The sequence below is a fragment of the Notamacropus eugenii genome (genome assembly GCF_028372415.1).
Source record: "Notamacropus eugenii isolate mMacEug1 chromosome Y unlocalized genomic scaffold, mMacEug1.pri_v2 SUPER_Y_unloc_1, whole genome shotgun sequence".
Lineage (NCBI taxonomy): Eukaryota > Metazoa > Chordata > Mammalia > Diprotodontia > Macropodidae > Notamacropus > Notamacropus eugenii.
The window spans coordinates 371834-443922 of NW_027325109.1; the positions used below are offsets into that span (position 1 = coordinate 371834).

The 72089-nt window shown below is 37.9% G+C and overlaps 2 protein-coding genes and 2 pseudogenes across 4 annotated transcripts in view; all 4 read right to left on the minus strand.

Moving 5' to 3' along the window:
- LOC140516980 (olfactory receptor 8K3-like) overlaps nt 1-5155 on the minus strand; it is a 9594-nt gene extending 4439 nt beyond the window's left edge. Inside the window, exons 1-2 of one of the 3 annotated variants that reach the window (XM_072627835.1) lie at nt 4229-5155; nt 3209-3214 (exon numbers count right to left, since the gene is read on the minus strand). In XM_072627835.1, coding sequence (XP_072483936.1) covers nt 3209-3214; nt 4229-5155 — 933 coding nt within the window. Of the gene's footprint in view, nt 1-3208; nt 3215-4210 lie in introns of those variants that run through there. The other 2 variants (XM_072627834.1, XM_072627833.1) reach the window with 2 other exon arrangements.
- A 13785-nt stretch (nt 5156-18940) lies between these two features.
- LOC140516957 (olfactory receptor 8J2-like) lies at nt 18941-19885 on the minus strand. The gene has a single exon (XM_072627787.1). The coding sequence runs from the start codon at nt 19883-19885 to the stop codon at nt 18941-18943; it is 945 nt and encodes a 314-aa protein (XP_072483888.1).
- A 9999-nt stretch (nt 19886-29884) lies between these two features.
- LOC140516975 (olfactory receptor 8J2-like) lies at nt 29885-30591 on the minus strand (annotated as a pseudogene).
- Nucleotides 30592-42461: 11870 nt separating this feature from the next.
- Nucleotides 42462-44728, minus strand: LOC140516978 (actin-related protein 3 pseudogene; annotated as a pseudogene).
- Between the last annotated feature and the right edge of the window lie 27361 nt (nt 44729-72089).

A 72089-nucleotide genomic window follows, 5' to 3' on the forward strand; every position in this document is an offset into this window, starting at 1 on the left:
GGAATCACCAACTTCTGAGATAGTCTTTGCTTTAGTTCAATTGAGGAGATCTCCCTTGACCAGACCACTCCTCCCCAACACTTAACAAGGTAGCTCCAGGGCAAAACCGGGGAAACACAAAAAGACTTCACTTGTCTTCTGTTTTCTCACAATATCCAGCTCAGCACCAGGTTCTTTAGCTTGTAGCTGAAAGAACCAGAGGCCAAAACACACAAAGCCTCACCATCATGAATAAGAAGCAAAGCAGGAAGGACAAGACCATAGAATCTTTCTATGGGGACAAGGAGTAAAACATGAATACCAAAGAGATCAATATTGAGACTGTACTCTCATCGGAAATTTCAGAACGGCCTATGAACTGGTGTCATTCACAAAGAACATTCTTGGAAGAGCCGCAGAAGGAAATAGAAAAAAAATCTGGCCAATGATTTTAAAAGTATGAAGAAAGATCTCACTGAAGAGAACAGCTCTTTAAAAAGGAAAATTGAACAAATAGAAAAGCTAGCACAAAACCTAACTGGAGAAAATAATTCCTTAAAAGAAATAATTGAACAGATGGAAAAGGAGATGCAAAAGTTGAGTGAAGAAAATAATTTGATGAAAATTAGAAGTGGGCAACTAGAAGCAAATGACTCTATGAGACATCAAGAATCAGTCAAATAAAATATAAAGAATGAAAAGATAGAAGAAAATGTAAATATCTGATTGGAGCAACAACTGACCTGCAAAATAGATCCAAGAGAGAAAAATTAAGAATTATTGGCCTACCAGAAAGCCATGATGAAAACAAAAACAGCCTGGACAATATCTTCCAAGAAATCATCAAGGAAAACTGCCCCAAAGTCCTAGAACTAGAAGACAAAATAGTCATCAAAAGAGTCGATCGTTTACCTCCTGAAAGGGATCCCAAACTAAAAACACCAAGGAATAGCTTTGCCAAATTCCAGAACTATCACGTGAAGGAGAAAATATTACTGGCACCCAGAAAGAAACTATTCAAATATTGAGGCGCTACAGTCAAGATCACACAAGACCTTGCAGATTCTACATTAAAAGATGGAAGGAATTGGAATATGATATTGTTGAGCAAATGAACTGGGACTACAACCAAGGAGCAATTATCCAGCAAAGTTCAGCATAACAGGCAAGGAGATGGACATTCAATGAAATAAGGGACTTCCAGACCTTCCTGACACAAAAGCCAGAATTCAAAAGAAAATTTGATCTTCAAATGCAGGTCTCAAGAGAGGCTTAAAAACGTAAACGGGGAAAAGAAAAACTTGTTACTCAATATAGGCAAACTATTTACCTCCCTTTAAGGGAAGGGGATACTTGTTAATCTTGAGAATTGTATATCTATTGCAAAATATAAAAGGGATATCCACAGATAGAGGGAGCTGGTATAAAGTAAATGATGTTATGATAAAAATGTGATTTAAGCCTGCGAAGGGATTGTAACAGGAGATATGAAAATGAGGAAGGAGAAAATGGTAAATTATATCACAGGAAGAAGCACAAACTTATATTGCAGGAGAAGGATAAAGTGGAGAGAGATGAGCATTGTTTGAGAGGTACTCTCTTCTGATTTGGTTCAAGCAGGGAACAACAAACTTAATTAAGTATATAAATCTAACTAGTTCTACAAGCAGTAGGTAGGGAATGGGAAAAGAAAGAGGAGGGGAGGCTAAAAGGGAGGTAAGAAGTGGCAAGGTTATTTTTGGTTGGAATACTAGCTCCTTGGCATTCTAGAATATCATATTCTAAATGCTTTCCTCTTAGTTTTTTCTTAAACTTTTCCAGAAATTTTTGTTGGTTTTGTGTTCATTTAGTATTTTTTTCCTTGAGAATTTTCTTGTAGCTATTTTCACATTGATATCTTCTTTTAAGTTTATGCCTTAGATTTCACTGTTGCCATAGTAGCTTTGTGTGGTCAAGTTATTTTGTTGTTAATTGCTCATTTTACCAGTTCATTTCTTGAATTTAAACTTAATATTAACTTTGGTCTGGGGGTGGGGAGATATTGTCCCAAGTTTTAAGTTTTGCTGTGCTGCTCTTTTCAGGTATATTTTAATCCATCAGCCAAAATTTATTAAGCATTAATTATTTCTTATATATTTATTAATATGTCTCAGAAACTGTTCATGGTGACGAAAAATGATAATCCAACAAATTTGGATGAAGGTCCTCAGTGAAGGGGAACCTACTACATATAAGACAGCTCATTGCCCTTTTGAATAACTCATTTTAGATAACTTTCTTAGGTTCAAACAACATATTTCTGATCTCTGTAGAAAACCGAATCAGGTGAATTTATAACTTTTGAATCTTCTGTCAAATTCAACGTGTCACTGAGTTGTTTATCAAAATAAGTATATCTCCGATATAACCTTTGCCTAATTTACCCATTTACCAATGGGATCTCCAATGTAACACTTTAAAAAGATTTACTTAGGGATTGTGATTAATTGGATTATGTTACCCACCTCTCCAAAACCATTATTCATGATTTCTTATCCTTCTCTCTCTCTTTCTCTCTCTCCCACACACGTATCACATATAGAGAGATATATGTTTATATGTGTAGCACATGAGTGTATATATAGTAAAACTTCTTACAAGTCTCTGTGTATTGTATACACACAGGTCCTCTGACATGGTAATACACAGAAAAGTATTTACAAAAATAATGCCTAATAAATGCTTCCTAACTGATCAGAATATGCTTTGACGAGGTAATTTTTTCCAAGGTGGGTACTTCCTTTCTAAATGCAGTTATATAGATGTCGATCTTAAATAAATTCTTACTAAGTTTTCAAGACTCGCTGGGACTGAAAAAAAAATCAGACATTACACCATGTGAGTCTTCACCCTCCATTGCTCATGGTAGATGGACAGAGAGCATAATTTGCCTGAAAAGTTTTTTGTTGATAAAGGTTTTAAGAATATCTTCAAAAACTTAATGCCGGTTCTTAGAAAATGACTTAGGGGGTGATTTATAGTTATTTTATCAATGCCTTTTACACATGTAAGGCCACAGAGGAATCATTACTTGCTAAAAAGGATCAGATGAAAAAGAGCAACAAATCCAGCCCAGCATCACGCTTTCATTTTCTGGCAGGATGAAGGCCAAGACGTCCATGCTGAATCTAAAAAATCTGGATGTTTTGAGAATATACTCTGTGTCATCTAACATGTCATATACCTTATCTCATGACTTAATACTAGTGACTAGACCACAACATTTCATCTTGTACCTCCCTCCTGCATTTATATGAATCCTTTATATTGAGACATATGAGTACTTGGGAAAACCCTCCTACAACTTAGATTTGGCTCCATGGTGCGATCACAGTTTAATTTGAAATTTCCTTTGCTCCATGATGCAGATCAGGTGTCTACTTGCCTCTTTTGTGGGGTTTGTCTGTACCTTCCTCAAGCATAGGCCATAAAAGCTTTACTTGTCAGTCATAACATGGATATGATTCTTCCCTACTAACCCTCTACATTTATTGTATGGTTCATAACACAGAAAGTGGAAGCGAAACCCATGAAAAAGACTGTGGGGAGATGATGGAGGAGGCAGAGGGAAGGAGGAAGATAGAAGAGTAATCCTTTGGTGTAAGGGAATTGCCAACCCTCAACCCTCTTGGATGGCGTACACCAGTCACGGCTCAGGTAAACTGAGGGGAGATTGATAAGGCATGGACAAGATGGCGTTGGGAGGAAGGGTTCTGCCCCTGTTTACTATCAGATACTTCCTGGAAAGTAGAAGTAAAAACTTGCTTAAACTAGCTTAAAACTTGCTCGAGATGCTTACGTAATTAAGGCCATAAAAGTGCATGAGCTAGCTGGAATAAACGGAGTTATTCACTATCTCGTCTCCCGCTCCATTCATTGCTCACAGTTCGCTCCGCCAAGACTGAAGGGCACTGCTGGTAGGAGTAAGAGCTGTTGGTCTGGGGGTACGGGCCCTAAACCCGTACACTTTGGTGCCTGGAGTCTGATATTCTGTGCCAGAAAGAGCTCAATTTACATCTTTTTCCTGCCACTAAAACCTACTAAGCTGAGGGCAAATGCCTTAATTTTTACAAGATTAAATTATTCTTCTTTAAATCTGATAACACTGGTCAAATAAATGTCATAGCTTGTATATTTGCTTCTAATAATCAAATAGGATCTCGTTCTATATGGTACCTAAACGAAGACATTTTCAGTAGTTTTCTAGGGCTCTTTTCAAGGCACCTTTGACTTCCTTATTTCTCAAACTATATATCAAAGGGTTGAGCATGGGAATGACCAGAGTATAAAAGACAGAGGCCACCTTGTCTGTATCAAAGGAGTGGCTGGACTTGGGCTGCAGGTACATGAAAGTTAGTGTCCCATATAATATAACCACCACAGTGAGATGAGAGCCACAGGTGGAGAAGACTTTGCATCTGCTCTCAGCAGAGTTCATCCTGAGGATGGCCATAAGAATGAGTCCATATGAAACAAGAACAACCACTAGGGAGAAAATTAAATTGAAAGCAGAAAGGCTCAGAAGAATTAATTCTACATCTTTTGTATCCTTGCATAAAATACTTATGAGGGGGAGACTATCACAGTAAAAATGACTAATTACATTAGATTTCCAAAAGGATGAATTAAAAATCTTAATTGTAATCAATAGTGCTTCAAATGAGCTGTATAGATATGATATGGCCACCAAGATGGAGCACACTCTGTCTGACATGATAACTATGTACAGCAGAGGACTACAGATGGCTACATAGCAGTCATAGGCCATCACTGATAGCATAAAAAGTTCATTTACCATTAATGTTATGAAGACAACTAATTGTGTTGCACATGCAGTATAAGAAATGGTATTTTTCTCGATAACAAAATTAACCAACATTTTTGGGCCAATGGCAGTAGAGTATCCAAGATCAATAAATGCCAGATTCCTAAGGAAAAAGTACATGGGAGTTTTCAGGTGAGAATCAATCTTCGTCAAGATAATCAAGCCCAGGTTCCCCAGAACTATGGTCAAATAGATGAAGAGGAACAGAAGGAAAAGGAGGATCTGCAGGTCAGGGTGATCTGTGATGCCCATGAGAATGAATTCAGTTAGTTTTACTGATATTGTTTCATTCCACTTGTCCATTGCTTCCATCCCAGGAAAGCAGTCTGAAAAGAAAGGGACATATGCTCTTTGAATCTAAGATGTATCAATCACAAGACATTTTGTAAGTAGGAGATTTAGGAATACCTCTCACTGTTCAGAATATCAAGGAGTTGCACAAAGATCTCCTTACGTCCTATGACCTCTCCTTAGAGTCTGCATCACAGACAGATACCATTGTTGTCAACAGAAGAAACTGAGCCTGGGTAAAATTTTGATATATTTAATACCTATCTCTTCAGTGGTATAATAGAACTTTCTTTATGAATATTTTTTCTCATAATTGTATCTTGAAAGATAACATAAATCACAAAAGTGATTAAGCTAATAACCATGAGTAATATAGCAATATTAAATATTCCATATGTATGTAGATGTATACATGTATATGGAAAATTGAATATTATATATATGTACATACACACATACATCATACACTCATATATAATTTCCACAAAACAGCTAAGATTTTTAATTAGATAATTTCTTTTTAAAAAATTCCCAGTGAAGGTGAAAATAAACTTAAAAATCCCTCCAGGTGTTTGTAGCTTTTTTTTTATTCTTGATTGCCACATATGCTGCATTAAAATCAGAGTTGACCCAAAGGAAAATTTTTAGTTTGAATATATTACAAAAGCAAGAGAGATATTTCCCTGTCAGTCAATTCATCTGATAATAGGATATCCTGGGAAACCAGCAGTCTCTACACGTACCAAGGTGGGAAGGGACTAACTCCAGGGTCTTAGTGTTATGGAATATAGTATGAATCCTTTGAGAAGACATTAGAGGAAAAGGCAACTTGAAAGATAATAACACATTAAATAATACATTAAAATCAGTCTTAGAATGAAAAGAAAATAAAAATAAGTGGATTTGAGAAGAAGGGATTCTTTTATTCTTCCTTTCCCTTTTGTCTACATCAGTAAGAGAGATTATAACCTGTTTTTCATTTTCCTCCTCTCCTGAGTAGACGAAACCGACCTATTTGTAGATAATGTGTTCTGCCAATGTACTTCATATGTCATGGAAACAACTCTACTTTGTTTTAATCACTTCAAGAAATTGAAGAAATTGGATCATTTTCAGAAAAAAATTGATGTGACTTGTTTTAATTTAAGGGAGGGAAGTAGAAACCAGAATGCCTAGCAAGGTCAAGTGGAAAATTTCAGAAATGTCCTTAGGTTGTTCATTTGTGACGTTTAAGTAAGAAATGACTTGTCTTATCTGCACCTTGGTCAATGAGACCTCAGATCACCTCACTACTTTTTACAATCTTAGGCATGCCCAAAGAACCCCAATATCAGTGTTAAGAGTACCCAGTAAATCCAAGGGTCACCAGCTTAAAATGCTGAACCAACTACTACAGTGTTTGCAGTGGGACAGAACTGGAATTTTGGTATCAAATGCCTAGAAAAACTGCCTCCAAACTCAAAGTTAAACCTGCAATCCTCATGATTTTCACTTTGATGTACATGTTTTAGAAAGATTTTTCCATTTGACTTAGAATTCTAAAGATTCTCTTAACCCTCTATTCCAGTATTTAAATTGGATGGATGTCATTTTAATGGTAAATCTGAAAGTTTACAATTAGAAAATACTTTAAGGTGTGGCAAGTGCTCTAATATGCTGTCATCTGATTCTTAGAACAACTCAGTGCTGTTATCATCTACTTTATATAGACCAGCAATTAGGATAACCAGAAGGTTTATGTTGGCCAGAATCACATGTCTGGCAACTACCTGAAAGTGTGAAGTATCCAGGACTTCCTCGTTTCAGAGACGATACCGTAGCAACCTCGGTAATGTGAGGCAACATGTTGTAGTAAATAGATTTTTTGCCCTGCATCAGGAAGTCCTGTGTTCTAATTCCACTTTTGACTCTTGCCAAATGTGTGAGTATTAAGAAGTCACTTAACTTCTCAGAGGCTCAGTATTTTTTCATATATAAAAAGAGAACAATTATATCACCAGTCTTACAATGTGGTTGCGAGTAGCAAATAAGTTGATGTAGAGACAGAGCCTTGTAGATATTAAGACATCACGCATATGTGTGCAAGTTAGCAATGGCATTGTTATTGTTAGCACAGATTTACCATGCATCACAGCTGTTCAGACATCAAAATAAGACTGGACTCACAAAAACTGATTCTCTTTCCCTTTCTATTAACTGGGTGTTCTTTTCACGGTCATTACTACTGTACCATTCAGTGACAATCTGGTGAAACCAATTAGTTCAGTAATGTGTTCCTTAGATTACTTAGAACACTGACATGAAGGTGGAAGGCAAGACTGACCAAAGAAGGTTATTACTTGGACCCTCAGGATGACGAGGTAGGAGATCACACTGTATCATTGAATTTTCCTTAAAGAGACGTTACCAGACGTGGAGGGAGGAGCCAAGATGGGGGAGTAGAAAGATACACAGAGGCTTAGCTCTTACTCCACAGCCTATAAAACACCTGTAAAGAAGAACTCTCAACAAACTCTAGAGCAGCAGAAGCCACAGAGCAATGGAGTGGACAAGATATCCGTTCCAGAGAGACCTGAAAAACCTGCAGGAAAGGTCTGCCGAGCACCAGACCCAGAGCATAGCCCAGCCCTGCCTTGGCTATGCAGCACCAAGGGGAGCAGATCGCAGCAGGCTTCAGCAACAGAATCTTCAGCAGCAGCGCAGGTCCCTCAACCCACAGACGCCAAAGGTCAGTGACAAGGTCTTTTCGGCTGGCTGAGAGGGGAGCAGAGATGTCCTTATAACTCAGGCCCTCTTGGGAGGCAGCAGCAGACAGGCAGGCAGGAGCCCAGATCCATTATTGTAGGTCTCCGAGGAAGCCCCCGGAGGGAACTAAGCCCCATGTGGCGGCTCTGATCCTACCTGAACAGCTGAACTTAGTCTCACACTGAATAGTAACCCCACACCTGCCGAAAGCCCCTAAGGCTTGAGAGCAGCATTTGAATCTCAGCCCCCAAGCCCTGGCTGGGTGGAACTGGAGGCAAGGTGGTTGTGAAGAGGAAACTCAGAAGTCAAGTAAATGGCTTGGGAAAATGCCCAGAGAAGGGAAAAAAAATAAGACCACAGAAGGTTACTTTCTTGGGGAACAGGTGTCTCCCCCCATGCTTTCGGGTGAGGAAGAACAAGGCATACCATCAGAGGAAGTCAAGGCCTCTTTCTCCAAAGGGGACTTAATCTTGGCACAGGCAATAGAAGACCTTAAAAAACAAGTAAGCAACTTACTAAAGGAAAACCAAAAAAATGCAGAGGAAAGCAACAGCTTTAAAAAGAGACTAAATCAATTGGAAAAAGAGGCCCAAAAAGTCAACGAGGAGAAGGAGGTTTTAAAAAGCAGAATTAGCCAAATGGAGGAGAAGGTTCACAAGCTCACTGAACAAAATAATTCGTTGAAAGAGAGAATTGAGTCCAGGGAAATGAATGTCTATGAGCGAAACCAAGAAGTTAGGAAACAAAACCAAAAATCTGAAAAAAAAAATAGAAGATGAGGTGAAAGAATTCATTGGAAAAGCAACTGACCAGGAAAATAGATCCCGGAAAAATAATTTAAAAATTATTGGACTACCTGAAAACCATGATCAAAAAAAAGAGCCTAGACATTATCTTCCATGAAATTATCCAGGAAAACTGCCCTGATGTTATAGAATCAGAGGGCAAAATGAATATTGAAAGAATTCATCCTTCACATCCTGAAAGAAACCCGAACATAGAAACTCCTAGGAATATTGTGGCCAAATTTCAGGGTTCACAGATCAAGGAGAAAATACTGCAAGGAGCTAGAAAGAAACAATTTGAGTACTGTGGAAATACAATCAGGATAACACAGGGTCTGGCAGCTTCAACATTAAGGAGTCGAAGGGCACAGAGTGGGATATTTCAGAAGTCAAAGGAACTGGGATTGAAGCCAAGAATCATCTACCCAGCAAATTTGAATATAATACTTCAAGGGAACAAATGGTCATTAAGTGATATAGTTGAATTTGAAGATTTCATGTTGAGTAAAAGATGAGATCTGTATTTAAAACTTTGACTTCCCAAGACAAGAATCAAGAGAAGCATGAAAAGGTAAAGAGAAAAGAAAAATTGTAAAAGACTCTCTAAAGCTGAACCGTTTACATTACTACACGGAAAGAAAGTATTTTTAACTCTCGAATCTTTTCTCAGTATTTGGGTAGTTGGAGAGATTGTGCATACACACACACACACACACACACACACATATAGATAGATAGAGAGTACAGGGTGTGTTACATAAGAAGAGATGATATCCACATACACACACAAAAAGTAAAATAAAATAAAATAAAAATTAAGGGGTGAAGGAGGAAAATTCCGGAAAGAGAAAGGGAGTAATAGAATGGGGCAGGCTATAACTCATAAAAGAGATAAGAAAAATCTTATTCAGTGGTGGAGACAAGGGAGAAGGGGAGGGGGGAAATAAAGCTACTCTCCGCACGTGTGGCTGAAGGAGGGAATAACATGCTCACTAAAATTGATATGAAAATTTATATACACCACAGGAAAATTGGAGAGGAGGTGACAAGTGGAGCGAGAGGAATGTTAGAAGTGGGGAGCAAATGGGAGAAGGGAGTCACTAAGAATAAACACTTTCGAGAAGGGATAAGGTGAACTGCAAGGGGGAAAAATAAGGGGGAATAGGGTTGGTCGGAGGGCAATATAATTAGTATTACACGACATGATTACTATGGAAGTGTTTTGCAAAACAACACATATTTAGTCTGTATTGAATTCCTTCCCTTCTCAGTGGGGCTGGGGAGGTGGGGAGAGGGAGAGAAGTTGGAATTCAAAGTATTAGAAACGAATGTTGAGAATTTTTATTGCATATAATCGGGAAATAAGAACTACAGGGATAGGGGTATGGAAATTGATCTTGCCCTGCACGAAAAGAGAGAAGATGGGGATAGGAGAGAGGTGGGAAGTGATGGAGGGGAGGGTACATTGAGGGATGGAGTAATCAGAATGCAAGGTATTAGGAAGCAGGGGGAGGGGAGTGATGGGGGGGCAAACTGGACATGTTACAAAGTGAGGTAAAAGCAGTTAGTATTAAAATAATAGACTGAATTAATTACTGAGAATAAATCAATGACATCTTTAGTTTGGAGAAAAGAACTTCAGTCTAAATATCCAAGAGGAAGGTAACTTCGGGTAAAATTCGGCATTGATGGAAAAGTCAAGGTTTTAATGGTAAATTAAATTTTATGATTGCCATTTAATCACGAACTAGAACATGTATAGAAAGACATGTAAGCCACTTAAGACTTGCCTCAAAAGATGTTCCTAGCCAAAGTGAAACTATAATCATATTTGAAACCTGATTATTGGAACCTGCTATTTTTAGATGCTATGGGACTATTAAGTGAATGTTCTTCTGATTCTAACTCCAGGTATGGGAAGCAAGAAAGGCCATCTGAGCCTCCGATACATGATACCAGTAAGCTGATGAGATGCTGCTATGAACTACATAGATGATCTCAAGGGAAGGGTGGGAGAGCAGCTGTTCAGCATGGGCTGAGGTGGGATTCTCCTGACGCAATTTCCCCACTGACATCTGTCAGACTTTAAGCCTGACTGAATGCAAGTGGATAATCTAATCCTGCCTGGGGTTGACATGAAGTTGGGGAGATATTGTATCCTTGCAATGTCCTTACTATTGGTGACAATTTCCTATAGCCAAAAGGTTTGTAAGCTTAATATCAGGTTTATTCACTTTTAGATTATGGGTAGGGGAACATCCAAAGTTGTCTAAAATTAAGCTATTAGGCATAATACTTTAGACCAACAACATTAAGTTAGGGTCCTTTAATTCTAAGTAATCCTGTGGAGACAGTTAGGTCAAGAGCTTGTGAAGTTGGCAACATAAATATTATCTGTGTCTCAGTAGGTTAATGTTTTAAAAAAAATTCTTTTGTGCTTCATATTGTAAATGGTTTAAAAAGATGTATCACCTGACCAAAAGTTTGAATTCCTCTATCTGTTATAAACTGTGTTAAAAATAAATAAAAAAGAGACATTAACACACAGCTTCCAAAAAAGTGCTATTCACTAACAGCAAGAGAATAGTTCTAAAGTCTTCCAGTTTGAACATTCATATTGTTTCAGAACCTGCTATACTATTTGTATTTCTAAAAACATCCTATTTTCCCAAATTCTAACACATATGATCAAGCTGATCAGATTTGTTTGAGCCGATCCCCTGTGATGCCAGGACACAAAGCTAGAGTTCTGCAGGATTGCTTTTAGTTAAAGGGCACAATGATTATAAATGATCATAAACAAAGGACAACGTCATCTGCTCACCTTCAATGGAGATGTTGCTGTGTCTTGATCATATTATCCCTAGTCAGCTGCCACAGAGAGAATTTATGAGTTTCTCAGTCCCCTGAGACCTTATCTCTAAAGCACTGAGGAGGGTTAATGAATTGCCTACTGTAATCAGAGAAGTTTCCAGGAGAATTGGTAATCAATGCAACTACCTACCATTTTAAGCCATTTCATGTACTGATTAATAATTCTTATCTCACACAAAGTTACACTGATACATGTGATCATGTCTCCATATGAAGGACTCGGTAGGTAGAATTTAGTGTCCTCCATTGCTATAAACATTAGGGATGCAGTTTTTATTTCTATTCTATGAGCTGGAGTGTCCTGACTCTTAGAGGCTTTGTAAGGACTGTTCTTATCCCTACAGGAAATAGATATGTCACACACATAGAGATACTTAAATGTTTCTATACATACGTGTATATAAAGTAGATGTACATATGTGTGTGTTGTATACATATCTTACCTGGGACATAGCAATTCATAAGTACTTATTTAATAAATAATTAATGCTTAATAAATGCTTAGTGATTCTTCCCAATACATCTCAGTTAACTTTGATGCTTTGGATGGATTCTAGCTTTTCAAATGCAACTAGACAGATGCCTGCCTTAGTAGAATGTCTTCTTGAGTAACTGTGGCTTTAAATTTTATCATCCCACAGTCAACCTGGAAATGAAATTATTGGTTATTCTGATCCTTAGAAGACAGGTGCAGATTTATTCTTTGCAAAATACTATCTGTCTGTCTATCTATCTATCTATCTATCTATCTATCTGTCTGTCTGTCTGTCTATCTATCACCTATCCTTGTAATTACGACACATACTTGATTTGCTTGAGACTCAAAACGGTACTTGGAAATAGGTGCTGTTATTATCTTTACATTACACATGAATGACCTGAGTCATTGGGAAGTTAAGTGACCAACCCTGAGTCCTCCATGTAGAATGTGGTTGAAGCAGGATTTTAACTAAGGCCATTCTGATTACAAGCTCAGCAGTCTATACACTGATACCTTCTTGTTGATTACAGTAGAATAGAATTTTGTGGAGTGAATAGAAAGCCAGTGTCAGTTTCAAGACTTCACTTTAAGTTCCCATGTTTACATCTCTTGCCTCAATGACAGGGGGTAGGTTACCATCCTTTCAGTACTCAGACAATTCTCTAAAAAAGCAAATTGAAGAACAGCCTTACTCAGCACTGGTAGGGAGGTTTCCCATCTATAAAAATCGATAGCAATAAAATATGAGATTCATGAAGAATATAAATGGTCAGTCCATCTATAAGTAATTATTAAGCACCGCCTGTGTGTCAAGGACTCTCTTATTTTGGACACAAAGACAAAAACGAAATAGACTGTGACTTGAAACTTAAATTCTTTTATCGTGGACAATATATGGTTATTAGTCAATAAGTGACGTACTATCACCGTACTAAGCACAAGGGAGACAAAGAAAGGTCAAAGGCAGAGTTCCTATACTCAAAGAGCTGAGTCTAATAAGGGAGACGTCATGTAAGCATCTCTGTGCCAACCAGATGCATACAAGATCAATTGGATATAATCCAAAAGTGGAAAAGATTGATACATAAAAGAATATACAACTTTAATATATGACAAATGCAATATGGTTTTGTTAGGGAAGCCACTGGCATCTGGGGGTATCAGTAAAAGGGTTAAGTAGAAGGCTTAGCTTGAGCTGTGTCCTCAGGGGCATAAGAAATTTGATGTGGGAGGAGCCAAGATGGCGGAGTAGAAAGACACACACATGCTAGCTCCGAAACCCACAGCCCATTAAACATCTGTAAAGAAGAACTCCCAACAAATTCTGGAGCAGCAGAAGCCACAGAACAACGGAGCTGATGAGATTGCTGTTCCAGAGAGCCCAGAAAACCTGACGCGAAAGGTCCATCGCGCATCAGACCCGGAGCAGAGCCCAGCACTGCCTTGGCCGAGCAGCGCCAAGGGGAGCAGATCAGGGCAGGCATCGGGGATGGAATCTCTAGGAGCCACGCAGGTCCCTCCACCCACAGGCGCCAGGGGTGAGTGGAAGAGTCTACTTGGCTTGCTGAAAGGGGAGTGGGGTGTCTCCATAACTCAGGACCCCTCGGGAGGCAGCAGCAAAAGCGGTAGCAGACCAGGGCTCCCCAAGCAGGCAGGAGCCCAGATTTATTGTTGAAGATCTCTGCATAAACCCCCTGAGGGAACTGAGTCCCGTGAGACGGCCCTGCCCCACCTGAGCACCTGAACTTAATCTCACACTGAATACCAGCCCTGCCCCCGCCCAAAGCCCTGAGGCTGGAAAGCAGCATTTGAATCTCAGACCTCAAGTGCTGGCTGGGCAGATCTGAAGGCAAGGTGGGGGTGGAAAAAAAAGTCAGAAGTCAAGTCACTGGCTGGGAAAATGCTCAGAAAAGGCAAAAAAATAAGACTATAGAAGGTTACTTTCTTGGTGAACAGATAATTCCTCCCTTCTTTTCTGATGAGGAAGAACAATGCTTACCATCAGGGAAAGACACAAAAGTCAAGGCTTCTGTATCCCAAACATTCAAAATAAATATTCAGTGGGCTCAGGCCATGGAAGAGCTCGAAAAGTATTTTCAAAATCAAGTTAGAGAGGTGGAGGAAAAACTGGGAAGAGAAATGAGAGAGATGAAAGAAAAGCATGAAAAGCATATCAACACCTTGCTAAAGGAGACCCAAAAAATGCTGAAGAAAAGAACACCTTGAAAAATAACCTCACTCAATTGGCAAAAGAAGTTCAAAAAGCCAATGAGGAAAAGAATGCTTTAAAAAGCAGAATTAGCCAAATGGAAAAGGAGGTTCAAATACTCACTGAAGAAAATAGTTCTTTCAAAACTAGAATGGAACAGATGGAGGCTAATGACTTTATGAGAAACCAAGAAATCACAAAACAAAACCAAAAGAATGAAAAAATGGAAGATAATGTGAAATATCTCATTGGAAAAACAACTGACCTGGAAAATAGATCCAGGAGAGACAATTTAAAAATTATGGGACTACCTGAAAGCCCTAATCAAAAAAAGAGCCTAGACATCATCTTTCATGAAATTATCAAGGAAAACTGTCCTGAGATTCTAGAACCAGAGGGCAAAATAAGTATCCAAGGAATCCAGAGATCACCACCTGAAAGAGATCCAAAAAGAGAAACTCCTAGGAACATTGTGGCCAAATTCCAGAGTTCCCTGGTCAAGGAGAAAATATTGCAAGCAGCTAGAAAGAAACAATTCAAGTATTGTGGAAATACAATCAGGATAACAGAAGACCTAGCAGCTTCTACATTCAGGGATCGAAGGGCATGGAATATGATATTCCAGAAGTCAAAGGAACTAGAACTAAAACCAAGAATCACCTACCCAGCAAAACTGAGTATAATACTTCAGGGGAAAAAATGGTCTTTCAATGAAATTGGGGACTTTCAAGCATTCTTGATGAAAAGACCAGAGCTGAAAAGAAAATTCGACTTTCAAACAGAAGAATGAATAGAAGCATGAAAAGGTAAACAGTAAAGAGAGGTCACAAGGGACTTACTAAAGTTGAACTGTTTACATTCCTACATGGAAAGACAATATTTGCAACTCTTGAAACTTTTCAGTACCTTGATAGTGGGTGAGTATAATCCCACACACACGCACACACACACAGAGACAGAGAGCACAGAGCGAACTGAATAGGATGGGATCATATCTTTACAAAATGAAATTAAGCAGTGAGAGAGAAATATATTGGGAGGAGAAAGGGAGAAATGGAATGGGGCAAATTATCTCTCATAAAAGAGGCAAGCAAAAGACTTTTCAGTGGAGGGAAAAAGAAGTGGGGTGAGAGAAGAACATGAAGTTTACTCTCATCACATTCCACTAAAGGAGGAAATAAAATGCACACTCATTTTGGTATGAAAACCTATCTTACAATACAAGAAAGTGGGGGAGAAGGAGATAAGCAGGGTGGGGGGGAGGATGGAAGGGAGGGCAGTGGGAGGAGGGAGCAATTTGAAGTCAACACTCTTGGGGAGGGACAGGATCAAAAGAAAGAATAGAAGCAATGGGGGGCAGGATAGGATGGAGGGAATTATAGTTAGTCTTACACAACACGACTATTATGGAAGTCATTTGCAAAACTACACAGATATGGGCTATATGGAATTGCTTGCCTTCCAAAGGGAGTGGGTGGGGAGGGAGGAATGAAGAGAAGTTGCAACTCAAATTTTTACGAACGACTGTTGAGTACTGTTCTTGCTACTAGGAAACAAGAAATACAGGTAAAGGGGTATAGAAAGTTATTTGGTCCTGCAGGACAGAGGAGAGGATGGGGACAAGGGAAGGGAGGGATGATAGAAGAGAAGGCAGATTGGTGATAGGGGCAATTAGAATGCTCGGTGTTTTGGTGTGGGGGGAGGGGACAAAAGGGGAGAAAATTTGGAACCCAAAATTTTGTGAAAATGTATGTTAAAAGTTAAATAAATTATTAATAAAAAGAAATTTAATGTGCAGAGGTGAGGGAAAAGTAAAATTAATCTACGGGGCATACACATTGCAAAGACATAGAGATGACAAATGTCATATTACGTATGTCAAATAACTAGATGATCTCTTGTTGCGCTGTCTGTTATAGCAATATTTCCCATTTTTCTCTGATAAATGAAAATGCTACTAAACACGAATATATTTGAATAATAATGCCAAAAGTTATTACAAAGACCCAGGGTAATTTGATATTCTAATTGTAATAATAAATATGTACATTTAATAGCTGTTTAGAATAACCTTAATTATAAAGTTTCCTTCCAAAGTTTCAAATAATGATTGAAATATAATATTGTATTGTCCCATAGTGATAAAAACTATCTAAAAGTGTAAATTCTAATTACAAAATGATTATCAATGTTTTTGATAATCACATTCTATGAGAATTAAAATAATCCAGCAATATTTCAGATTTTTACTTTGATTTATAAGACATTACGTTTATGAATTTTGTTGAATATAAACAATATTGAATGATATAAGCTCCAACCTGGAAGATGTCAACATAATATAATGAAATCAACGAATGCAATGTTCACACTGGGTTTTTTTCTTTCTACAGTTTGAGAAAATTTGGCTGAACAGAAGTGAAACACTATTCAAATCTGGATCAAATTTATTTCTCTATTCTATTGAAATTAAGACAAATGACAATATTTGCTTACTCAAATACATGGTGAAAAATTGTAGGAGCATTTTATATACTCTCTTGTGGAGAGAAAGAAGTCCTTCTTTTATTTTTAGCCACTGAATGAAAAGACAAAAGTGAATAGATACATATATTAGAAAACATTTACTTTTCTATTGGTTTATGATAAGGGATGTATTAGATGATAAATGCTTGAAGTTCAATTACAAATGTTACTTCCCTTTTAATGATGTTTATATATAAACTCATCTTTGTAATAAATGAATATACTGATAAGTCCTTTTCTCCTCTACCACTGGTACACTCATGCATGGAAACTATACAGAACAACTGACCAGCGTTGGCAATCAGTTCAATATAGATATGTAGATAGATAAATATGCAGATAGATAGAGATATAAATATATAGCCTTAAATAAATATTTGTATACGTGTGTGTGTACACACACACACACACACACACACACACAGTCATTTAATTCTTTTGGTATACCAATGTACTGTGATTCAAATATAGAGAACAGAGTTCATATGGACTTTTGATTAGATTAATATGGTTCTTACCTTCAACGCTGTACATGACAATCTTCCTATTTATTCCTTCCCACCTAGTCTGTATGACTAACATCCTGGTCCTCCACTAAATATGTCCCCGAGGTCCCAACCTGCAGCCTGGGGGTCTTTCTCTAATTCTCTTGATATTTCAGGAATAAATATATAAAAATAATTTCTATACATGAGTGCACCAGTGGTAGAAGAGAAGACACATTCTTTCCTTATAAATATATGAATGTGTTAATAAGCACATGGAGATATACATATAGATATTCAATTTTAAAGTGAATAGAATCCTTCAATCCCGTATTCAATTCAGTCCTGTATTACCTGTTTGAAAGAATTTTGTAGAGCACAAAGAAAACTGAAAAAAAAGCTCATGTCATATCATAAGAAGTGATGGCATGGTTTCTTGCCCCTCTCTCCTCTGGTATCACCACTACAGTAGTCAATGATCTCAAGCTGTAACCCTTGAACTATTGCAATAACTTGCTGATTGGTCTACTTGGCACAAATATCTTTTGTCTCCAATCAACATTCAGTCAGGTACCAAAGTGATCACAAGTTTGTTCGTCACTCCTGTTCTGGTTTCTCTCGATAACATCCAAAATCAAATCTAGATGCTCAGTATGGCATTCAAAAGTTTATGTAACCTTTTGTCTTCTACCTCTGCAGTCTTCTTATTCCTTAACTCTCAACCACATATCCTGCAGTCTTCTGACACTTACCTCTTCAATGTTATTCAAGTCAGACATTCCATCTCCCAACTCTGGACATGTTCACACAAGTTGTTCCAAAGTCAGGAATTGTCTCCTTCCTCATCTCCACCTTCTGCTGCCTTCATATCATAGCTAAAGTCTTACTTCCACTGAAAATTACTTCCTGGTCTCCTTTAGAGCTAGAGTCTTCTCTGTATTGATTATCGTCAAAACATTCTATGTATATTCTGCTTTTACCTTATTTGCCAGTTGCTTCTCCCATTAGACTACGAGTTTATTGACAACAGTAACCGTCTTTTGCTTTTCTTTTGTCCCCAAATTTAATAACAGTGTCTATCACATAGTAGGTGATTAGTAAATACTTATTGACTAACTAAAGTACTGCAAAATGACGTTTACATTTTAGATCATACCACTGGGGGGTTTAAATGAAGCTAGAGTATCATTAGAACATTCAAAAAATAAAAATCAATAATCACGTGGTTTTAAACAGATTTGTGAAACTCAGGTTCTCTGATAAAATGCATTTATAGCCCCATTTCCTCTGCCTGCAATGCTACACAATCCTATCACTATCCATAATCAGTAGGATGTAAAAGGATCCCCAAGAGATTAAGAAGATGAGCTTCTCAGTACAGCATCCTCTGGTTTCCATATAGGATCTGATTTTCCTTCATTCTTGACTATTTTGTGATTATTCTCTCAAGCTTATTTTTCCCCTCCTGACTTGCTTTCATACTGTCTCTTTTCTAGACTCGACTATTCTTAATCATGGGCTACTAGATTTCTGCTTTCATTTCTGTCCTGATACATTATATAGCTTATTTTCTTTTTGTTTAATTAATGTATCTCCGCTTGGTTGCCTTTCATTCCGGGCAACGTACGGTTTGTCCCCATCACACTCTTTCAACTCCAGTCTAGAATTGTGAACATCTAGATTTACTCAATATTTGTCAAATTACATGCTTTTAAAAGTTTTGAAAGGCTTGATGAAGACTCTCCTCGCAGCCTCCTTCACATCTTTGTTCCTCAGGCTATAGATCATAGGATTCAGCATAGGGATCACTAGTGTGTAATGCACTGAAGCCATTTTATCAGTATTTAAGGAATGGTTTGACTGGGGCTGCAGGTACATGAAAAGAAGTGTCCCATAGAAAACAGTGACAGCCATCATGTGGGAAGCACAGGTGGAAAAGGCTTTCTGTCTCCCTTCTGCTGAGCGCGTCCTCACGATGGCCAAGATGATGCGGAAGTAGGACACTAGGACAATTTTCATGGAAAAGAAGAGATTAGTAGCTGAAGAGATATAGACTACTGTTTCTGGCATATTGATACAAGAGCAAGATAAAGCTAATAAAGGCACATTATCACAATAAAAATGATTAATGACATTGGAACAGTAGGACATGGAGAAAACACAAGAGGTGACTGTCAGTGCTGTTGAGAAGCTATAAATATATGTAAGGACAACAAGTAGGATGCAAATCTTCCTTGACACCACAACCATGTATAATAGAGGATTACAAATAGCCACATAGTGGTCATAGGCCATGACAGCCAACATGAAAATCTCAGCCACAATGAAGACTAGGAAGCCTCCATGCTGAGTTGCACATCCATAGTAGGAAATGGTTTTCTTCTCTAACAAGAAATTGACGAGCATCTGGGGAGCAATGACAGTTGAATTACCAAGGTTGATGATAGCCAAGTGTCTAAGGAAAAAATACATAGGAGTTTGAAGTTGAGAATCTATACTAGTGAGTGTGATGATTCCCACATTTCCAGTCACTGTCACTGCATAGTTTACTACGAAGATGAAGAAGAGTGGAACTTGAAGCTCTGGACGTTCTGAGACTCCAATGAGAATGAATGTGGTCACATGGGAGAGATTTCCTGATGCCATTTCTGATGGATTTCACCTGCTATGGGAATAAATGGAAAAATCGTTTAGAATGCCAAGGATGGTTTTTATAGAACTTGTATCTCAAGGAAGCCACAATATCCTGGGATTAAGTTTTCTTTTTGTTTTATTAACTGTCTGCAGAAACCTGTCTTAGATTTGGTGAGATAGTTTACCTGATACCTGAACTATTGAGAGGGGTTCCAAAGAGCTGATGGTTAAAATTTCAATGTGAGAATTTAAACCTTGAAATTAGCAAAAAGCATTATTTTGCTGTAGAATATCTAGATTTGAGGATAGAGGAAGAAGTTAATGATGAAGATTAAATTTAAAAGTTCATATTGAGCACAGCCTCTCTACCAACACAGCTAGCTAGATGAGAAAATAATGTAAGGTGTTTGTCATATTTAATTCTCTGATCATTGAGTTAAGAAAAAAATAACTTTATAGACTGAAAGTTCATATTTTCCTTGCTATCTCTCACACATAGAAGTGTGCTAAGCAAATAGGAACTGGTAAGTAAATACTTCTGAGACACAGCACTTAAATTGTACAGAAATATTACAGAAAGTTTTTCCCAATCCCCCTTAATTTCTGTACCTATTCTCTGTTTATAATCTACTATTTATCCTTTCTATGCCTTTACTGGCTTTCACGTTGTCGCCCTCATTTGAGCATATCTATCTGTCTATCTATCTGTCTGTCTATCTATCACCTATCTATCTATCTATCTATCTATCTATCTATCTATCTATCTATCTATCTATCTATCTATCTATCTATCTATCTATCTATCTTTCTATCTATCTATCTATCTATCTATCTATCTATCTATCTATCTGTCTGTCTATCTATCTATCTATCTACCTATCTATCTATTTATATTGGGCAATTAGAAAATATCTTGACTAATAACTGGCTCTTAACGACTATATTGACCAACTGACTGACAATTCTCTCCCTTCTGAGGAGACCAATCATAATTTTAAGCTCTATTGGTGCCATTTGTCAAAACAAGAATTGCCATGGGGGATAAACGTAGGAATTTCAGCAAATTCATACTTAATATTATGATGGGTATCCCACAGAAGCAGCAGGATATGACATTGACGTATCACCAGAAATTCAGGAAGATATTTGAGACCCAAGCAAAATGTCCTCATCAAGCCAAAACAAAGCTGAAAATTCCTAATTTCTCTTTTCTTATGATACAGAAGTGTCCCATCATTTCTCAATACTTCTAATATTATTCCTCTGACTCATTACAATTGCATTCTTAGTTGTGAAATTCTGTCTCGTGGAGACTAGTCCTCTTATCTCATAATCATTGTACTTCATGCTTGGAAGGATGGAAATGGTAATCCTCCCTCTGAAACCCAAATCCCTAAACAGATGAAATCGTTCTCATTTTTTCCTGTCCTTTTTACACGGTCCTTTTCTTCTTTTAGAAGGTCACCTGGACCTAGTCTGAGATAAGTATAATCATATTATAGAATGTTCTCTCTTGTAACAAACAGGGGTTAGGTAGAGAGTGGGAGAACAATTACCACAAATTCACTTAAATCATTATGTGTCATCACGTGTGGGACACGACGTCTTTGCCCAAATTTACCTGGCATGCCAAACTAAGCATGCCAGAAAATTCAAACCTGTTCCATCAGAATATTAAAAAAAGGCTTCTAGGATTCGACTTTACAGAATCTCTAAAAGATACACAATACCTACAAAAAACATGCTTATAGTAGTATCCACTCCTGGAGGGATATTTAACCTCTAAGGAACCTTCAGTTCAGCTATTGCTCCAACACAGATAATTTGTTGCAACTACTTGGCAAAATACATTATGACTATTTTCACCTATGAACCACTCAATGCTTTGTCTGGATTGTTCATTATTTCCTAATGCATACTCAATACTCTAGTATCAATTGTGTTGCATTTAAATATATTCAGCTTTCGTTTGCCTGATTAATATGTAATTCTGTCCCGTTCAGATCATATTTTACCTGTCTCCCTCCTTGGGACTGCCTGAACATGTATCACACTAGGTGTATTTAAAAAATGCATTGTGTCAAATTCTCAGGCAAAATGTGAGAGTCAAAATTCTTCCCCTTACCTATCAAATATAGCTTTCTTTAATCCAATGCAAATTGTTAGATTCCACAGAGTACAGTAGTTGTTATTTTGTCAGTTTTCAGTTGTGTCTGACTCTTGGTGACTCCATTTGGGTTTTACTTGGAAAAGATACTGAAGTGATTTGTCATTTCCTTCTGCAGTTTATTATACACATGAGACAACTCAGTCGAACAAGGTGAAGTGACTTCCTTAGGTTCACAAAGTGAATAAGTATGAGGGCATTTTTGAATTAAGGGAGATGATTCTTCCTAACTCCTGGCTGGGCCATCAAGTTCTCCTTAGGACACAGTATTTTACCATTAGCCCAGGTAGTCAAGAGTTTCTAATTCCTTCTGATGTCATTTGAGAGAAACAATGATGGAAATGGATTCAGAGTCAGGAATTTCTACTGTGACTGTTAATCAAGCTTGGACAAAGTTAAAATTTCACTCCTTTTTTACCTCTGATTAATTGTGTGATCCATCTTGAGTTGGTTAAATTCTCAGTATTCCAGACAGTTCTCCAAGAGTTGCACATGTATTGAAGGAAATCTGTACAGAGTTGAAAAGAAAATCTCAAGAAAAATAATAAAAGTTCACAGTATTTTTCTATTTTAACATGAAAACTTATTTTCTAGAAAAGGAATTTGAATAGATTTGCGCTCATCCAAGCGCCATGGAGACAGAAAAATATAAGACACTTCAGACTTTACATTAATGACTGTCTATGCAACAGAATGCTAGCTTGATTAGCACATAGAAGGATCCTTTGATTTTGAGCACATTGTTCTGCTCTGATAAAATAAATAAATCAGAAAAAAGTACATTGGGATAGTGCAGCCTACCTGTTGAGGTGGAAAGCTGTGCCCTGAGCTCATATGGCCCAGCTCAATGAATTTTACTGGGGTTTTTACTTGTTCCTGAAGCATCTGGAGCACTCTAAATAGTAATAAATTACATGTCTCCAGCCTCTTAAAATTCATCAAAAAACCCTCCAATATACAGAGCCTTCCCCAGGGGAATAAAGGAATACTAGGTACTCATTATTAAAGTCTCTTTCCATCATCCTGCTCCCCAAGTGAATAAGTTAAAATAATTTGAGAATTATAATTATTTCTTGTACAATTTTTTTTCTGGTGGAACATTGCCAGGAATTATTTTTAACACACAGAAAAATTTTGTCCCAATAGTGCAGTGTTAGCTTTCCTAGAACCTCTTCTAGCTAGTATCATCCTCAATATTTTTCACTTATCCCCATTGTTGCTCTCACTTTCCCTAACTTCTTGGGTTACCCTCTCCCATTTCTCTCTTTGAATTTTACCATCATTTAGTAAATTCATATTTGTGAATTAAGAATATATTTGATATTTTTCCAATTTCGAGGGTGTTTCATTGTTAATGATCACATGACTGAAGTAGTATAACTTATGAGTCAATCAATTGCCATCAACAAAGAACATAAGGATAGATGAGAAATAATCAACCTAATGAAGGCAGTAGAATTAAAGAGAAATTAGACAAAGTAGGAAGAGCTACTCTCCAAATTAATGATTCTTCTTCCCTGGGGAAGAACACTACCCCCCCCCCGTCCCAATCAGAGTCATCACTCTGGGCATATTCTCTCAGCACCTCTGCTGAGCTACATTTCAGAAAATATAATCTTTACTTTTGGAGAGGGAAATGCCAAACCCCTCCTGCATATTTGCCAAGAAATCTCCAATTTGCATCATAAAGAGTCAGACATGACTAAAATGTCTGAACAACAATAATCTTTGCTCTGACCTCTATGCTGATGTACTATTAATGTAGAAAGTGTTTATATGTAGGTATGGGTATATTAGTGGGGTGGCATAGAGATTCCAAAAATGAGCATATCACTACCATCCCTTGACTAGTGGGTACAACACCCTTTCCCAATTCTGGCAGCAACTGCAACAAGAATTACAAAACTATCCCAGAATTTCTTTCCAAAAAAAACCAAAGCACCAGGGAGGACGTTCCCTGAAAGGAAAGCTTTTTTTTTTTTTGCTTTTTTTCTCTTTTTCTTCTAATAGAACATTTTAAAAGGAGGTTTTGAATATGGTTTCTGAATAACACTCAACACACCTATCTCCTAGGGTTTAGCTACATTTTTACCAAATGATCTCCAAATTTCTGAACCTGTTCCCAGATTCTCCTCTTATCCTCAATGGTACAGCAGGTCTAGAAGAAGATGTGCAAATGTCCCCAAGAAAGCTTGAATTGAAGAGATATATCCCTATAGCCCTCAGTAAACTTAGTGGGATCATCAGAGTATCAACCTAGTTTCTCTTTAAACCGAGTGAGGTCTGAAACGAACAAACGGACTTGAACCCTCATCCCACTGGGCAAGGCAGCTACTTCCCTTAGAAGACAAAGCCATGAAAGCATAGCAGAATTCAGCCTTCAAGGAAGGGAGATAGGAAGTCTCACTTCTTGTGAGAAAAGGGGTAGGGAGTGAGGGCCGAACTGAATTGGACTTCAAAGCAAGGGGAAAGATCTGCTGCACCTGAGGAGCACGAGGGATCAGAAAAGGAAATAGTATGTATGAGACAGAAACTATAAAAAGGGGACCAGAAGAGAAAGGAAAGGGAATGAGGGAAAAGAGGGAGTGTTCAAGGTAAGGGGTTTGGGGCGTGGGAAGCAGGGGAAGTGTTGGGGAAAGCAGAAAGTGGCTGGAAAGAAGTAGAAACAGCCAGAGTAGGTGGGGAAGAGGCAACTGGGAGAGGGGCAGGGAAGGGAGTAGGGGAAAGTGTGAGAACAGAGGCAGGGAAGAGGGCAGGGCTGAAGCTTTGAGGACTATAAGCAGGGGATCATTTAAAATATCAAGTTGCTTCCCATTCCCCTTTTGTGTGGTGCCTCTAGCTACAAGCATCTTACCATGTTTTCTGAGAATGTGGTACCAAAAGAGTTAGATGAAGGCCATTATGTAAGATATTTCCATCCATTTCCCTTCTCAGCAAGAGCATAAATCGAGCTGTAACAAAGGACTGTATTGCAAAGATCCACGAATGGGCTTGAGTCTTGATTCTCGAGGCCAAACTGTGTTTAAAAGAACATAGGCCATTTCTTAAGTTCCTTAGAGAAATTGAATTTATTCCAATTTCTTAAAAGACAGCCCAAGGGTTAATTTTTGGGAATTGAAAAGGATTGACCCATCATGAGCATGACAGCTGGGAATCCTTCCATAAAAGAGCATCCAATCAAACAGTTTTCCCTGACTTTTCCCAATTCTCTAGGGTTCCAGAGAATTGGACACATATTTCCATACAGGTTGTCCCCTATACCTTAGAAGGTGTTCCTGGGTCTGAGTCAGCCTAGTAACTGTCTGAACTGAATGAAACCTGAGAGCTCAGATGCAAAAAGCACCTTCAAGACTTTCTATGTCCTTGGAGAGTGATCTCAACTGCAGAGCAAGAAAGAGGTAAAGAATGAGAGAGGGGGCTTATGTCCCTTCAGGTCTTGGCTAGAGGAGAGCTTGAGATTTTGCAGTTTTCCAATGAGGAAAGCATATGTTTTGGTCCAAGGGTCTGGAACATTCTGCAATGCACGGGTAAAAGGCACAATTCTGTGTTGAAATACTTAAAGCACTCAAACCTTCTTTCAGTCCAAGAAGTGAATTTATTAAAACACTGGTTGGTGTGGACAATATTCCTAGTGAGTATATACATTTGGTAGGGAAAAGACTGATATATTTAAAGGGAAAAATATTGTAGAAGTATTTGGATGGGATTAAAGAGTGGTGAATAGCCTGGAGTGGTTTGGAGGTAACAGAAAGGGGGTTGGATGGGATTAGGCAGTGTCAAGTAAGCTAATTAAGCAATCAAAGTGGTTTGGGGTAGCCCAGGTACTTTGAGCAGGGGCAAAGCTGTGACTGAAATGTATGGGAAAATTCAGGGACTAGATGGGATATAAGAGAAAATGAAGGATTGAGCTGGGTTGGGGACCACAATGAAAAGACAGTTGAAATGATCATACTGGGATGATCCCATGCCTCAGTTGAATACCAGGGATCTGAGTTCAGTGGTTGGATTCCTGAAATTCCTTGTAATGTCCAAGGGTGAAGTGGTGCAGATTCTAAACCCCATCAGTATTACTTCTTTTAAGTAATCTTAAACATCTAGAAGTCACTCTCCTTCTTTACACAATGAGAGAGATATATTGCATGACCTCAAAGGCCAATTCACCTCTAAATTTATGACATGGCCATACCAGTGAATGGAAACCTGGCTAAAGAGTAAGGAATATCTAAGTTCAAGTCCAAACTCAAACATTGACTAGCTATATGACTTTGGGCAAGTCATTTAAGGTGTGCATGACTCAGTTTCTTTATCTGTAAAATGTAGACAGTAACAGCACCTGTCTCCCAGGGTTGTTGTGCTTTGTGAACCTTAAAGTACTATATAACCAACAGCTAGAGCAGAAAAGGAGGCAAGCTATTGTATGGAGCACATTCAATCTAGAAAGAACACTTGTTGAAGGCAGGAAAGCACTTACTTTATTTTACATTCTTGTGAATGTGCAGCTCCCTAAAGGAGCATGATTGCTAAGGCTAATACAAGGCTATTTATTTCCTGTTCCCAACTCAAATTCCCCCCACCCCTTGTTCCTCATTGGCTGGATGCAACATCCTGAACCGCCTGTTCGAGGTTCTTCTAGATATGTTCCTCCTCTCTTGTCATGCATCACATGTGCATTTAAATCAGCTGACTCCACTCTACGGTTGTTTTGGATACTATTAACCAGCCTATAAAGCATGTGTACAAACTTCTGACCTTTTATTTGATCAGAAGCCTGCTTCTTCGGTTGTTTTGGATACTATTAACCAGCCTATAAAGCATGTGTACAAACTTCTGACCTTTTATTTGATCAGAAGCCTGCTTCTTCCACACCACAACTCTGCCTGGAACCAGTTACTCCTGATTTATATCCTGTTATCTTTCCTGCAAAGCTGGATGTGTAGTGTTTATCCTGTGGAAAGAAAAGTCTTCTTTTGTTTCTCACACAACTCATTTTACACTTGAGGAGGATGAAAAGACCCACAAACAGCTATCTGTCTTGATTTTCCGTGTGTGCATCTTTGTAGAGTTAAGTAATTTAGCCAAGGTCATAAAGAAAAGAAGTAACAAATCCAAGATGAAGACTCTCATCATAGGATTTAAAACTAAGTATTCTTTCCTCCACAAAAAAAAAAAAAAAAAAAAAAAAAAATTGTTTCCAACAATCTTGGTTCCCTGATCTCAGAACATAATTCTGTTGAGTGTTAGGGTGCATAGGACCCCAAAATACTGACTTGTTGGGTTCTGCCTGAATGAATTTGACATAAATTTTCTTTCAGTCAAAGATAAACAAAGTTTAACATCTGCTATATTATGTTAACTCTTTAGAAGTCTCATCATTTCTGACCCTTGTATTGACAAGTGGGTCAGACAGAATCAGAGCTAGATTGAATCTGAGCGCCTCCATGAAGAGAAGAAAGATCTGATATACAGAAAGATTGTCGGAGGTATCTAGGGATGGTCTAGTTGCATGGGAGGATGGGTTTGAGGAAGAGTCTAAGGCGGATCTTGATGGGACTGAGGTGACTAGAGGTCAGAACACAGAGAGTGAGATTTTGATGGGCTCAAGAGTAGGAAATAGTTGAGGACATCCTGAGGTAACAGATAATGGAGAGCTAGGCTAGGTTAAGGGTACATTATAGAATCAAGGAGGGGAAATAGCCAGAGGCAATCTGGAGGTAACAGTAAATTGAGGGTTAGGGTAGGTTTAGAGTACTAGTTTTGGGGATGAAAAGCCAGATTAAGTGGTAAGATTCAAGCAGATTTCAAGGGAGTTCCCAGAGTCTGTACCCCATCAGTTGTACTTTTTTTCTCTCAGAGAATTAATCCTTTTGAGAATTTCTCTCAGTCATCCGAATTGATTTTGTATACAGTGATAATTTTAACTACCCACAAAGATTAGCAATTTAAAAATTAAAGAAAAAAAACAATAGCCACATCAATTCTGGCAGCAACTGCAACAAGAATTACAAAACTATCCCAGAATTTCTTTCCAAAAAAAACCAAAGCACCAGGGAGGACGTTCCCTGAAAGGAAAGCTTTTTTTTTTTTTTTTGCTTTTTTTCTCTTTTTCTTCTAATAGAACATTTTAAAAGGAGGTTTTGAATATGATTTCTGAATAACACTCAACACACCTATCTCCTAGGGTTTAGCTACATTTTTACCTACTTCGTAGTTTTTCAAATGTGTGCTCAAAAATTTCAACCCATTTCTGCACACAAATAAAAAGTACATACTAACTTTTAAATATAATTTACATTTTTAACACGGAGTATAAACAAAAACTCAAAACTTGTATTATAATGATTGTCAAACTCAGTTGACTGAGTCAGACATTGCCCCCAATTCCAAGACCCATGAATTGCCTGAGGCTGACCCTACATTATCGCTTCTAGTCTTAGACTGTTTTGTAAATGTTCTAAACCTTCCACTCCAGGATTCCCAAGCTTTCTCTAAGGACTTTCAGTAATTATGCAAAACAACTTACCTTGTGAAAACCACAGAATATTAAAATCCCCTCCCACCAGCAGCTTGGTCATCCCTTCTGCCTAACCACTCTCACATGCAGCCAAGGCATTCCCTTTGTCTGACACCTCCCGCCTGTGGCTTTGTCATTCCTTCCCCCCTGTTCCCAGCTGCCTCCTCAGTTACCCCAGTACTATCTGTGTTACACCCCAAACTGCAGCTCTCTTGCCTCAAAGAAAGACCTAATTTTCGCTCTATTGGCTGTTTCCTCTTGGATTCAAGTTGACATGATTTATTTTTGATGATGCCTAAATTCTCATATAGAATATTTAAGTATGAATGGTGACACACCTGTGGGTCCTGGCTTCAACACACCCTTTTGTGCTTTCCACTCATTAATCCTTTAGGTTCACAGATTTCTAAAATTCTTCTTGCTAATAGATAGTGGGAGGGTACTTGCTGTTAAGGTCCAAATGTCTAAGTTTTATTATAAACTTAGAATTTTTTTGTTGTTGTGTTGTTATTGAGTCATTTCATTTTGTTCAACTTTCCATGAGTCATTTGGGATTTTCTTGTTTGCTATTATATTGGAGTGGTTTGTCATTTCCTTCTCCAGTTCATATATTCTGTTTGGACCTAGTTGTTTGCAAGTTGCTTTCTCCATTAGATTGTGAGATTACCAATACCAGTGACTATCTTTTGCTTCTCTTTTCATCCTGAAATTTTAGCTCAGTGTCTAGCATATAGTTAGTACTTGATAAACACTTATTGACTAACTGAAGTATGGTAAAATGACATTTAAATTTCAGGTTATAGCAACAGATTTAAACGAAAATTAAGAATCATTAGATCAATCAAAAAATTAAAAAAAAACCAATAAGCATGTGGTTTAAAGCAGATTTCTGAAACTCAAATCCTCCTACAACATATTTACAGCCCCATGTCCCCCACCTGCACAATTCTATAGCTACTCATATTCAGTAGGATGCAAAAGAATTCCCAGCAGGATAACATGAACTTCTCAGTACACCATCCTCTGGTTTTCCAAGTGATGTGATTTTTCTTCATTCTAGATTCTTTTCTGATATATCCAGAAGTTTATTTTTCCCCCTCCTAACTTGCTTTCATACTACCATTATTCTAGACTCTTGACTATTCTAACTCAAGGATGACCAGATATCTGCTTTCATTTCTGTTCCAAGACATTTTTATAGCTTTTTTCTTTTTTTAAATTAATTTATCACTGCATATCTGTATTCTATCCCTGGTAATTTACTGTTTGTTTCCATCACAAACCTACTATACCTCCCTTGCATTAAGAATGTCCAGATTTATTCAAATATTTGTCAAATCACGTTTTTAAAAGTTTGGCAAGGATTGGTGAGGATTCTCTGCACAGCCTCCTTCACATGCTTGTTCCTCAGGCTATAGATCGTAGGATTAAACACGAGGATCACTAGTGTATAAAACACTGAAGTCACTTTATCAGTATTTAATGAATGGTTTGACTGGGGCTAGAGGTATAAGAAAAGGAGTGTCCCATAGAAAACAGTGACAGCCATCATGAGGGAAGCACAAGTGGAGAAGGCTTTCTGTCTCCCTTCTGCTGAACGTATCCTCAGGGTAGCCAAGATGATGTGGAAGTAGGACACTAGGATAATTTTCATGGAAAAAGAAAGGATGGCAGCTGTAGAGATAAAGACTATTGTCTCTGCTATATGAGTACTAGAATAAGATATAGCTAACAAAGGTACATTATCACAATAAAAATGATTAATGAAATTGGAAGAACAGTAGGACAATGAAAAATCACAAGCAATGACTGTCACTGCTGTTGAGAAGCTATAAATGTATGTAAGGACAAGTAGGATGCAAATCTTCTGTGACAACATAATCGTGTATAATAGATGATTGCAAATAGTCACAAGCGCTCGTAGGCTATGGTAGCCAATATGAAAGTCTCGGCAATAATGAAGACTAAGAAGCTTCCAAGTTGAGTCGCACATCCATAGTAGGAAATGGTTTTCTTCTCTACTAATAAATTAATCGACATCTAGGGAGTAATGACAGTGGAACTGTCAAGGTTAATGATAGCCAAGTATCTAAGGAAAAATACATGGGAGTTGGAAGTTGAGAATCTATAGTAGTGAATGTGATGATTCCCACATTTCCAGTCACTGTCACTCCATAGATTGCTAAGAAGATGAAAAAGAGGAGAACTTGAAGCTCTGGATAATCTGACACTCCAGTGAGAATGAAAGTAGTTACATAGGAGAGATTTCCTGGAGTCGTTTTTGATTGGTGTCAACTGCTATAGGAAAAAATGGGGAAAAAGGTTTAGAAGCGAAGTATGATTCTTTTAGATCTTGTATCTCAAATAAATCACTATATACTGGGATCAAAGTTTATTGTTGAAAATGATGTTTTGTTTTGTTTTTGGTCTTTGGAGAAACTTGTCTTAGATTTGGGGATATATGTTAAAATCCCTCTGGAATCCAAGTCTCTAAAACAAAGGTAGAGATCTCTTTTTTTCCCATTTTACATGATTTTTTTCTTCTTCTCAAAGAAGGTCACTTTAACCAAGTTTGAGATAAGCAGGAAGCATTTTATGGAATATTATCAATTATTTTAACAAGCACTGATTAAGTAGGGAATGGGAGAAAAATAATCACAAATTCCATAAACCATTATGTGTCACCATCTGTGGGACACTGTAAGACTTTGTCCAAATCCACTTGACTCATCCAAGCATCCCAGAAAATGTAAGCCTTTGATCATCAGAACATTAGAAACAGGCTCCTAGGAACCTCTAATGTCTACACAAGACCTACAAAAACATTCTTATAATATCGTACACTCCTGGATGGATATTTAACTTCTGGGGAAGCTTAAGTTGACCTATTTCTCCAATTTAAATAATTTATATCCATCTGCTTGGCACAAACATCATGGCTGTTTTCACCTATGAATGGTTCAATGCTTTGTCTGCACTGTTCATTGTTTCCAAGCACATAATCAGTCCTCTAGCATCAATTATTTTGAATCTAACTATATTCAGCTTTCATTTTCTTGATTAAATTTTAAGGATGTAATTCTGTCTCATTCAGATAGTATTTTATCTGTCCCCCCTCCTCAAGACTGCCTGCACATATATCGCATTAGTAGTACTCAAAGAATGCGATACCATGGGGTCAACACACCGGGAAAAATGTAATTGAGAGTCAAAATTATTCCCCTTAACTATCAAATATATCTTTCTTTAACCCAACGCAACTCGTTAGATACCCTAGGCCAAAGAAGTTTTTGTTTGGTCAATTTTTAGTTGGGTCAGATGCTTGGTGACCCCATATGGGATTTGCTTTTCAAAGACACTGGAGTGATTTGCCATTGTCTTCTCCAGTTCATTTTACAAATGAGGAAACTGAGGCAAAGAGAGTTAAGTGACTTGTTCAGGTTGACACAGAAAATAAGTATTAGGGCAGATTTGAATTCAGAGAGATGAGTCTTCCTGACTTCTGGCTGGACAGTGTCATCAAGCTGCTCCTAGGGTACAGTACTCTACCATTAGTTCAGGTAGTCAAGAATTCCTAATTCCTTCTTTCCCTTCCTTCTGATGTCATTTGAAAAACACAATGATAGAAACGGATTCAGTGTCAGAAAGTCCTGTTATGACTGGTTATCAAGCTAGGACAGAGCTCAAAATTCATCTCTAATCCCTCTTTACCTCCTCTAGTTATCTGTGTGATCCAGCTGGAGTTGATTACTCTCTCAATATCCGAGACAGTTTTCTAAGAGTGTGAAGAAATATTGTAGATATGTTGAAGTAAATCTGTAGAGTTGAAAAAAGAAGTTCAAGATGAAAACAATAAAAGTTCAACAGCTATTTTTTTTTTATCTCAAGCTCATAACTTGTATTCTAGAAGAGGGATTTGAACAGTCTTCCATCCTTTGGCTCATCAAGGCAACATGGAGACAGAAATAGCATCGCAAACGTCAGAGTGATGAATGTCTATGCAACATAATGCTAACTTGATTAGAATCTTAATTGTTACTTTGATTTTGATCACAATGTTTTGTTCAGGTTAAAAAAAAATGTCAGAAACCAGAATAATGGAGTAATACAACCAGCCTGTTGAGGAGAAAAACTGTACACTGAGCTTGTGTGAACCACCCTCATGAACTTTGTTAGGGTTTTGGCTTGCTCCTGAAGCATCTGGAGCCCTCTGATCAGTAATAAATTACATGTTGCCAGCCTTCTATGTTTGAGAAAAAAAATCTTCAATATACCAAGCCTTCCCCAACGGAACAAAGGAATACTAGGGACTCATTACTGAGGCCTCTTTACATATCATCCTGCTCCCCAAGTGAATATACAAAAAAGTATGGGAATGACAGTTATTATTGGTACATTTTATTCTGATGGAATATTATCAGGTTTGATTTTTAACACACAGGAAAAAAATCTGGCCCAATAGGCCACTGTTAGCTTTCTTAAACCCTATTCTAGCTGGTCTCATCCTACATATTTCTCATCTATTCCCACTACTACTGTCACTTCCCCTTTCTTCTTGGATTGCACTTTACCATTTCTCTCTTTGAACATTACCATCATTTAATAAATTAATATTTGTCACTTAAGAATCCTTGAGATATTTACTTACTCTCAAAGTTATGTCTCATTTTCCATGGTCACATGAATCAAGTAGTATAACTTATGTGTCAGTTGTCAACAACAAAGTATACAAAGGACAAATGAGTAAATATCAGGATAGTGAAAGCCTTAGAATTTAAGGGAAATTAGGCAAGTGACAAGAGCTACTACTCAGATGTATGATTCTTCTTCCAGCTCACTTGAAGTAGTAGTTCTCCTCTGTCCCAATCAGTAACATCTTTCTGGGTATTTTCTCTCAATACTTTTGCTAAGCTACAATTCATGAAAATATTATCTTTCCTTTTGGAGAAGGAAATGGCAAATCACTCCAGTCTCTTTGCTAAGAAAACCCCAACTGGAATCATGAAGAGTTGGACATGACTAAAATGACCGAACAACAGCAACAACGATCTTTGTTTTGACATCTTTATTAATATATTGTTGGTGCAAGAATGGTTTCTCTCTGGGGAATGGGCCTACAAGAGGGAGAGGAGAGAGAGTATAAAATTAGCTTCTCATTAATATACGTTTTTTCTTAAAGACAAAAATGTTTCAAAGGATAAAAGAACAAACTGGGCTTTGTTAATATCTTGTCAGCTTAAATAATTCAGAGGAAGTAGAATTAAGATGGCAGAGTAGAAGCCATGACCTGTTTCAGCTCCCCACTCACAACCCTCAAAATACCTGTTAAAAAGAAACGCTGAACAAATTCTAGAGCAGCAGAAGACACAAAATGATAGAGAGAAATAGATTTCCAGGCCAAGATAATCCAAAGGGCCAATAGGAGGGGATCTATTGTAACAGGCCCAGTGTGCACAGAGCTGGCATAGTCGGGACTACTGGAGCAGGCTTCAGGGCACTGAATCACTGTGCAAGGGTTTCCAGAGTCCTCAACTCACAAATGCCAAAGACAGATTAAAAGATCAGTGGAATAGTTCTGTCAGCTGCTTGAGAGAAGAACTTGGTCACACTCTAGCCCCAACTACAGGGTGGAGTCACCTAATGCTGCAGTTGAACTTTCTAGAACTTTCTGCTTACAGACCTTGGAGGAATTAAGAGACTTAGCTGGGTCTCAGACTTGAATGGCAGCCCTGGGGCAAAGATGAGTGCTGGTTTGATGGAGTTGGTGGGGCTATGGAGAGGGAATCTTACTCACAGCCCAGGGAGGAGTAAACACCTCTCCTTTCATCATACCACTTTAGAGGAACACAAAATTTACAGGTTCCTGGCAGCTCTGAAAGCAGCTGCACAAAGTCCCTAAAACTTGGGCTAGTACAGCCTCCACTTAGCAAGGAGTTCAAAGGTCAAGCAATTGTCTGGGAAAATAAAACTATAGAAAGTTACTTTCATGGTGAAAAGGTATTTTCTTATGATGAGGAAGATCAAAGTGCACAACTAGAGGAAGACAGCAAGGACAAGCCTCCTATATGCAAAATCTCCAAGAAAAATATAAAATTTGCTCAGGCCATGGAAGAACTCAAAAAAGATTTTGAAAATCAAGTAAGAGAAGTGAGGAAAAATTGGGAAGAGAAAGAGGAGCAATGCAAGAAAATCAAGAAAAATGAATAGCTTGCTGAAGGAGACCCCCCCCCCAAAATAGTGAAAAAAATAACACCTTTAAAAACAGACTAACCCAAATGGAAAAACAGGTCCAAAAACAATGAGGAGCATAAAGCCTTAAAAAGCAGAATTGACCAAATGGAAAAGAAAGTCCAAAAGCTCACTGAAGAAAATAATTCCTTTAAAACTAGAATGGAGCAAAGGGAAGCCAATGACTCATGAGAAATCAAGAAATTATAAAACAAAGCCAAAAGAATAAAAAATAGAAGACAATGTGAAATATATCACTATAAAAACAACTGGCCTGGAAAATAGATCCAGGAGACATCATTTAAAAATTATTGGTCTACCTGAAAACCATGATCAACAAAGAGCCTAGACATCATCTTTTAAGAAATTATCAAGAAAAACTGTCCTGACACTCTAGAACCAGAAGGCAAAATCGAAATGGAAAGAATTCAGGAAACACCTGCTGAAAGAGATTCCAAAAAGAAAACTTATCGGAATACTGTAGCCAAATTCCAGAGTTCACAGGTCAAGGAGGAAAATATTACAAGCAACTAGAAAGAAACAATTGTGGAAATATAATCAGTATAACCCAGGATGTAGCAGCTTCGACAACAAGGGATCGAAGGGCTTGGAATATGATACTCTAGAGGTCAGAGGAGCTAGAATTAAAACCAAGAATCACCAATCTAACAAAACTGAGTATAATATTTCTTGGGAAAAATAGAATTTCAATTAAATAGAGGATTTCCAAGCTCTCTTGTTGAAAAGACCAGAAATGAGTAGAACCTTCAAATACAAGAATCAAGAGAAACATGAAAAGGTAAACAGGAAAGAGAAGCCATAAGGGAGTCGTTAATGTTGAAGTTTTTACATTTCTCTGTGGAAATATGGTATTTGTAACTCAACTGACCTTTCTCAGAACTAGGGTAGTTAGAGGGATATATGTATGCATGTATTTATGTAAGAGTGTATTATATATGTGTAGGCAAATGTATAAGTATGTATTTGTGTATTTGTGTATGTGTGTATGTGTGTATCTATGTATACACACATATATTTATACAAAAACATATATATGCATATACATTTATACATATATATATACACAAATATTTGTGTACTTATATATGTATGTGTGTGTGTGCATGCATGTGTGTGTGTAGACAGAGGGCACAGGGTGATCTGAATTTGAAGAGGAAATACTTAAAAAATAAAATTTACTATTGAGTGGAATGTACTAGGAGTAAGAGAAAGGTAAAATGTAGCAAATCATCTCACAGAAAAGAGACAAGAAAGAACTTTTAAATTGGAGGGGAAAAGGAGAAGTGAGAAGAAATAAGTGAACCTTACTCTCATTGGATTTGGCTTACAAAATAACACACATTCAATTTGGTATGGAAATCTATCTTACCCTACAGGAAGGCAGAGGGGAAAGGAAGATAGGAGAGGGAGGATCATAGTAGGGGTGGCAGATTGGGACAAGGTAATCAGAATTAATCACTATTGTGGGGGTAAAGGTCAAAGGATAGAATGGAATGAATAGAGGGCAGGTCAAGTTTGAGGGAAATATGGGAAGCTTTTACAACCTGACTGCTATGAAATTGGTTTGCATGTTTACATGTATGATCTATATCTGTTTCCTTGCTTTCTCGATGATGGCAGGTGGGGAGGAATGAGGGAATGGAACTGAAAGCTTTAGAAATGAATGCTAAAATTATTTTTGAACTCAACTGGGAAGTAAGTTGTACAGGCAAGGTAGTGTAGAAATCTGTCTTGCCCTACAGGAAAATAGAGGGGAAGGGGATGGGAGAAGGGGGGGGGGGGGTTGATATGTGGGAGGTAAGATTTGGGAAAGAAGTGGTTTGGGTGTATGCTGTCTTGGAGTGAGGGGAGGGAAGAGGAGATGGGGAGAAAATTTGAAATTCACAATCTTGTGGAAGTGAATGCTGAAAAGTGAAAATAAATGAATAACTCTCAAAAAAATGAATAAATGATGGCAAATATGAAAGTGACAATGAGGAGAGGGAGGCATTCCAGGAAAGTAGAAAAAGTGTTAACAAAAGTGAGAATAAATGAAGAATTTTCAAGATTAGCGCACAGGGGAACTGGACAACAAATGGAAAATTTTTAAAAGCAAAATGTACGTGATTCAAGTCTACAGTCTTACACAAAATAGTTTTTGCATGTACTTTCTGCATTATAAAATTTACGATTTGAATTGTTCTAAAGTTCATAATAAACAGAAAATATACACTATGGTATATTATATAAATATATATGTTTATGTGAATTGTGAACCGTTTTGATCCCCACACTCACCTGAGAAAGGCATAAAACCTGGATTAGTGTAACAGAAAGCAAAGTACAAGATTTTGCTGCTGTTTTAGATTGAGTTTTAGCCAATTAAATGCCTTTGATTGAGTCTTCCCTTTGATTGAATCAATCAAATATCTTTTATTGGAAACAGAATTATATATATATATATATATGTATGTATATATATATGTATGTGTGTGTGTGTGTGCATGTACATATGTACGTATGTATGTGTATATACATGTGTATATATGTATATTGTATTGATTGGAGAGAGAAGAAAGTCACAAATAGAGCTGAGAGAAAAGAGAGAGAAGAGAAAGTGAGTGGGCTAGGGGAACTTGCATGTGGGGAGGCCTAACAGAAAGAATGTTTGTGATGTCAACACTCTATGGATCTGTGTTAATTCCTCAGATATAAGCCCTATCTGTTTATCTTTCTTGATTTTTCAAGCAGGAGCCTGTAACTTTCCACATGGAAGACAGAACAAAAACATTTATGCAGACACTGGAAAACCAAATCCATCATAATAACAAAAATCTATACATGATAATGATGCAGAGAACAAGACCAGCCCCAAGCCTTCTCCCTTCTAGGCTTCCCACAAACCAGCTTCATTTAACAAAATCACAAGCAAGCTCTTTCACTCACGCTATTCTGAAGCCTGCATTCCTCCTAGCTCTCACTGATCTCTCACTAATTTTCTCTCAGCTTTGCTTTAGGTCTTGCGCTTGCTGTTCCACCCCTTTCTGTTCCACTCATTCAGTAAACTCCTCCCACCACAGGCTCTATGTGACCCAGGCAGACACATGGATCTATTAATGAATATGAAAGATCTCCCCAGTTAAGTTACCATTACAGAGCCCTGTCTATTAGTCTGTGTTGATTTCTCAGACAGAAGTATTGTTTGTTGATGTGTGTTAATTTCTCAGAGAGAAGCCCTGTCTGTTAATCTTCATGAGTAAATTGAGATGATAGTGCTGGTAATGTGCATAATTGTCATTATAGTCCTGTTAAACTTTGTTTTCCTAGAAACAGAAGCTGCAGGAAGGAGCCTTTGGAGTCTGCTGCCAGGCGAAAGGAGGAAGAGTTTGGAGTGGAAGAGTCTCTGTGAACTGAGACAAGGAGCAGAAGCACAGAGCTGCCTGCGTGTAAACCCAGGCAAGACCTCGGAGCAGTCAGCCCATGGAGGAGGAGCTGTGGAGTTTGAAAATCAGCCTTGAGTCAAGAGGAGAGAGAACTTTACTTGGATACTGTGTTTTGATTAAGGAGATTGTGCTTACAGTGATCTAGGGATGGAGGGTGTGGCATTTTCTGCTACACCTTAAGGTTTCATCTGCTAGGGAAGACCCTTACCTGGGACCCTCTGACTTTGGGGATGCAAAGATATATGCTATGTGCCACATGACAACCTGAGTGTTATGAAACACATATATGTGTTAGATGATATGTTTTGCTTAAGGATGTTGCTATGAATGTTATGCTTTACTTTATTGAACAAAGTTTAGTTTATTGCTGAATAAATATTTTATTATACTGTGCAATTACACCACCAAAATCATTCACATCAGCAGTCCTAAGGTGTGCTACTGTGAGCGACTGGCTTTACAATTAGCCAATCAGGGGAAAGACATGAAGACATATCCCACTCAGAGCTTAACCCACCATAATGCTTTGTATTCTCTGGTGAAACACACAGGATTTAGCTTTTCTCTCTGAGTAAACCCAAAATGTACCACAAACTGTACATTCCTATGTCAGCAACTACAAGGTCAGATGAAGCTAATCAGGACCATTCTTCTGTTCATGACTGTCCAGGGCAGGATGCCTAAAACTGGGCACTATCTTAAGTAATGAGACTTTTCTTATCTTAGTATCTTACGGATACATGTTATTCTCTCTCTCTCTCTCTCTCTCTCTCTCTCTCTCTCTCTCTCTCTCTCTCTCTCTCTCTCTCTCTCTCTCTCTCTCTCTCTCTCTCTCTCTCTCTCTCTCTCTCTCTCTCTCTCTCTCTCTCTCTCTCTCTCCATCCAACTAGCTAGCTATCAGATAACTGGATAGATAGATATCTATGTCGATACACACACACAGAGACAGAAAGACAGGTAAATATTCATGTCAATAATACAAGAAATACAGGCATCCTGGATCTACAATTTCAATTAAATCCTTAATATTCTCTTATTCTATCACATTTGCAATCTACCCAATTAAAAAATTCCTTTCTTGTATTATGGATAACACAAATGGAGACTATAATTTTGGCTGACACAGGAATCCTGAGTAAGAGAGGGAAAGATGAGAGGGAATTACTCTGAAGTTATAAGGTTCCCTTTGTCTATATGTCCTTTGGCTCATTTTTTTTCACAGTGACTCTCCCATGTTTATCTTTATATGAATATTCTGCCAGCTTTAGGAGAAATAAACATGCACATACCGTCTAATTCCGTTTTTCTTTCTTAGAATGAACTCAGTAATGGTCAACAGGATGTACATATTTTATTTTAAAATATTTTACATGGATATGTATTGTATATAACTTATACGTATGTGTGATCTGTAAATGCAATGTACACATATGCATATATTTGTATATAGGTACAAACATGCATACATACAAACATGCATGCATATATCTTTGTTCTTTTTAACTCAGTTAGACCCAAAGGTTAAGGAAAATGAATATATATTCATAGTATATTTATATGTGAGAAACATGCTCATTCTAAAAAAGACAACATTTATTGTGAAGTTAGGAGACGTTTTATTCATTTTTACATTCATTACCCTGAATGAATAGGTAGTTTCTAATGGAGTTCATTTGTTCAGAAGAATGCAAATCTTTTTATGGCCTGTTTCCAATTCAAATTTCCTACCTGCTTCCCATTGACTGGGTAGTTCAGTGTTCGTAACTTCTCTGAAAAACTGGTAAGCCCCACCCTCATATGGATCTATCCTCTTGCTTATATTTCTTACTCTCTTTATACTTTTACTTAGTAAAAGAACAGCAAATCATAAATTCTTTTAAAAGAATTCCCCTTAATTGATAAGAGATCAAACCCAGCATGTTTTAAGTTTAAGTTAAGTTTTAATTAATGCAGGAAGCGAAATGAAATTCTCCTCTGGCCTTTGAAGGTGTGGATTTTATCTCAAGTAGAAGGAAGGAGTTGTTTGCCTTTAGATATGTTGATAAACAGGCACCCACATCCTTGTAGAGTGAGTGAAGTGTAATCAATATTCCCAATACTCACTTTCTAGTCTGTTTTCCTGCCATCCTCAGCAAATTCAAGACCTCTGGTATATTACATATTTTCTTGTAGAAAAAGTAGTTCAGTTCATCTCTTACATATATTACATACAATTTAAATAAAGCCCCATCTTGGTGTGAGAAGTGTTCTTGCTCTACAAAGAAGAATACTCATTGTGAAGCCAGGGAAGCTTATTTTATTTTACATTTATTTTACATTCATTGTGAATTGGTAACTCCCTAAAGGAATATATTTACTCAGACAAATGCAAGGCTATTTATTTCTTGTTTCTGATTCACATTCCCCTTCTCTCTACTCTCCATTGGCTAGATGGAAACTCCTGACCCATCCACTTCGTGTTCTCCTCCTTTATATGTTCCCTCTTCCTCATCATGTAGCGTACATGCATTTAAATTATCTTTCTAAGCTCGAGGGGTATGTTGTATAATATCAAACAGCTCCTTAAGCATGTGTACAAGCTTCGGACCTTTTACTTAATCAGAAGCCTGGTTCTGCTACGTCATACCTCCAATTAGAGTCAGTCACTTCTGACTCACATCCTGTTATCACTCCTGCAAAGTTGGGAGTAGTTCCTGATCCTGTGGAAATAGAGTTGCTTCTTTTGTTTCTCACATCGGCAAAATATCCAGTCTTTTCTACTCTTTGCCAATTAACATTGTCAAAGTTGAATCATCATCGTTAGTGCCTATGCCTCATGTTCAGTACAGTAGAATGTCAGAAAACTTAGAGCCTAAAGTGATCTTGTAGATGCTGAATGGTACACTAGAAAGAGCACTGGATTTGGAGGGGGTTAGTCTACATTCTGGCCCTGTAATCTGCACCTAGGTGAACTTGGACAAGTCTCCTCTACTTCGCTGTCCTCAGTTTCCTCACCTACAAAAATAAGAGGGGATGAATTGCTTAGTTGCCGTGGATTCCTCTAGATATATTGTCTTACCAATCAAATTTGTAGACCTCTCTCTAGACATTAACAGCGAACGTTGAGAGAATAATCTAATCTTCATATCATTAGAAACATACTAACTCTAAACAAAGAATAATAGTTGTGAAATCAGGAAGGCTTTTATTAATTTCTATGTTCATTCCATTCTGAATGAATGGTAGTTCCTAACTGACTGGTACACTTGCTTCAGACAAATGCAATGTTTATATAGCTTGCTTTCAATTCGACTTTCCCTCCTCCCTTCCATTGGCTAGGCATTTCAGGGTTTTACCACTCACTTGGATCACACTTCTCATTTTCTTTACAGAATGATATGATATGAATTCTTTTAAAGGAATTCCCTTAATTGATAAAGAGGCGAAACCCAGAATATTTTAGGCCCCTTCACCATTTACATAACAAGAGTAATGAAATTCTTCTCCAGTCTTTGAATTTGTGGATTTTATCTAAAGAGTTGTTGTCCCTTAGATATGTTTTTTTCACTGTTTATCCAATTTATTTCTAAACCACACGATCTTTGAAAAATGATTGCTACAAAGGATCCATGAAATACCTTCTATTAGCATTTACTCCCATTCTCAAAGAATGAAGTTTCACACACATTTAGTAAATTCTCACATTTCAGAATCATTCCAAATGAAAACTAGTTTTTGCTCCCAAATTCTGTACCTATACTAAAACATATTACAACTTTTTTAAAAAATTGGTCTTCATTTTTTGAATAGATTTACTTCAGTGTTCTAGCTATACATTATTTTCAAGGATAACACATTTTACGGTTCAAATATTGACATTTACTGATGCAGTCATACCACAGAACAAAAAGCTGTGTAAAATATTTCCCTTGTGTGGTCTTTTGTACATAACAAGTATAACTGAGTTCAAGATAATTTTTCCCACCCCACACACATTATGAAGATTTCAATTTCCACAATTTCAATAGAATGTAGAAGAAATCACATCTAATACACATAAAATGACATTATATTGCTTTTGAAAAAACATTAGAAAAGGTAGTTCAGCTTCAATTTCTTTTCTTTTCTTTTCTTTTTTTTTGCATGACCCAGAGATTTAAAAATGCAATGAAAATCTAACTTGCATGATATTGTTGGTGACTGGGGAAAAAATTTGAACTGTGAAAATTTATTATGCAAATGAACATATCAAATGTTGGTACAATTATCAAAATGAAAGCAGTTAATATTTTAGTTCTAAAATTACACACTTGTTTGTACAAAGCACATAAAAAATTCATCTTGCTAACTCAACTGTTGATTGTGAGGTCTTCAGAAAAGATTTATCATTTGGCTTGTAAGGATATTGAAGAGCTTCAAAAAAACATCAAAAGAAATTTTGTATCTTTATTAGAATGATGTTATGCTTAGTACACCAATTTTGGTATTCAGATTTGTTTTTTATCAGAAATGACACTACATAACTGCAATACTGGTCCAACAATCTTGTCTTTATTGTTAAAGCAAGAAACAAAATGAGAGTATTCAGAAAGTACTAGCAGACATCAGTTAATCCAAGATACTAGCTTTAATTTCAAAAAGCACTTGCAAAGACAATCAGACTTTTTTTGAATGGTTGAAATTTTTAATAACTAGAATAACATGAGTGTATAAGCAAGTGTCATGAGACTTTTGTTTTCAATGTGCCTTACAGTTGTTCTCTTTTTCTCAAATACGACAGTTTTTTACCTTTTTTCCTCAAAGGATAAAAAAGTATGAAATACAAACAAGCTCTTGCATTGTACACACTTGGAAGTATACAATTCAAGCGTTATAGAGCTATCTACATACCGTTAAATTCCATTAAATCTTGGAGAATCCATTAGTATACAAAATATCCAGTTACAGAAAGAACTAAAACCCATTTCTTTTTGTTACACACATATTCAAATATTGCCTAAAGTAAAACACTTTTAATCATTTTGGCTTTCTTCTACATTCCTAAGTTGATACATTTATTAAAATATTCCTTTTCAATTATGTTTGGTCTTTTCCTTGTCAAGTCAGTTTGCTATCTTAATAAGAGCCATACAGACAAAACAGGTAATCAGAAAGATGAGCTCTACCCCAACTCCCTAACTGCTATAACTATGAAGTCAATTTTAAGACATGACCCCAAACACTGGGTTGTGGAGGCAAATACTGGGTCCAGTGTCTTCGTAATCCTTTTTGGTATGGCATACTTGGTAGAACTCAGGTGTGGAATCCAGCATTGATCCCCTAAACCAATACTACATATCGCTGCATGTGGTGTGTAATGACTTGCAGGCTTGGACTTCAGTCTGCCACCACTTAATTCTTCACTTAGTTTCAGCCTTGCATCAACAGTTGTTCTCAAATTCCCTTGGAGTCTACGTCCAAAATCCCTGAACATGGTTGAACTCCCAGAGAGGACAATATTCTTGTAGAAAGGACGTCTGGTATCGATGGGACAATTCTGATTTACTTCATCTACTACCTCTGAGATAGGTTGTGTGAAGTCTGGATTAGCAAACTCTGGGTGAAAGAAGATTTCTGGACCCAGGAACCGCTCATAACCAAAGTCAATGGAAAATACTTCTTTTGAGATTGCACTGATTCCAGAATACTGTTTAATCCACTTTGACCCATCCGTATCAGACTTGCTAAATTATTTGACTAAATCTAGGCAGAGATAACTATAACGTTCCTTTACTGCCTTAGTTGTTTTCAGGAACTGTTCAGGAGGAATTCCTACCTCTCATTCTCTCAATAACTGCTGAATAAAATATGTTATATCTCTTCCAGAAATTGGCATGTGCTTGATACAGCTTCCAATATCATACCCTTCAGCCACTGGAATGACACGAGTGACACCATCTCCACTGTCTATAACTGTACCAGTCAGTGTCCACTCTCCTACTTGTCTTGATGTCCAAGATGCACCTAAAGCAAGGGCAGCCTGTACGGCTATGTATAGGCCTGGAACATTAAAGGATTCAAACATAATTTCAGCTGTATATTCCCTGTTTTCTGGTGTATTTAGAGGAGGTTCAGTCAAAAGAAAATAATGATCTTCAGGTTCTGCCCTTAGGTATTTAAAGACCACTTGTTCCATAAATCTCTCCATCAAGTCCCAATCTTCAACTATACCATGGCGGATTGGCCACTTTGTTGCATAAGTCGGCTTTTCTATTGCTTCATCCCCAATAAAGAAATCTAAATCATCAACACCCTTCATCACCCTCCTTTGTGCTTGATCTCTTACTTTTTCAGATTCCTTGATAGCAATACATGAGGGAATGATAAACTGTGGTTCCGTATTTCCAGCATTTCCAAGTTTTGTACACCCGGTGCCACAGTCCACCACACAGGCCGGCAGCCATCCCTTCATCTTCCTCCTCCTCCTCCTCTTGCTGCAGCTGCCACCGCCGTTGGGTCCGTGCTGGATGCGGGAAGGACGGGGAGCTGGCGACGAGGGCTATCTAACCATCCACAGCCAGGTTGGTCTCGCGCTCCTGGGAGGCAGAGAGGAAGCTACTTTAGACATGTTAATAAGCAGGCACCCACTTCCTTGTGGATTTCTAATATATAATTCATCTGCTCCCCAGTCTTCCCAACAAATAAAAGATTTCTAGTGCATTTCATATTCTCTTGTGGAAACAGAAGTTCTGTTCATTTCTTACAATATTAACATTAAAGCTGGATCAGTATGCTCCTTTCTTACTCCAGGCTTGCTACAGAACTGTTACTGAGTTTGATGTAGGAGAAATCTGATTCCAATCCCAGCTATGAAACTTCTTGCTAGTATAACTTCCATTACATCGTTTAAGTCATCTTGAAGTCACTCTCCTTCTTTGAAATATGAGGGAGACATATTTCATGACATTAAAGTCCCTTTCAGCTCCAATTTTGTGATATGATCATGTCAGTGGATAGAGCCATGGCCATGGAGTAAGGAAGTTCTGAGTTCAGATTCAACCTCTGACATTTTCTAGCTGTGTGACTTTGGGCAAGTGATTTAAGGTGCATATGCTTCAATTTCCTCATCTGTAAAATATAGATAGTAATAGCACCTATCTCCCAGGGTCGGTACTAGGACAAAATGAGATTGTGGGAAATAAAGGAAGGCGTTCTGTTTTCACAGGGTAAAAACTTCCAGTTTTGTTGTTTGGTGACAGTTAATCTCAGCTATGGCCTAGCATGGTCAGGAAAAAAAGGTCGGAACCTTACAAAAGACAGCGTGGAGTTAAGTGTACACAAAGGTTTTTAGTCCCTAAGGTTCCTAAATAAGTAAGATAAGAAAGATAGGAAACTCTGGTGGTCATGACCAATCAGAAAATGCTTACTGGCTTTCAGAAAAACCCAAGAAAAAGATAAGGCTTGGTCCAGCTCAAATCAGCTGGGAACAATGACAGGGAGACCTAAAATTCCAACTTCCCTTGCTTAATGAACCTCATACATATAAATGGACACACCTCATATAAAATTATCCCTCCATTTGCTGATCATGGGTCTTATGTTGAAACATGTTTGGGAAGAGGGAGGACACCAAGAAGAGATGTATAATGGGAGTATCAAAGAGTTTGTGACCCGACAGAGAACAGACCAATCCATCTTCTGATGGGAGGATCTGCCCTGAACTAACGTTATAAGAATGCCCTTGCTTCTGTATCCAGCATTCCCTCCTCCTGAAGAAAGCTGGAGTCCACTTTGACCAAAGGCGTTCAGTTCCTCTGAACTCTGCTGTGATAAATTTTCCTTGATACCTTTTAGTGTCAAGCATGTTTCTAACAGAGAGCACATTTGTAAAGTGTTTTTGAGCCTTGAAGTAGTACATAAACAATAGATAGCTAGAGTGGAAAAGGATGCAAGTGTAGTTCAGTCTACTCATTTTACACTCGAGAAGAATGAAATCTAGTAAGTGACTTGTCCAAAGTCATAAAGCTGGCATTATCACTCCCAGATTTGGAGTATTTTGTAAATCTTCTAAAATCCCCCTCCCAGATTCCCAAGCTTTCTCTGGGGACTTTCATTAGTTTTACAAACCAACTTATCTTTTGAAATCATAGAAATTTCCAATCTCCTCCCACCTATAGCTTGGTCAACGGCTCTGTCTTAGTACCCTAGGTAAACGCTGTTCCCAGCTGCCTCCTTAGGTGCCTTAGGTGGAGCCCTAAGCTGCAGTTCACTTTCCTCAGTTAAAGACCTCAGTTTTGTTACAGTGGCTGCTTTCTCCTGAATTAAGGTGTGCATGATTTATTTTTGATGATGTGCAAATGCTCGCATAGAAAATTTAATTATGAAGGTTCACACGCCAATGGTTCCTGACTCCAACACACTCCTTTGCACCTTATTCTCATTAATCCACAAAATCCTACTTTGCTTGCTGTTATAGTTCACAGATTTCTAAAGTTCTTACTATATAGAAAGATTGATAATGTATAGAAGATGGATACTTGCTCATAAAGTCCAAAAGTGTAAACCAGAAATTTTTGTTGTTGTTGCTGAGTCATTTCAGTTGTGTTCAATTTTCCATGAACGATTTGAGATTTTCTTGGCAAAGGTATTGGAGAGATTTGTCATTTTCTTCTCCAGCTCATTTTCTAAAGGAGGAAACTGAGGCAAATAGGGTTAAGTGACTTACACAGGGTCATACAAGTAGTAAATATTTAAGACTGAATTTGAGCTCATGTTCTCTTAACTCCAGGACAAGGGTTTTATCCACTGTGCCACCTAGCTACCCCATAAGCTTGGAATATATATAATCTAATATGTTCCAAAACTGTAATGCATTTTTGTAAGCTATTCAAACTTCTCATATTAATATTAATGATCAAGATATTTCTTATAGTGAAGATTTTAGACAAGTTAGTACCTAGATATATCTCAGAGATTCTTAACCTTTTTTCATGGCTCCATTTTTCAATCTGCTGAATCCTTTGGAGCTTTTCACACAAAAAAAATAGTAAAATAAAATGTGTAGTATTACAAAAGAACCAAAAGTTAGTGCAGATAAAAATGTAATTTTCTCGTTTAAGCTCATGGATCACTTGGGATTCCAAATTAAGAAACCATGTTTCAGCTTAATATATATTTTTTTCTAAATGTTTCTTCTGAATTCAATTTAATCCAAATCAGTTCAGATTATTTCAATTCAATCAACATCTAACAAGATTCTAGTTTATTCAATACAGTATGATGGCAATAGTGATACAATAACCCTCCCTTCTTTCAAAGCACCGTGAATGCATAATTTGGAAAAATGACCTAAATTAATAAAACTAAAGCATCTTATGATAATTCTGTCTGAGTAACAATAGATCAAGTTCGGGTAAAAGAACAGGGCCAAATAGACCCTTAGTTCTTTTCTGGAGAAAGTTGGTGTATAAAGTAGAAGTAAATTAAATCTTTGAGTTAAAATGAGATCTCTGCATGTGAAATCTAGCCTGTGACATTTCCTAATGGTGTGCACACTAATGGTGATGACAGACACATACCTGTTGGGGTCCCCTAGACCATTTACGGGAACCCCTAACCCCGACCCAAGGCTCTTGTCCAGCAAGAGGCCTTGATCTCGTGAGTAATGAAATGGGGCGGGAGACAAAGATGATGAAGACTCCGTTTTATTCATCTAAATCACATGCATTTATAGTTTTACCTACGTACATTCCTAAGTACATTCCTAAGCCCTAAGTAGAACCTATCACCTATCACCTTTTACATTGAACCTATCACCTATCACCTTTCCTTATATGGGTGTCTTCTCCACTGCACATCCGGAGCCAGGACAAAGAACTGCCACGTTGCAAACAAGGACGAGACCCTTCCTCCTGAATCCATCTAGTTCCACACCTACTGACAAGCCCCTAGGTTATCTAGGCAGGCTCTCAGTGTGGCGTCCTGAAAATGGATAGGGGTCGGCTCTAACTCGTCCCGTTACAACTCCCCCTTTTTGTTTTGGTACAGTTGTTCTTTCATAGCCAACACGGTATGTTTAGTGGAGAAGAGGGAATTACGGATTGTTAACAATATCCATTTTAATAATATTGGTATAATAGCAACTAATATAAGCAATGTTAGTACTCCTGATCCTAATGAAATTAGCCAAGTTTTTAGTGAGTGCCAGGGATCAGCATGTTGGAAAAAATCTAAGATATTTTGAGCAGTTTTATGTGGAAGTAGGTCTTCATGGGAAGTCTGATTGATATTTTCTGCCAATTGAATCAATTGTTGGAGTTCTAAGGTCATATTATCACTGATTACACCTTGTAATTTAGCCCGAATCTTTTCCCATGCCAATTCAGTTGCATCATATTGTTTTGGAGTAAGACAAAAAGTATTGTACCTATAATCACATTGCAACTTTGATTGTAATTCTAGATATGCAACTTCATGTCCCAAGAACAGTACTGCTTTCTGTAAAGCACGAATAGCATTGTAAAATTCCTTATCCATTTGAGCCTGACGTTGAAATCCTTCTGAGACATTGCGCATGAGATCATGAAGAGCATTTGCTTCCTGGACACTATTCTGTGTGTTAGAAACAGACATTGCGAGAGCAGTAGAACTAACAATTAGTTCAACTAATAAGGTTATACCTAACACTACACATGAGATACATCTTTTGAATCACATATCTTTTGATCTAATACTGACATAATATTGTCAGCCAGAGTGCGATACCATCCTTGTGTTTTCACTACTGTGAGTGCATACTTTGGCCTAGCAATGATGTAAAGCCTTCCTTTATCAAATTGTGGCCCCATGCATTCATGTACCGAACAATTCAGACAAGTTAAATTGAATATCCCTGTCATATTCATATGTGGCACGAGTGTAGACTGACTTGCACGATCCCACGTAAAGGCATGAGATGATCCTAAACACACTCGTGCTGTAAGACTAATATGGTTTGTAATTATTTTACCGTTTGGTCTTACAATAATAAATGGTCCTACAAAACTTTGTACTGTCTGTCCCCCAATAGCAGCAATCACCCGTTCAATCCCTGCTGTATCAGAACCCTTGTTAGTAACATATCTAGGACTAGGATATCCTGAGACATAGCGATCTGGCCTAAAATGCGATAGGTGTGACATGAGGTAAGACTCTCCTTATAATGCTTTAAGAATAACACAGTCTGTTGACATTGATGTGACTGACAATCTTCAAATGATACAAAACCTGAATAATTACGATAAATGGAGACATAAGGATCATTTCTCTTGCTACGTTGTGGTCCAGATCTAGAAATCACTTCTCGTTTTTGTCCCATGTCTTGTGCCCCATTCATTTTTGTACAATATGGTCTATGTCTCAAACCTATTTCTCGTTTTTTATCTATATCTTGTCCCTCAATGACCCAAGTCCATAGGCGAAAAAGTCTAGAGTCCCCTGGATAAGCTAAAGTCTCATGGCCCAGAGTTATATTTGCACACCATGTCGCATCGGCCGCTACATTATTAAAAACCCATGTAGTACCAGTCCATCGTCCAACAACCTTCTTTTGAAGACAGAGCGGTAATCCTGCGATCAATCCAGTAAAGTTCATCCTTGGCTGTGAACTATTTGATTTACCTATAGATTCAAAACCTGTACCCCCAAACATGCGTGATAAACTGCCATGTAATACTAGTGTTGGTATCTTTTCACCCCATCTTATGGCCCTCACCCATGGAGGATTCGGGATGAACGCCCAGTGATGTGCATCCCCACTTGTCTCCTGGGTCGGAGTTGGACTTTCTCCGACCCCAAGAGTCAGTAAGAGAAACAGAATCAACTTCCTCATTTTGAAGACAAAGACTTCTTATTTGTTCTTCCAGCTTCTTTCTCAGCTTTGCTGCTCTCAGTCTCTTGCCCTATGATTTTCTTCCCGTTGTCTCTCTCTTCTATCAGCCAAAGCCTGCGTACTGGTACCCACTGTTCTTTCTCTTTTCCTGTGGAAACACAAGCATAGCCCTTTCCCCATATGATTATTTTTCCTGGACCATGCCATAGTCCTTCTGCATCATGCCACATGGCCTGTTTTCCTTCATTCTCTATTTGTGTTTTTTCTAGAAGTGAAGTTCCTTTTGATGTTTTTATAGCAATAGCATATTTCATGGCTGCTGAAAGATTCTTATCATCGAATTTTAAATAATTTAATGTATATAAGGCTAAACTGAGAGATGCCTGAGGGCCTTGTGTAATTCCCCCCCTTTTTTTTGCAAGTAAACCTTGAGGGAATGATTTGGCCTTTCAACAATGGCTTGGCCTGTGGGGTTATAAGGTATTCCTGAAATATGAAAGATTTACAAAGAGAAATGCAATATTAGAACTAGGGCCCAAGTGCATGCACTCAAGCACCTCACCCTGTCCCCCTTTAAACTGATGGGACCCAACACATTTTGGGATAAGGGATGAAGGTCTCGGCTTCTGAAAGTGCTTCCTGCTGAGATTGGACGTAGAGCTGACCCTGCCTCACAGGGTCCCAACATTGGAGGGGTTGTATCTTTAACCAGTATGAGGAACTTGACGATTCAGAGGGTGATAGGTGATGGTCTTGGACAAAGAAACCTAGAAAATACAAATCTGGCACCAAGATTAAACAAACAAGAACCAAAAAGGAGTAAGAATAAAATAACTAGAAGTGAGGTAGGTATGAGAATACTGTCAGACTTCCTCATACTCTCTTGACATACTTAGTAACTATCTAGGATAGGAGGGGCTTGGATGATTCCCATTTGTCCCCAACATCCTTATCTGCTTTCTATATATTTTGATCACGCTTTTATTTAGCTTTCCAAATCTCTAGAACTGATCATTCAGACTACTTCATATTCCTTTATATTTCTACCATAGACAAGATAGTGCATAAGTTATTACTGTTCACTAGCATAGCTGTATTGTCTTAAACAAAAGAGATTTCTAAGTTGAATCTCATAACTGAATAGATGATCATCGCTGTTTCATCAGCTTGTTTATCTTTTTCTGATTATATTCACTCTGGAAGAAAAAACTTTAGAAATTAAGCTGTTAATAAGTAGATGAAACCTTTTAAAATGATAGTTGTCTTTTCACTTTGGAGCACAAATAAACCTTTTAAAATTAAAATTTATTAAAACTTAGTTGGTATAAAAATGTCCTAAGGAATATGAATTCTCAAAGTATTAAAACAAACCAAATTATTAGGTATGATGCAGTATCTGTATTATAGCCAGACTCAAGAATAGTCAGGTGGAAAACATTCCTTTGTAAAAAGACACAATGGGGAAACTGACCAGGAGGATCCCATCCTAGATTGAGTCTAGAATTGTCCCCTCAGTGTTTCCTCTCCAGATACAAATTTCACTTGATAACAGTACATGATGCAGGATCACAGTCCCTCTGAGTAACTTGTGGCATATCCTTTCAGATACTGATTTAATGCAGACAACTATACCCAAATTCAAACTTAAACAAAAAGATTTATGGTCTGAAATGCTTTTACCTTAAACAGCAAATTTCACTACTCCCAAGTTAAAGCCAAATACAGTTATTTGTATTCCCATGGAGTTGCAATAAGCAATGAAGATTAATAGGACTCACATACATATGAGATTCCATTTAAGATCCTTCCTTTTCAAATTTAAAACTTGTCCTTTTATAAAAGTCAATTATTAAAAATATTTTCTTATCTATTACAACTTTTGAGCAAGTCACATTCATTGCTTATGAATTATATAAGCCAAACAATCTTCTTTCCACACATAGTAATCAATTAACAATTTTAGGTTTAGCATAAAAACAGCAACTTCAAAAACTTAGTTAACAATCTTACAACTTTTATACCTGATAAATTATTTTAGCTGTAACTTCTTAAACAGGCAACGGTGAAAATACCTGGTTTTCTAAATGGCAATTACAAAACATTGTAAGATAAGGTTAGTAGGACTGATAAAATTTTTAAGTAACATAAATGGCTACACACAATTTTTCCAACATCTTTTAGTTTCAACAAGATTCAGATAACAAATTGCTTTCTCTAACACCATTTCTGGATAACGGAGTAAAATAAAAATCACAATGATTCTAATTTTTTACTCAAGAAAATTTCACATCTATGTCTACTCCTCAAAAATATTTTTGAAAGAGAAAAAGTTGTAAAACTGCAAGTGGAAGTGAGGGAGACTCTGGAACAAAGTCCAGTGGCGCCAGTCCCCTCCTTTCCACTTGGTAGTTAAATCTCTGAGGTGTCTTTTTTTTTCATTTTCAGATTTATGCATTTTCTCAATTTGCCTTAGTGCCAAATAATACAATAAATTCTGACCTGTCTTAAACGTCCAATTAGGAGTGACATGTTTCACTTGAAATATGACCAGAATAACTACCTTTTAGTTGTATCCCATACACAAAAACTTTTCTCTTTTATGTGAGGCATGAGATAATTAAAATGCTATTCAATCTGTCTTTCTGATATGAGGGAAAACATTTTTTCCCCAATTTCATCTTGTATTTCTCTCCACCTTCGTAACTTGGCCAGAGTTAGAATGTAGAAAGAGAGAGAGAATTTTACCAACAACTTTCCAATAAATTCCAAAGCTTTTATGCTTTCCTTAAACTTCATACCCATGTTGTACTCCTAGTGGGCTTTGACTAAAGCCCCTTTAAAACTACACATGCATTATTTCCTTGTATTTCTTGTGTAAAACTGCATTTAGCAATCATATAAATAACATAAGATTAGTTTCTCACTTTCTCTCTCCCATTCTCCTCCCTGATGCTGCAGCCATCAGAGAGAAGGGATGAGGGGGAGGGAGAAGAGATAACATTCCAAATTCCAACTACAATGGAGCTGACCGTAATAACTCACATACACACGCACACAGAACGTGTAAAGACTGAATACATACACAGACAATAAAAAAAAAATTCAAAAACTGAGAAAAGATTGTCGGAAATCCTCTGCACAAATTAGACCTATGGCTTGATTTCTTTTACTTAGTTCAAAACATACTTTCTGAGATTCAAATTTCCACAGTAAGTAATCTCCTTCAAGAGTGATTTTAAACTTGCTGGCTACACTAGGTGTTTCCCTTGCGCTCTCTCTCCCTGGAGACCGTGCCAATTCCCGTTGTTTCCCACTCACTTTTGCTCTTTTCTTTGTTTCAGGGTCCTCCCGTTTGGCGGGAACTTTGACTTCCTCTTTGAACTTAACTGATTTTTTCTTTTCAATTTCTTAGTCCCGTAATCTACTCTTTAGCTCGTCTATCTCCTGGTGCATTCTTTCTCTCTCCTCCTCCCTCTGACTCTGCTCCTGAAGCTGTCCTAAATTAGGATAAATTGAAGGTGGACTGGGAAAACTCGGACGGGATGGTTCAGGGGAGGAATCTGGTGAAACGGAAGGCGTTGTTTGTGTGGAGGCTGGGGATTGCCGGGGTTGCCGATCACAACAGCCATCCACAGCCTGAAGGGCTGCTTTTACTATATTGTACATAAAGAAACTTGTTAGCTCCAGATCCCCAGGATTTTCCGAGTCATAGCTAGTTAACTGTTCCCCTACTACTTTCCATGAGCTTATAGAGACCGGAGGTCTCTGCTTTGTCCACAGACAAATTCTTTCTTCTTCGTTTAAGAACTCCCTGATCACTTTACTTTGAATGACGACCCCCTGTGTCTTAGCTGATCTGTAAATTAACTTAACAAAAGTTTCTCTATCGGCCCTCTCTACTGATTCAACTAGCCCCATAGTAAGATTAGTCTTACTTCACTGCTCCCGAAGCAGGTTACTCACGAGACTGGTGTCGTCTTTTTCCTTTTTCTTCCTGAGGCTGAGTGCACCAAATTCTTCTCAGATTGGTCAGTCTGAGGCACCCCAGGGCACACAGGTACGTCTTTTCCCCGCTAAAAGACTACACTTTTGGCCCTGTGCTGTGTTCCATGGATTTTTTCTTTTCTTCTTCTTTTCCCACCACGCGAAATGGGCGCCAGAATGTTGGGGCCCCCTACACCATTTACGGGAACCCCTAACCCCGACCCAAGGCTCTTGTCCAGCAAGAGGCCTTGATCTCGTGAGTAATGAAATGGGGCGGGAGACAAAGATGATGAAGACTCCGTTTTATTCATCTAAATCACATGCATTTATAGTTTTACCTACGTACATTCCTAAGTACATTCCTAAGCCCTAAGTAGAACCTATCACCTATCACCTTTTACATTGAACCTATCACCTTTCCTTATATGGGTGTCTTCTCCACTGCACATCCGGAGCCAGGACAAAGAACTGCCACGTTGCAAACAAGGACGAGACCCTTCCTCCTGAATCCATCTAGTTCCACACCTACTGACAAGCCCCTAGGTTATCTAGGCAGGCTCTCAGTGTGGCGTCCTGAAAATGGATAGGGGTCGGCTCTAACTCGTCCCGTTACACATACCCACATGTATGTATGTATGTATGTATGTATGTATGTATGCATATATATATATATATATATATATATATACACATATATATATTTGTATATACCAGTAAACTGGATCTGTGATATTAGTGGTGTAAGGATTTATGGAGGCCGCAAAAAGTGATTTAACATCATTTCAGAAATTTGTAATTTTAGAATGTTACCTAGAGCACAGAAGGTGTTAGGCATGAAATTATTGATCATATATCTAGAAGCCCCAAGAAGTGCTTGAGCCTTATTCACGTATTTGGACACACTTTTAAATTTTAAAATGTTGTTGATGTAATTTTTTATATTATGTACTTTTCCAAACTACTCCTTTTTCATCAGAGGTCTCATAACACAGTAAAACAAGTAAATAAAGATAACAATACAATAAAATCATAGTAATGTGCACATAACATCCCATAATTGTAGTATCATTCCACCTCTATTTTTTCCCAATGAAGTGAATTCTATATCCTCTTCTTTTTACTCCCATCTTCTTAGGGGGAAAAAGAATTAAAAACACTTTGGGGGGGACTAACAAATATGCATATTCCTGTCAAATTCACACACACACACACACAGACTATTTCTACTTAGGTATCCTAATTCATCACTTCTCCACGATTCAACTGTTTGTCTTCTTAAATCATGAATGCTCTTGGTATTGATCGCAGCTCCCACAAAAAAAACCAAAAAACCAAAAAAACAAAAAAACCTCATATGTAATGATGTAAAGTGAAGGAGAACCAGACAAACAATTTCATTACTATTATGAAAATGAATAATTTTGAGGATTTTTATCAATTGAAGAAGAATGGAATGAGAAAGACCTGAACAATTTGTGTAATATCAACACTACAGAGGAGAAAATCAAGAGTTAAAGATGTCATGACTTGTGAAGGATCATAGGAAGTGGCAGGGTAACGACTTGGATCCAGCTCTTTTCAACTGAGTATGAATCTCTACCCATCAATCATGTCGCAGACATGGAATCCTAACATTATAAGGTTATGGCTAAAACTAGAAAATGTGTGTGTGGGAGAGACACCAGTTCAAACCAAGCAGAACCTAAGATGAAAAAAATGGAAAGTGAGGAGGAAAGTCCAGATCCTGCCATCACTAAAGGACGTTTTGGAAAGGAGTTTAGTGCTGTACCTTCTAACCCGCCAATCAGAATCAAGAGGAGATTGAGGGAGTTGGGAACTGTTAAGTATTTAAGGATGAGTTAAATGTGGACATTTCAAGGGATCAGCTTATCTGGTTTTCAAAGAAAGCAGAGATAGAGAGAAAAAATGGAGAGAACTGCTACCTCTATTTATCACGTTCTCCTCCCCCATAACAAACAAGTTTTCTCTCTTCCTGACTGTGATTTTTTCTTAACATCCACCTATATCAGACCTGGGAAGGCTGGGAATTTCCACTGTTGAGAAAAGTTTTTCCTATTATCAAATATCCTGTGATTTGTCAAATTTCACTTTAATCCCAATTTTCTGTCAATCGCATTCCCCAAACTGAATTGTCAATGTTTTCCACCTCTATTGCCCTTGTCCATTAGATTGGCATCATATGACCTAGTACTTGAAGGAGGTCATCTACTGCCCTTGATGTTGCAGATACAGAAGTTGCGGATCAGAGAGTAGTGACTAGCTTGAGGTCAAACAATCAGTAGGGGTTAAAGCCCAGGTTTTATGATTCAAAGTCTTGTGGGATTCCCTCCCCTCTCCCCCCCCCCCCCCCCGACAAAAGCAGCTACTGAGTTTAATCGCAAAGATAGTAGCTAGAGTGTCTTGCATAAAGTCCTTTCCTAAAGTCAGAAAAGAAGCAGGGATGATTCATTGAATCATAGAGTTGGAAGAAACCTCAGAGGCACATCTCTTTCTCTAATAAAGAAATGGCTATCAATTTCCACTGAAGAGGAACCTACTGCATACAAAGACACCTCATTATGCTTTTGGATAGCTTAATTTTAGAAAACTTCAAAGGGACAAACAAAACATGTCTGATCCCTCAAGAAAAGCTCAATTAGATTGATCATGAACTTAGAACTTTTTTTAATATAACGTACATTGGAGTTATTTATCAAATTCAACAAAACTTCTGACCTCACCTTTAGAATGTGACTTACCAGTGGGATTTCCATATAAATTTAAAAAAATAATTTAGAGATTGTGGCTAATCTGATTATATGAATCACCTACCCCAAATCGGTATTGGTACAGTGGATACATTGATAGCCTGGAGTCAGGAAGACCCCTCTCCCTTAGTTCAAATATGACTTCAGACACTTACCAGCTGATATACCCTGGATATTTCACTTAATCCTGCTTACCTCAATTTCCTCATCTGTAAAATGAGTCATGGAAGGAAATGGCAAACCATTCCAGTATCTTTGCCAAAAAAAATACCAAATGGGCTCATGAAGACTCAGACACAACTGAAAATGACTAAATGACTGAAAAAAGACAAGAAAACCCAAGAAAACCTGTGTTATGTTATAATATGTCTACTGAAACCTAATACCAGGAATTTGACATCAATCAATCAGTCATTAAGCATACAGTGAAAAGAACAAGTTTAATTACTGAAGCTATGAAGGAGAGTCTGTATCCCCAAGAAATTCACAATCTGATGGGGGAAAAGCAACTTACAAATAAATATATACAAAAGAAGTATAACTAAGATAAACAGGAAATGATGAACTGAGGGAAGGCTATAGAAATAAAAGGGGTTGAGAATGGTTTCCTGTAAAAGATAAGATTTTAGTTGAGCCTTAAAGGAAGCCAGCACAGAAACTGGGTGTAGTTGAGGAGCAAAATCATTCCAGGCATGAGGGACAAGCAGATAAATGCCTGTAGAGGAGAGATACAATAGAATCTATCATGAGAGAACCACTTTCTTTTTATCTGTTTGCCCTATGTGAATTCTATCTCAGCGTCTTCACCCCCAAGGAAAATTGGGCTATATCTCCTGAGATCATTCCCAGGAGAAATCCTTAGAAGCCAGAAAAACAGATATAAGTGACCTGAATCAGATGACATCTGCTTATCCTTTGCTTTCTGTTTCTCTATTCCACAGGCAAAGTAAAAAAAAATTCTGAAGTTTGGATGAAAGTGTGATGCTTGGAAGAAACTCCTTACTTTTAGTAATTCATTCAATGAAAGGATTTTTATCTAACAACTGACATTGATACAAGTTTTTTTAAAAATCCATTATCTCCCATGAACCTCAAAAGAATTCTCAGAGCTCCAGAGTATAGGTACAATTTCCTCTCTTTATAGTGGGAATCAACATATATTTATTAAATGCCTTCTATTTCCAAGTTAACTTCCTCTTCTTTCTGCAGTGATTTTAAGTGTCTGATTCCGGATCTGAACCCAGGTCACGCCAATGGCCAGTAAATTGTATCATTTACTATAGTGTTATGCTTCTCTGGTAAGCAGAGTGAATGAACTGGCCCAGGAACAAATTTTCCTTAACCTTCATAACAATAGAATAATTACAATCAGGACATATGTTGTATGACACATAAGTTTGCACACATATATAATCTTACAAAAACCTTGCAATGTACAGAGAGAATTATTGTTGGTATTTCCCCTCTTCTCTATTGAGTAAACTGAAGCATGGAATGATTACATGAAATAGACAACTGGTTGACACACTGGATAAGGGGAAAAGGGAAGGGGAATGAACATTTATTAAGCTCCTACTATATGCTAAGCAGTGTGGTAAAATTTTGATTTGCTTCTCACAGCTAACCTGGGAAGTAGGTAATAATTTTTCTCCCATTTTATAGTTAAGGAGACTACGGCAAATAGAGGTTAAGTGACTTGTCCAAGGTTACATAGCTGGTAAATTTCTGAAACCTAATTTTCATACAGGTCTTCCTGATTGCAACTCTCTCCACTGTGCCACCTAGCTGCCTCTAATAGTGGATGAGGAATCAGACTTGAGTTTTAACCCTGCCTCAGACAGCCACTTACTTCCTATTGTGTAGATAATCCTGGACAAGTTATTTAAATTCTCTATGTCTCAACTTCCTCATTTGGAAAATTAGGATAGCAGTCTCATCTAACTCACTCTTTTGCTGTGAGGATTGAATGAGTTAGCATATGAAGAATATTTTGCACAACTTTAAGCACTGTATAAACACACTCATTCTTACTGCTATATTGAAGAATACATAACTTAAATTGTTAATGTGTGAATTTCAATGTAGAATTTTTAACACAATTACCATTTCTTTTACATTAATGTGCAGTCATGATAAAGAGTCCTACCAATTGGCAAAATTAGACAGACTCTTGGAGGAATTTTATTTAGAGAATTCAGAGCCCATGCATTTTCAGATTCCTCTGAATTACCTATTTAGGGAAGATAAGACTATCATTCAGCCAGGACAACAAGGTTAAAGTCTTAAGGACAGAAAAGAAGTAAAAGAAATTAGTTCCTATGTGTTGAGTTGAAGGTAAGTATCTTTCAGATGTAATACTGATATTCCATAAGTTGTGAAACCTGCTGTAATTAAATTCTTGATGTGAAGAAGATATAGGCTTGTTAGAAGAATATTTTGGTATATATTTTAATTCTGATAGGCAAATTTCAAAAATCAAATCCTAGTGTCTATTTTTCCCCACCATCTTCCAAACACTCATGTAATTAACAGTATCCTTTCCAAAAGATTTCTTTCTAATCAATTTTCATTCCTCAAATATTGAACAGTTCTTCCCATGGAGTTTGGAATCTTTCTGATATCTACCTTGGTAATGGTTGGGACTACAATTAATTTCTTCTATTTGCCCCTTTTCATCCTAGTTATAATAAGATTACAAAGACCACATTCTATCCTATTGTTATCCAGCCTAATCAAAGCTGTGCTGCTATTATTCTAGATCAGTCTCCTTAGTAGAATTGTTGAGCCAATAAATACACACTGAAGATCTTATATTAAGTGTAAGACTCTTCACCTTCCCTCTGAAGCTCCATAGAATCAATATTTTCTAGATTCCCAGTGGAGCCTCTTTCTAGGAAGGCTAGATAAATTGAACTGTCTTTTAATATCCTACATGCCAGCCTGAATACAAGAGACAACATGTAATACAACAAAATTAAGGTCCTTAATTGTGGCAAGTCAGTTACAGCCCAGGTTGCTACAGAGCAAGTGGTAAGGTATGAGAGGAGGGAGTTGGGAACAGGGCTTGTGTGAAGTACTAGAGCAAAAAGAAAGACTAGGCTGCACATGGGAGGGGTTAAGAAAAGAAACTGGCGAGGGTGCAGGTGGGAGGAGTTAGGCAGAGAGATTAGCTAGGCTACAAGTAGGAGAGGTCAGGTAGAGGGACTGGCCAGGCTGCAGATAAGAGATATTTAGGCAGAAGGACTGGCCAAACTGCAGGTTGGAGGAGTTGGGGGTGTCTCATAGTTACTCCCTCCAGTCCCTCCTAAGTTATTTTACATAACAAGAAAAAGTCTTTAGAGAAAGCTTGGGAATCTCTGGAGGGGAGAGTTTGGGACATTTACATAATTAGTCAGAACCTGAGAGTAATTGTATTTACTCAGTCTCAGGCAATTTGTGGGTCTAGGAATGGGGTCAGGGTTAGATTCAGTCAGCTGAGATTGACATAGACATTGTACCCATGAGTTTGATACCCATTTTTGTCTGTAAAGCTTAAAAGTAGAACAAGAAATCAATTACAAACTTTTGTAAATGGGAAACTGGTTGCTTATAGCTGACCTACTGGATGACATCTCTACCATCTTCATTTTGGCATTATTGGTCTTTTTCCCCCTGCCCAGGAGGCAATATACTGGAAATCGTTCTTCAACACTGAGAGAGTGGGATGTGCAGAAAAGAGACAATGGTAGGAATAATAAACATAGACTAATTAAGCGAGGGTAGTTAAAATAATTGAGGGATGAAAAGCATCTATATCATTTCTGATACTGAGACAGAAGAAATAAGCATTATAGTAATGTGTATTCTACAAGTAAATAGAGAATAGAAAACCTGAAGACGTCATGGACCTAGAATATGAGAGTTGGAAGAGACCTTAGAATACAACGCATTTTTAGCGTTCCTAGAGTGTCAGAGATAAAGGATCTTTAAAACTTAGAACACAGAATGAAAGAGAAGGAAAGGACCTTAAAACTTACAAGTTCCAAGAATCTTATAAACTGAATCCAGATAAAACTCAAGAAGAAATGCCATCTATGGAAAATATCGTGGAAAATTCTAGGACACAGTTGGAAGCCCTTTTGACCCTACCACCCAATGTATGATCTCTCATTCTCTCATTAAGCTGGCTGTACCAGAGGTCGTTCAAAGAATACAATTCACTCATGTTATGAAGCCAGCATTTCACCGGGTCCCTCAACACAGGGGCAAATGAACTAAACATAACAGACAGCCTTGATCCAATTTCATGCTGTCACTTCTTTCCTCATGAGGAAAACTGCCATATTCGCCATCACACCCCCTGCTGCTCTCTGTGTCCCTGCTTCCTTCTTCCTGCTCAGGGGAGTCGTCACGCCAGCGATTTTCACTGTTTTCATCTTCCTCATCATCCTGATCTTCTTCCATTTCCTGTACTGGATCATGTACTTCACCCTCGCACTTCTGACTCTAGGGCTGTCCAGAGAGTTGGCCTGGAGTCGATCTGGGAACAGTCATGTCCAGGTCCTTCAGGTCCTAAACATAGTCTTCTTCTTCATTGTCTAGGTGCTCTGCGACTTTTACATCCTGGCAGATGGCCTGTGGCTCACGGATCAGCCTTAGTGATTTAGAGATGATCACCTGTGGATGAGAATCGTCAGGGCAGGAAGAAGGAATGGGGAGGGTGTGTTTCTGAGCAGCCTGGTCATGCCTGATCTCACAGAGTTGGAATTGTTGCACAGATGATGACGTGCCTCCTCTCTGTGACGTTTGCGTGGCAGCCTCAGAGTCTGGCTGGTCTGTGTGAGGCCGGGCAGCAGTGGCCACAGCTGGCAGGGCCGCTTCTCCTTGCGCGCAGGCAGCCCGGTGTTTGAAGAGTAGGCCACGGCGGTCTTCGTGGCGTCTCAGCAGCTTTTCCGTGAGGAGGTCGTCACGGATGCTGTGGTGGCTTTCCAGAGAAGGAGTCAGGGCTCTGCTGGCCTTCTGTCTGGTCATGCCTTCTCTGACATGCTTCTGAACAGGCTCATCCCGGCAGCGTCCCGTCGCTGCCAGCTTCAAGACGTTGTCCTGCAGGGAGCCCGTCGCCGCCCCCTGCGCCCCTCCTGGGACTCCCCGATTCCTGTGCCTTTCCACGCCCGCATCAGCTCCTCGTCAGTATCCGCGCCACGATTCCATCTCAGCCAAGGCACCTTGGGCGCCACACCCGCCTTCCTGCTCTTGGCACTCTTCTCTTCCTCTTCGAAAGCCATTGGTGGCACACCGTGTGTCTCCTGGGGCAGCTTGGCCTTGCTCTCCTTCAGCTTGACACGACTGGCTCTGGATTCCTCCTTCAGGCTTTGCCAAGAGAGCTATTCTTCATCCTTTGGGATCTGGAGCATTTCCCCACCTTCAGAAAGAATGGAGTGCATCCCAGTGTCCTCATGCTCCTGAAGGAGGCTCTCTCTTTCTCTCACTTGGCCCAAAGCCCTTTGCAACTCCTCTCCTTTGGTCGCTAAGGCAGTGGGAGCCTCCTGGAGCTTGGCCTTGCCCTTGCCAGGGGCTGTTTCCAAGGGAAGCACTTGGCGATCCCTGTGTGGTGGTAGTGATAAAGAGGAATCAGTGAAGACCCCCCGGTGTTCCTCAGAGGACTTCTCTTTTGCCCGTCTTCCCCACAGCTAGTCAGACTCACCATGCTGTGGTGCAGATGACGTCTGAGCATTGGACTAGTGAGGGAGAGATTTGGCAGGTTCCCGTTGGGGCCCAAGTCGCAGACTTGGCGAAGCCCTCGCCATTGCGAACAAGTCAAGAGTTCATTGGCCCCCTCCCTGCCCTGGAGAAGACACACTGCCCAAAAGCTGTGGCCACATTGGACAGTCACTGGGTCAGGGCAGTAGCCCAGGCACATCGAGCAAGCGAGCTCTGCCTTCAGATTTTCAAGTAGGGCTCTTGAATCCATCATCCTAGTATTCGCATTCCTTCCTTCCCAGAGCTCCCACACAGGACAGGACAGAGAATGTTAGGCCTTCTGCTAGAGCTCTGGCAGCAACTGATTCTGCCCCAGAGCTGGGGAGTTGTTGGTAGGAGGCCTCCCCTATATAGCCCTGCCCTTGTCTCCACCCACCAGAGCAGCAGAAGCCCTGCGTGGGCAGGGCCAACCTGGCTCCTCCTTACATCTCATCTCTCCACCCTGACACGTCATTCTGACTCCTCTCACTGCGTCCTTCCACTTTCCCCAATACCACCATGCTGCGAGTTGACTTACTCTCCTTTTGGTCTTGAAAGGCCCCTTCTTGATGGCTGTCCATCGTCATTGCTCGGGGAGAATGTCAAGCAGATGTATTGTTGGTCACACTTGGATGACTTCTGCCACTGGACCAGGAATCCAAAGGGTTGGCATACACGGCACCGTGGTCGCTCTTTCCTATAGAAGATCGTGTGTACAAGCCGCTCCCTTGTCAGAGCCTCAGTGTCCTTTGGATTGCAACGCCAGGCCTCAATCAACCCAGGAGTTCTTAAGCTGCATTCCCAGATGTCTGCGGCGGGCATAATTGGATTCATGGGCTGTGTGAAAGTGCAGGTTTCTGAATGCATCTTGTCTTTCTCTAAACCCTAAATGAACCTTGGCCTTGTGTTCAAAGATTTCCAAAAATATTGACTGGATCTGATGGCCATGGACTTTCCCCGACAGGCAAACGGGAGCAGGACACAAAAATTGCAAAGGGTGCTGGAGTCAAACCATTTCTACGCTTGTGCCACGTTGAGGGGATATGTTCCAAGTCAAGGACTCTCCCAAGGCAGCATGGAAGTATGTGAGCAAGGCTTTCCTTGACGGAAGGGATGTGGGGGAGGACAAGCATGGTAGTCGGGATGTGTCCCTGTTCCTTGACTTCCAGAAGACACTGCAGGAAAGGAGTCTGTCTGTGGCATCCTTCCATTGTGGCGTCCCTTTGCATAGTGGGGAAAAATGTCCACCTCTGGAAAAGGCGTGCTGGATGCAAAGCCTACTTCTGACGTCCCGAGGAGCAAACCATTTCCAGATGTCAAGGCTATCAGAATCCTTCCATCTTCACAAGAGAAAGCGAGGTTCCCACTTCTGCTGACTGAATCTTGACACACGCCCAAGTGGCACTTGAGCTTATCTCTCACCTGCACTTCCCAATGCTGTTTGCCTGAGGTGAGGGTCTGGTTGTCCATAATTCAGCCAGAACACAGGCCAATCGATCTTTGTGGTCAGGCAGGCCCTGAGGGACACTTCCATACTGGACGCTCTCGACATGTGCAGACAGGATGAGGTGAGCATTGCCTGATTCAGGATCTAGAGTTCTATCCCTGGGCAATCCCCTGCACGCTTCTTTCTGGCCTGTGATGGGGACGGGGGCCCAGGCAGGGGAAGCCAGCTCTGGCTCTGGAAGCACTGAGTCCCCTCTCCTCTTCAGAGTCGCCGCCATGGCCTGGAGTGTTGGCAAGGGCACCTTGTCCGAAGTCTCCTCTACTTCTTTCTTTCCGTGTTCCAAGATGATTTCCCGCTAGTCACTGCATCCAATTCACGGGACTTCCTCAGTTGACGTCCACACTCGGCTCACTTGGCATTTCTGTCAAAGGATTCCCAGCTCTGCACGCGGGATGAAAGGAAGGCCCCGGATGGGAAAGGGCAGGAAAAGAGCAGCATGGAATGGTTTCACGAAACCACCTTACTGAACACTTACGCAATGTCTTCCTGGGTCTACAAGGTGTATTCCGTCAGTCCAGACTTTGGCACTGAGGACTTCTCTAGCACTAGGGTCTTCCCCAGAAATGCCTCACTCAGCAGCATGAAGCAGGACTTCCCTTCAGCAAGAGGACAGAAATTGGGGAGGACCCAACTTTCCCCCTGAAGCACATGAGCAGAATCTTTCTTGATTGACCAGCTTCAAATGGTTCCCTTTTCTCACCAGGAAGAAAGATTGGGAACGTGCTGCATTGGACATGGAAAAGCAATTCTTCACCTGGGAGGGGAAAATCGTTGAGATTCCACAACGGGCTGAAGGAAAGTTTCGGAAAAGGACAAGAGCTTCTGGCAGAGTCAGGGGAAAAGGGATTGTCTCCTGATACCAGTGGGCGCTGCTGCTGTTAGAGGCAAAGTACTTCTGACTTCTTGGAGCTACTTCTTTCTTTACCCAGTTGTTTGTGTATTTCTTTCTTTATTTGATCTTTTATTAAAATATTTCTTAAATATTTAATTTATTTTTATTTGAGATGATTTCCCTGATTTTTTTTTTTTTTTAGTAATTTAGTCGATCAAAATTTATTTATGTATTCCTTTAACCTGTAGTCCCAAATTCTCCAGAGGCCAGAACTGTACCTGAGGGCCTAACATCCACACATGCTTTCTTCTTCTCCATTTTCTTTGCCTGAGGTGAGGGTCTTGTTGCTCAGAATTTCAATTCTAAATTCCACTTCCAAATTCCAATTCCAATATCAAGTTACAAATTCCAGTTACAAATTCCAATTCTAACCTCCAGTTACCAAATGCAATTCCCTTCCACAATCCTGTTCCAAATTCCCCTTTTAATTTCGTTTTCCAAATTCTGATACTATAATTAGCTTCCACATGTCGCATTTCAATTCTCTTCTACTATGATTCCAGAATCAAATTGGAAGTCATTAATAACATTCTGCTTTGTCACTACCCTTGTACATTTGTTTCAAATTCGAAATCTAAAGTCAAATTGCAGTGTCAAATGAAAATTAAATACTACTTCCATACTCCTTTTCCATAGTCTAATTCAAAATTCCAATTTAAAATTACCAAATCACATGGTAACTAAATAATCTAGATCCCTTTTCAAAGTTATCCACTAGAATTAAATACAAAATTCTAATTCTAAATTTTAATCCTAAAATTTTACCCCATAATATAATGTCAAATTTGTACTCTAAATTATTTTTCAAAATCCAACTCCATGCTCAAGTTGCATTACCACAGTGAAATTGAAATTTTTCTACCAAATTGTTCTTTCTAATCTAATTAGAAATTACAATTCTGAATTGAAATGGAAATTTGAGTTCCTCATTCCAATTCCAAATTCCAATTCTAAATTCCACTTCCAAATTACAGTTCTAAATTCCAATTCAAAATTCCACTTCCAAAATTAAGTTCCCAATTCTAATTGGAAATTCCCCATCTTAAATTCAGTTAAAATTCAAATTCTAAATTCCACTTCCATATTAAAGTTCCAAAATCAAATTCCAAATTCCGCTTCCAAAATCCAGTTCCCAATTCCAGTTCCAAATTCTAATTTCAAATTCCACTTCCAAATTCCAGTTACAAATTCCAACAATAAATTTCACTTCCAAATTCCAGTTCCAACCTCCAATTACCAAATGCAATTCTAAAATCCATTTCCACAATCCCGTTCCCAATTCCCCTTCTGATTTTGTTTTCCAAATTCCAATTCTATAATGCTCTTCCACATATCACATTTAAATTCCATCCTAAAATTATGATTCCAGATTCAAATTACATAGTATTAATAAAATTCTGCTTTCTAATTACCCTTGCAAATTTTTGTTTACAATTCCAATTCTTAATTCCACTTCCAAATTTCAGTTCGAAATTAAAATTCCAAATTCGGCTTCCAAAATTCAGTTCCAAATTCCTCTTCCAAATTCCACTTCCAAGTTCCAGTTGGATATTCAAATTCTAAATTACACTTCCAAATTCCAATTCTAAATTCTACTTCCACATTTCAATTTCGAATTCCAATTCTAAATTCCAGTTCCAAATTACACTTCCAAATTCCAGTTCTAAATTCTAGTTCTAAATTTCACTTTCAAAGTCCAGTACCAACCTCCAATTACCAAATGCAATTCTAAAATCCATTTCCACAATCCCGTTTATAATTCCCCTTCTGATTTTTTTGCACATTCTAATTCTATAATTCATTTCCAAACATCATATTTCAATTCCATGCTAAAATTATGACTCCTGAATCAATTTGCACGATATTAATAAAATTCTGCTTTCTAATTTTCCTTGTAAATTTATGTTTCAAATTCCCATTCTAAAGTCAAATTGCAGTTCCAAATGAAAATTGAAATACTACTTCCAAACTCCTTTTCCATAATCTAATTAAAAATTTCAATTTAAAACTGCTATATCACGGTTCAAATTCCAATTCTCTACTTAAATTTCAATACCAAGTTAAAACTGAAATTCCACTTCCAAATTCCTGTTCCATCGTTTAAATACCAATTCCAATTCCAAACTACTCTATCACCATTTGATTCCAAAATCCATGTTCCTATTACAAATTTCACATTCCAATTAAATATTAAAATTTTAATTACAAATTTTAATTCTAAAATTTTATTCCAAATTCTAATTTCAAAATCCTAGTCTAAACTCATGTTGCAAATTGCAATTCTATGCTCAAATTTCAATTTCAAATTGAAATGCTGAGTCATTTTTGCAAATTTTAGTCTCACATTTCAAGTGCAAATTCAAATTCCAAATAAATATTAAAATTTCAATTCCAAATTCAAATTCTAACTTATTATTCCAAATTCTACTTTTAAATTACAAGGGAAAATTTGTCTTCCAAATTGAAAATCCATGCCCAAAATTCAATTCCAAATTAAAATTGAAATTTCACTTTCAAATTCCTCTTTCATCACATACTTCCAAATTCCAATCACAAATTCTAATTCCAAATTCCACTTTCAAATTCCATTTCCAAATTCCAGTTTTGAATTCCCATTTTAAATTCCAGCTCCAAATTCCAATTGTGAATTCTTATTCCAAATTCTAATTCCAAATTCCTATAAGAAATTTCACATTCCAATTCCATAGTAAAATTCTAATTTGAAATTTCAATTCTAAATTTCAATTGCAACTTCAAGCTCCAAATTCCAGTTCTAAATTCCACTTCCAAATCCCTCTTTCATAGTCTCATCCCAAAGTCTATTTCAAACATTTTATCCCATACTCCAAATACCAATTCCTTGTCTAAATTCATATTCCTAGTTCTCCTTCTGTGCTCACATTCGAAATTCATATACTAGCTTTTTATTCTAAACTATACTTTCAAATCCCAAGTGAACATCCATGTGCCAAATTCCCCTATCAAACTCAAATTTGAATTCCAAATTAAAATTGAAAATCCACTTCCAAATTCTTCTTCTATACTCTAATTTTAACTTCCAATTCTAAATTCCAATTCCAAATTCCACCTCCAAATTCCAGTTTCAAATTCCAATTCTAAATTCAATTTCCAAATTCCACTTCCAAATTCCAATTCTACGTTCCAATTCTAAATTACAATTCCAAATTCCAGTTCCAAGTTCCAAATTCAAATGCCACTTCCAAAATCCAATTCCAAATTCTTATTCCAAATTCTAATTCCATATTCCTATTTCAAATTTCACATTGCAATTACTTACTAAAATCCCAAATCCAAATTTCAATTTTGACTTTTTAATCAATTTCTACTTTCAAATTCGAATTGTGAATTAATGTTGAAAACTGCAATTCCATGCTCAGATTTTAATACCAAATTGCAATTAAAATTCCACTTTCAAATTCCTCTTCCATAGTCTAATTCGAAATTCCAATTCTTAATTCCAATTCCAAATTCTAATTCTGTGTTCTTATTCTAAATTCTAATTCCAAATTCCTATTACAAATTTCACATTTCAATTCCATACCAAAATTCTTCCTCCATCTTCCAGTAAAATTTTATTAGTTCAAATTCTTTAAATTCTAATTGAAAATAAGTTTCAAATTCCAATTCTATACCCCAATTTCAATACCAAGTTGAAAATTAAATTCCACTTCCAAATTCTTCTACCATAGTCTAATTCCAAATTCCAATTCCAGGCTTCTATTTCAACCATTAATTCCAAAATTCATGTTCCTATTCCAAATTTCACATTCTAGTTAAATACTAAAATGCTAATTACAAATTATAATTCTAAAATTTTATCACAAATTCTAATTTCAAATTCTTAGTCTAAATTCATGTTGCAAATTCCAATTCTATACTCAAATTTCATTCGAAATGCAAATTCAAACTTGTCATTCCATATTCTACTTTCAAATTTCAAGTGTAAATTCATGTAAAAACTTCTAATTCCATACCCAAATTTCAATTCCAAATTAAAATTGAAATGCCTGTTCCAAATGCATCTTTCATCATCTAATTCCAAACTCCAATTCTAAATTCCAATTCTAAATTCCAATTCCAAATTCCAGTTCCAAATTCCAATTCCATATTCCAATTCTGAATTCTTATTCCAAATTCTTATTCGAAATTACTATTACAAATTTCACATTTCAAATCCATGCCAAAAGTCTTATTCCATCTTCCAATTCTGTCTTATTAGTTCAAATTATTATTTAAATTCTATTGAAAACACGTTTCAAATTTCTATTCTATACTCAAATTTTAATACCAAGTTAAACTGTAATTACAGTTCCAAATTACTCTTCCATAGTCCAATTTGAAATACCAATTCTTAATTACTATTCCTAATTCCAGTTCCCCATTACAATTCCAAACTGAGATTCTAAATTCCACTTCCAAATTCCATTTCCACATTTCAAATATAAATTCCACTTCCAAATTCCAGTTCAAATTCCTCTTCTGAATTCTTATTCCAAATTCCAATTACAAATTTCACATTTCAATTCCATACGAAATTCTTATTCCTTCCTCAAATTTTATCTTATTAGTTCAAATTCTTCTTTAAATTCTAATGAAAAATACATTTTTCAAATTCTAATTCTACACTCAAATTTCAATACCATGTTGAAACTTAAATTCCACTTCCTAATTAATCTTCTATAGACTAATTCCAAATTCCATTCCAGATTCCTATTTCAACCTTTAATTCCAAAATTCATGTTCCTATTCCAAATTTCACTTTCCAATTAAATACCAAAATTTTAACTCCACATTTTAATTCTAAAATTTTATCCCAAATTCTAATTTCACATTCCTAGTCTAAATTCATGTTACAAATTACAAGTACATGGTCAAATTTCAATTGCAAAATCAAATGCTGAGCTATTTTTGCAAATTCTGCTCTCAAATTCCAAGTGTAAATTCAAGTTCCAAATTAAAAATAAATACTCAACTTCCAATTCCATATTCAAGTTCTAACTCATTTTCCCAAATTCTGCTTTCAATTTACAAGAGGAAATGTATCTTCAAAACTGAAGTTTCATACCCAAATTTTAATTCCAAATTTTAAATGAAATTCCACTTCCAAATTCCTCTTTCATCATCTACTTTCAAATTCCGATTTCAAATTCTAATTTCAAATTCCAATTCCAAATTCTTTTTTTTACTTTTTTAAACTTATTTATTTAACTTTTAACATTCATTTTCACAAAATTTTGGGTTCCAAATTTTCTCCCCATTTTTCCCCTCCACCTACTCCAAAACACCGAGCATTCTAATTGCCCCTATCACCAATCTGCCCGCTCTTCTATCATCTCTCCCTTCCCTTGTCCCAATCTTCTTTTTTGTCCTGTAGGGCCAGACAACTTTCTATACCCATTACCTGTATTTCTTATTTCCTTGTAGCAAGAACAGTACTCGACTTTGAGTTCCAACTTCTTTTCATCCTTCCCTCCCCACCCATTCCCACTGGGAAGGCAAGCAATTCAATATAGGCTATATCTGTGTAATTTTGCAAATGACTTCCATGATAGTTGTGTTGTGTAGGACTAACTATATTTCCCTCCATCCTATCCTGCCCCCATTGCTTCTGTTCTCTCTTTTGATCCTGTCCCTCCCCAAGAGTGTTGACTTCAAATTGCTCCCTCTTCCCATTGTCCTCCTTTCCATCATCCCCCCACCCTGCCCTGCTTATTCCCTTCTCCTCCACTTTCCTGTATTGTAAGATAGGTTTTCGTACCAAAATGAGTGTGCATTTTATTCCTTCCTTTAGTGGAATGTGATGAGAGTAAACTTCATGTTTTTCTCTCACCTCCCCTCTTTTTCCCTCCACTAAAAAGTCTTTTGCTTGCCACTTTTACGAGGGATAATTTGCCCCATTCCATTTCTCCCTTTCTCCTCCCAATGTTTTTCTCTCTCACCACTTCATTTCAAATACATCATATTCATTGTTCATTGTTATACTGAGAATTCTGATTCTACCGATCACTAACTGTATGAACTTATGTCAAACATTTAATGTTTCTTTACAAAGTCTATATAAGTGAATGATTATAAGAGATACAAAGTAATCCAAAGTAATTTTTAAAAGTCATGAAGACTGACAATGAGGTGATTCAGAAGAAGCAATGTGTAGGAAATTGTATCTTATTTTGTGCTTTAAAGGAAAACTCTCCCAGGGGCAGAGGTGAGAAAGGAAGAGTGCCAAAAGAATCATAGAGTCACAAAATTTCAGAGGAGAAAAGACTTCAGCATCCCAGTAGTGAAACCTGTACGCATAAAGCATCCTCACTATTATGTACCTCACAAAGAAACATCTAGCCTCTGCATGCAGAACAATGAGTAGAACTGTTCCTCATCGTCCTCGTCCTGGTCTTCTTTGGCATCCTCCTCTTCCTTCACGACCACAACCACCACAACCAATATCACCAGCACCACCATTTACTGCTACTGTAATGATGATAAAAACCACTATGACTGTGAAAAGTATCACTACCGTACCACTACCACAAATACTTAGCCATCACTTTTCTGGTTCCCCATTATGATTATATTACAATTTTTGAAAGTTCTCTTTAAAGCATAGAATCTACAACCAGACACAACTGTACAAATGAGTTATTCCATGATCGGAATATAGTGGAACTAAAACATCCCTGTTCATAGAAGACATATTTGTCTTGAGGCACCTCAAGATTCCATTAGCTTTTCCACACTTATGGCTATGTTACATGGCTGTCATATTGACTTTGCAGTTTATTGCAATTACTAGGATTTTTCAGAGAAAACTACGTAACTAACTAACTATGCCTTATTCTTGACACATATCCCCCACTTAATTTTATTCTCTTTACCAATTATGTGTAAAGATAGTTTTCACTATTTACTTTTAGAATATTTTGTTCTTTTTTTCTACTTTTTTCTTGTTTATTTATTTATTTTTAGTTTTCAACATTCATTTCCACAAGATTTTGAATTCCAAGTTTTCTTCCCATCTCTCCCCTCCCCCACCCCAAGATACCATGCATTCTGATTACCTCTTCTCCCAGTCTGCTCTGCCTTCTATCACAACCTTCCCTTCCCTTATCTCCATCCTCTCTCTTTTCTTCTGGGCAAGATAGATTTCTATACC

What these genes read in the sequence shown, in the direction of transcription:
- LOC140516957 (XM_072627787.1), bottom strand. Translation starts at nt 19,885, where the DNA reads ATGGCATCAGGAAATCTCTCCCATGTGACCACATTCATTCTCATTGGA.